General features: G+C 33.3%; 1 protein-coding gene and 1 pseudogene across 2 annotated transcripts; one reads left to right on the top strand and one right to left on the bottom strand.

Annotated features, from left to right (window-relative positions):
* Positions 1-22,203: 22,203 nt before the first annotated feature.
* On the top strand, positions 22,204-26,794 carry LOC127076194 (ubiquitin-conjugating enzyme E2 34). 2 transcript variants are annotated; one of them, XM_051017777.1, is made up of 11 exons: positions 22,293-22,508; positions 22,832-22,892; positions 24,141-24,269; positions 24,699-24,753; positions 25,055-25,093; positions 25,227-25,290; positions 25,378-25,439; positions 25,556-25,595; positions 25,779-25,806; positions 26,027-26,118; positions 26,189-26,794. In XM_051017777.1, exons 3-11 carry the CDS (start codon positions 24,213-24,215, stop codon positions 26,472-26,474), a joined length of 723 nt encoding a protein of 240 aa, XP_050873734.1. In that variant the 5' UTR covers positions 22,293-22,508; positions 22,832-22,892; positions 24,141-24,212; the 3' UTR covers positions 26,475-26,794. The 2 variants fall into 2 exon arrangements, with proteins under 2 accessions (XP_050873733.1, XP_050873734.1); XM_051017776.1 differs by lacking the exon at positions 22,832-22,892 and having other exon boundaries at positions 22,204-22,508.
* A 12,225-nt stretch (positions 26,795-39,019) lies between these two features.
* LOC127138002 (RING-H2 finger protein ATL60-like) lies at positions 39,020-61,408 on the bottom strand (annotated as a pseudogene).
* Positions 61,409-72,089: the final 10,681 nt, after the last annotated feature.

The raw sequence follows: 72,089 nt of genomic DNA, 5'->3' as shown, positions 1-72,089 counted from the left end.
GGGAAGGTTTTACGCACCCAAAACATCCTTAGTACTCTAAGGGAACCTCTTTTTGCAAATGTGTGTTATAGGTTGGTATTTGTGAAAATATGTGCAAAAGATTGGAGGGATGAGAAGAGAATATTTGCAAATGTGTGTTATAATTCGATACAAATACCAAAAGTATTGGCCTCTAGGGCTTACACCAACATTAAGTAGTGGATGCTTACATGGTGATGAATGGTGTGAGTGTACGTGAAGTGAATAGTCAAAGAGATGTTATTATCTCGTTATTTTTTTTATAACTTTTTGGATTTAATAGAATGAGAGAGATACCTGGAATAACTTGTGAAATGTGTATGATTATAGGTGGTGAGCACCGCTTTGTTGTTGGTTCCCCCCTCTCTCTTTCATTAGCCTCTAATATATATATGAAACCACTAGGGTTTTATAATTTTTACACATACTAATAATGCCCTTTTAGTGTTCTTAAAGTGTAAAATAAATTTGAAAAAGTTAAATTAAATAAAATTATACTAGCTTAAATAATTAAAATTAATTCGAAACAAAAAAATAGAAAATTCTATTTATTTATTTTGAACATTTTGACAGAAATAAAAATAAAAAAACTCAAAATTAATAAAAGTTGGACGTAAAAATGCTCGAAAAATTAAATTGAATGTACTAAAATGATCAGTGTGAAATAAACTTTTTAGAAATATACAGGTTTTTGTCAAATTTTGAAATGGAATACGCCCGGTTAAAACACTCAGACGGATCAAAATGTGACCAAAAATTGTTCGAAAAAATAAATCGAACATACCACGTTAAACTACGTGAAATATAGATTAATAAAACTCATGTTTCAAGATTGATTTTGAATTTTTTTCGCCCACTATTTTGGCACATATTTGACAATTGATTCAACCGGTTTGCCTGTAGATCCGAAAATTTATTTCGTCTAATATTTTAGGCACTATACGGTATGGAATGGATGTCATGCTATGTAACTATGATGAATGTATTGAATCGCATATTCAGGGTCAAAATCAGGGTGTGACAGTGAACAATCTCATGTGTTTGGTAAACTGTCTGGTTTTGAGGCATTTGATCAAGCTTGATCATGCCTCGATCATCAGGGTTAGCCACATATCTTGTTAACATAGGGTTTAGGTGATTGTGTATCTCATCTTATTCATGGGCTCGTGTTCACTCTTAATTAGCCATTTGAGCCTTGGTTACGTGTTCTTACTACATAAGCATTCATCCATTTCAACCATGGTTCAATCCGATTTATAGGTCTTGTCATAGGGACTCGTCAATCCACTGCTATACATTCATCATTTTATCACCATGTCACAGTCTTTGTCCAAATGGATTTTTGATTTCGAATTGATTTTAATTCCGAGTTAATTCAAGGAGTTCAAATTAATTTCGGTTCAAATTGATGTTTGGAAGTGTGATTTGTTTTTTTTAAAGAATTTTTAATCAGTTTTAGAAATCATTGCATCATTTTATTTCGAATTAATTTTAGAAGTTTCAACTTGATTTTAGAAATTCATTTTTTATTTCATATCAAATTGGGTCAGACTTGTTCATATGCAATTAGGCTCATTCACCATCTTTTTTGTCATAGCAAAAATTCTACATTTTATAGTTAACTCCATATTCAATTTAATTCCAAAATAATCCATATTTCATTCATAAAATCCACTTTTTTTAACCAAGGTTCATTTGATCCATTCATAACTCAGTTATCCATTCATGGTTTAGTACATAAGCCAAATGAGACAAAACAAGCCAAAAAGTAGCTGGACCAAAAAGCAACGACAACAAAGTACATTACAAGCTGCAAAACACAGCACGCCAGCGCAGTACACCAAAGTTGTTACAAAGGCAAAACGTAATGAATCAAAAGCAACTACAACTACAAACGCACACTCCAAGGCTCCAAACCCAGTTGACGCATCAACGACAACAAGCGAGTATCAAAACGCAAGCATGAGTAAAACGTAACCAAGGCAATGCAACTTAACATCAAAACAACATGAAGCGTGATCAAAGAGAACGAAAACGACATGGAAAATATCAAAACACAAAGGAGTTCAAACTCACATCAAAACCTTAAAATTTCGCTTCGAACATTTATTTTTGTCATTTACTTTACTTTGCTTTTTGCTTTATATCATATTATCATCCACTTCATCTTAAAACGAACTTAAAAATGGTAAAGACTTACAAAAATGCAAAAATACAATAACTCCCAAGCATGGAAAGGACCTTGTACAATGGACTTAGGGATTCATTAGGACCCTTGGAAGAGACCTTGGACAATTATTTGACCCGAACATGGAAGGAGCATTCAAGACTCAAGAAGAGTTGTAATCCTTTATGCGTTTTCTAGTTTAGGACACTATGCACACACAAGGCTCTCTCTTGGGCTACTGTAGCGGATATTTCGTTACCTCATGGTTTATTGACTAAACCAAAAGTAAACATATAATTTGAGTCGCCACCGCACTTTTATTTGTCCAAAGGAAAGGCTAAAAAGCGAACAAAAGCCAAGTAAGAAGTTTTATCAAATCAAAAACTAATAAAAATGTCAGAGATCTAGGTAAGGGGGTTGGTTATGAAATGGGAAGGTTTTATGCACCCAAAACATCCTTAGTACTCTAAGGGAACCTCTTTTTGCAAATGTGTGTTATAGGTTGGTATTTGTGAAAATATGTGCAAAAGATTGGAGGGATGAGAAGAGAATATATTATATTTATAAATTTTGTTGTTTGAATGGATGAACCCATTGCCTACGTACCATCACAAAGGTAGGATCAAAACCTCGTAGTTCGGGGTCAAAATCACAAAGATTGGTGAATTGATTTGATCAAAAGCCTTAAGGTCTTTTGTTATCAAAGGGAGAAAACTCAACCTAAACCTATAATCCACCATGTGAGGAGAGCTTCAACATACTAGTGAGGGGTTAACCCTATAATAAGTATGGAAGACTTATAATTCAATCACTACGGATGAGGTGAGATTTACATCAACCACTATGATAACTCAAACCTATGACTAATGTTTTTTGAAAAGTTTAACAAAGGTGGCCATTGGAACCACAAAAACAACTTGAAGTGAGTTATATTTACAAGTTAGATTTATTTACAAAATGAAGTCAAAGTTGGATTAGAATTTATTCATAATGAGTATTGATGAAAAAGATTTTGAAAAGTCAAAGGCATAAGGCCTAGGTTTCTAATTTGAAAACACTGTCAAAGTTTGAAATAAAATATTTTTGGCTCGAGTTAGAGTGAGGAGAAGAAGAGAAGGGCTATTCCTAAAGCATACAAAGATAAGAGAAAGAGATAAAACCCTTGGAGTTCCTTTTCTTGAGATCATAGAGATGATTCAAGATGCTCCTTTCCTTTGGACTTAGCAACACAATCAAGTAATCAAACAATTTAGATTCAAGCTTCTAGGATCTCCATTTGGCCCGTCTCTCTTAACTTGGCTACTCATGACAATGGTCCTTTCTACTATCTCAAGGTGGAATCACTATCACACAAGAGCAAACATCCAAAAATTCACAACACAATAAGAGGAATGGACAAAGAACAAGTTTGGAAAGGAAGTCCTTTGAAGTCAACTTTGAGATTTAGCATTCTAAAGGCATGAGGCCTAGTTGCTCTTCAACAAATTTAACATTCTAAAGGCATGAAGCCTAGTTGCTCTTGAACTCCTTTAAGCATAGAGAAGTCCTAATTCTAAGTCCTTTCTTCTTTTTGCATTGGATTCACACAAAATAAAAGCAAAACCAACACAAGACAATAATATATTTATATACAATAATGAGGTCAAATGAGTAAAAGGAAAAATAACATAAACATAAAATATGTGCTCAAGTGAGCAAAATGAAAAGTAATATGAATAAATGAGCAAGAAATAAAGTGCATTAAAGTAAATTGCAAGAAATTAAATGCTCAAATTAAAGTTAGTAATTAGTGAAGTTATGTTAGTTTGTCATAAGACAATTTAGCGCTATGTTAAGCAATCGTAAGTGGACTAATGTAGTAGTCACACCAATCTGAGGTCGGTTAATAAAACTATAGGCAAATAAACACAAGTTAGAGATCATGACTAGAAAGCCAAGCTCCTACAACTTGCCATGCCAAAAGAAAAGAGGAAAGACCTTGTATGGACTTTAGGTTTTTTACTTGACTAAGAAGCAACCTATCTTGGACACAAAGCAACTCACTTGATCTTGGATCAAGTTGAGTTTGATTTGGATCAAAGAAGGTTAAACCTCTCATTTGTCAAGACCAACCATAAGACATTAACTCATTGGCAAAAAAATAAAAAGAAAGAGATGAAGATGAAATGAATGGAAAGAGAATTCAAGCATCAAACACAATTGGTCAAAAGTGAATCAAATCATCATCAACCAATCTCAAACAGAAGAGAAATGAGGTCACAAGTCAACAAGTCAAACATATTTTTTTGGTATTTTTTGAATTAAAATAAATGCAAAATAAAAATGGATAAAATATGGTCAAACCTCAAATTCAATTCAAATCAACTTCAACAAGTCCAATTAAATTCTCATAGGTCTAACATAGTCAAACAAGCTTTGACAATTTTTCTCAACAATTTTTGAAATCAGAAACTATTTTATAACCATTAAAAACAATGAAAAATAACACAAATGAATTAAAATCTCAAATAAATCTCAAATCAATTAAGAAATTGATGAGACTATTTTTCATTGACTTATCATGATCCATATGTATTAAGAAAATATTTTTTGGATTTTTCAAATATCAAAAAGTAATTAAAATGAATTAAAAACTATTAAAAACCAAATAATTCACAAAAAATATTAAATGAAATCACAAAATTAATTAAAAATAAAAATATGAAACTATATTTTTCAATAAATTTTTTGGCATTGGTCTCATATTTTTGAAAATAAAAGGAATTAAATGAAAAAAAAACAAAAATCAGAAAATAACAAAAATGTGCAGTCACTGGATCATTTCATTAATTGACGTGGCATTGATCTGAGGGCTCAGAGGCGCGGTCACATGGTGCATTGGAGTCAAGCGCGCAACACCATGATTTAAAATAGGTCAGCATAATGAAAGGCTATGATTAAAACGTTTGAGCCAGATCCAATAATCTTGAAGCTACCACGTGGGGATGGTGGTGAAACCATCATTTTCTCCGGCCATACAACTAATTCCAGCCACCACGCGCAGGAAATCAAACCTTAATGAAAATGAAAAAGCAAGGTATCAAAATGAAGCTGAGGTGATGTACATCACCCCTGTAACCATGGATCATTGTCAAAGTTCCTATTTAAAGAGAAACATGAGCTTGAAGATCATGGTGCTTTATCTGAAATGGCACGATTTGCAAAATTAAGACCACCACTGGCCTGCCTCATGCATGAGGGCTTCAAAAAACAGCACAAACCAAAGGAATTCACATTATATTTCAAGATCTGAATCAAAAAAGTTTGATGATATACCTCTGAAATGGAGCTTCAAACAACACGAATTGTCCAAGCTCTTGATCCAATTTTGACCTGGAAGTGTGATAGTGATGCAAGGTTAAGGAATTATGCTTTGAAATTCAACTAATGATGTTGAAATTCAAGCTTGAAAATGAAATAGAAAATTTTAAATTCCTTTGGTGAGGGTTTGGTTTTCAATCCAGCAGCGTTTCAGATCTCCTTGTGGTTGATTTTTGAATGAGCATGAGCTTCTATTTATAGTTGGAATGGATGCAAATCAATGCTTTCCCTCGTGTGCATGAAAATTGGATCCTCCATGCATGGGCCTGTACAGGCGCATGTGAGGCCCAAAAGTGAATGCAAATCCATGTTGAACTCATATTTAAGTGAATTGGACATGTAATTGGATCTGCATTTGCTTGCACATGAAGTTACAAAGTGAATTGCAAAAATGAACATAAACATTAAGCTCTTAGAAAATCACTCATGGAAAGTCCAAAAAAATATTGTGAGTAATGAATGGAAAGCCCTTGAAATAAGGAACAAAAGTCATGTTGGGAAAAAATTCATTTGGAGTTTAGAAATTTATGAAAACTAGCTGTGAAGTTTGGGGTACAAAACATGTATAGGTTCCCTTTGAAATCTTTCACCACAAGCAAGCACTTTCAAGCCCTTATGTTTCAATGATGAAAGCCTCAACTTGAAAAACCTCCAACATAAAAGTTGTATATCTTTTCAATATAATCACTTTAGACTCAAATTTTGCATCATTTGGATTTTTCATGAGAAAGTTATGGGCACTTGAAAGGTGGCATTTTTCAAATTCAATGGCTTAGGTCCAAAGTGACCTATAATGTTTTGTATTATCACATATGTTTCTTTTAGGACTATGACATTTTGTCAACATAAAATTTTAATTAGACATCTTAAAATTTCCAATGAATTTTGTCTCACCTAAAAATCATAAAAAATAAGTGTGTCAGGTCCTTGGGAAGTTGACCCAAAATTAGGGTTTCAGTCAAAATGACCTATAATGTTTTGAAATGAATGATGACCTTACAAGTTTCAAATTGATTTTTTATGAACATGAAAGTTGTTAATATGGTTCTTAAGAACATGTTTTCTCTTTGGGTCATCTTCATTTTTGAAATTCTGGCGTAGTCAGTATTCAGATGTTCTACTTCAAGTCACGACATCTGATCTAACATTGTACCTATTACAGCAAGACAGTTATTACACTCTGTACTAATGTGCACCTTTTCACAGTGTCACTACCTCTCCTTCTATGTCATCCTAGAGAGGAGGAACCCTTAGTTATGTGCACCATAACCTTCACTTTTGTTGTTTTCCTACACAGATATCAGCACGATGTCTCAATCCTGTTTTGAACATCGTCTGTTACATTGTTCCAGTTTGTTGGTCATGTACTTGTATTTCCTAAATTAAAGGTTGTAACAAGTTAAACTAATCTTCACTTATTAAGGAGCTAGCAAATAGATTATTTGCCAGGTTCATTAATTGTAGCTTAGTTGTTAGTTTCCTAGATTTTAGATCAGCTGGTGGATTCCTGAAGAATAGCCTGAGAAAAATCCTGAAACAGAAAACTAACCATCCAACAATTTAGCATATGCAGTGAGGAGTGAATGTCACAACATCCAAGTCCAGAACCATATGCTAAGTCTGTTTGGTTCCTGAAAACAGACTGAGCTAAATTTGCTGTACTGTAAAAGACCAACCAGTCTCTACATCAGTATTAGCTTTCTGGAAGAACTGTCAAGACACCCAGTTTGACAGGTTCACAATGATCTTTTGGCCAGGTCTGTGATGATTTTGAAATCCAGACTTCACTACATACTGAACTGAGATCATCAGCTTATTATACAGTATGTGCTGTTGTTGATGAATGTCAAAACATTCTGCTTGACATTCCAACAGAAGGCTATGTATCAGGTCTGCTATTATCTTGCTGAACAGACTGAATTACATGCTCAGTTTGACAGACATGATTATATCATACAGAAGGAAAACAAACACAGGAAATTGTTAACCCAGTTCAGTCCAACATGACCTACATCTGGGGGCTACCAAGCCAGGAAGAAGATCCACTATTAGTAGTATCAATTCAGAGTTAAACTCCCCCGTTTACAACTCATCACTTAATCCCTACCCAATGCAATCTATACCTAGGAACTCCTAGATAGAAACCTCCAGTTTCCATTCCTATCACTACAAATACAATGTAATGTGCAAACACCTTGAACTTGCTTCACAGCTTCATTCAAGAACATAATTACTCTTGCCTACAGGCTTTGAGTAACAAACACTCTCAGGTTTACCACTGAGAAACACATGGTACCCTTCCCACAAATTGGGAGGTTTACCTTACACACACCCCTAAGAATTCATTCTAAGAGACTTACAAAAACTAGATTACAATCAGCTATTTATAACCTAATCACCCAACTGGATTTGGGCCTTCAGAAAATTGCAGTAGACTTGTTCTTTGCTGTTGCAACTTCAGCAGAAAAATTCTGCTACAAACAAGGTCTTCAAGTTCCTAAACTCTCTCCATATATATCTCCATGTTTAGAGCCTATATATATTCTGATTTAGTCTTCAAGACCTCCACATGGGAGTTAGGATATTCACCAGATATCCTTGCTGATCCCATGACATATACTGAATTAATTAATTCAGTTTCCTACACATGTGCGATGTCACAGACCTGATGTCGTGACATCGTACATGACATGTTGGTCCAGATGTTGAATTTCTTCAACCCAACATATTAAAACAACAGAGATGATTACATTATTTGTTTTCTAAAATTACTGCCAATCCTAAGGAATCAACAATTTTACAAACACATCATGAGTTGTGTCTCAGTGATCCTCAGTTTAGTCAGATGACTTGACTGGTCAACTTCTCAAGGTCAAACTTCAAATCTTGATGAATGAATGATTGAGGGGCCTCAAATAGGCTCATATATACATAAAATAATGAATTAAAGAACTTACCTTGATTTAATTTAATCATAGGTTGAGGTTGCTTCACGAGCAAGGCACAGTCAAAGCACAGTTGAATTAGGGTTTCCTTGGGAAACAATCCTCAAGCCCTTTGGGTTATCTTGATCAAATTGGGAAATTGAGATACTTGGGAGACATATATGATGATTAAGAGCTTTGTGGACCATTGTCATGTTGGTGTAAGCCCTAGAGGCCAATACATTTTGGTACTTGTATCGAATAATAAAAGGCATTCTCTTTATTATGGTTGATTAATAAAGTCCCTGGAATAGATAGTCCGTTTAATGTATTAAGTGTGACTTAATCATGAGAACACATTAAACATAAGGACACTATTCCTAAAGTATCCGTAGTCGAGCTTTAGTGTGAAGTGGGATAACATTAAAGCATTAAGACTATTATGTTTGTAGACTGATGATCACATCTCATGGATCATGGATAAAGAGTTATCAAGTCTTAAACATAGGTATGAATATTAGGAGTAATATTTATACCGGATTGACCCGCTATGAGAATACTATATAGAAAGTTATGCAAAGTGTCATAAGTTATTCTCATGGTGATAATAGTGTATTCCACTCTTCGACCTGAAACCACTATGGATCCTAGATGTAGAGTCGAGTGCTTTATTGCTGATCCAACGTTGTCCGTAACTGGATAACCATAAAGACAGTTGATGGGTACTCCACAAAGCATGCTGAGGGACATGAGTGTCCTAGATGGAATTTGCCCATCCTGCGTAACAGGATAAATGTCTATGGGCCCAATATTGAACTGAACAAGGATGACACGGTCTATGCCTTGTGTTCAATATAGACATAAGGGCAAAAGGGTAATTATACACATAAGTATTATCACAGAAGGAATTGTCAGATCACATGACATTTTCGTGTCTTGGGTAGCAGTGATGTGTTGCTAGATACCGCTCACTGTTTATTATGTTAAATGCGTGATTTAATATAATTGCCAACGTCACGAAAACCTACAGGGTCACACACAAAGGACGGATTGATGAGAGATAGAGTAACCAAGGAATACCGTAAGGTACGATGCCCTTAAGTGAGTTATAGAACATCGTAAGGTACGGTGTACTTGAGTAGAATACGAAATATGGTAAGGTACCATGAGCTTAAGTGATTTTGGGCATATTATAAGATATGGGCCAAAATACACTTAAGTGGGCTTTTAGCTTGAAGCCCACACAAGTGGTTCTATAAATAGAACCCTTGTGCAGAAGCAAAAATTGGCGGTTGCATTATCTTCGTTTTCACTCACTCTCTCTCTCTCTCACTCAAAGCCTTCATTCGTACCAGCTAGCACTGAGATTGAAGGAACCCGTTCGTGTGGACTGAGTAGAGACGTTGTCATCGTTCAACGTTCGTGATCGCTTCGTGGATTTGCATCAAAGGTTTTGATCGTCACAAGAGATCTGCACCAAAGGTTTCGATCATCACAAGAGGTAAATATTCTATCACTGATCATGACCATTCGTAAGGATCTCTAAAGGAGAAATTTTAATTTCCGCTGCGTTTTGGACCGCAATTCTCCTTCATGTCATGCTTTTTCTCATCTTCATCTAGCCATTTCATTGAGCTTAGGATCCTTCTAGGAGCATTGTAAACACATGATCACTTAAACTTCAAAACAAAAATAGTTAGTGACATATTTTTGTGCTTTTGGTTAGTAAACAAATAAGAAAAGCAATAATATACAATACAAGCATGCTTGGTGGTCTCAAACCACTCACACAAGTCCCACCCCTAGGGTTAAGGAGCCAAACATGCTATGATCCTTGAGGCAATGCTATGAGCAAATGATATGATGCCATGAGGGATCTTAGGGTCAAAATTAGGGTCTTACAGCTACCTGACAATGAGACCTTTTATTTTCGCACTCCCTTGTACTTTACATGTACCCCCTCCCCTTTCGGATGTATGTTTTTACTTGCTTTATCTTTTATTGCTTGATAGTTATTCCTTAGGCATTGGGAACACTCACACTTTCATAATCAATAAGCAAACCCTTGATCCAACGTCAAACAGTCTTTTTTCAAATCAAACTCAAAAATACAATAAATACGATTATAATTATGTCACGAGCCTTAAGTGGTAAAAAAGGGATGAGAATGGAGCTTTCTTACACTCGTTCTGAGTATCTTGAACACAAGACTTTTGGCTTGGTAGTCCGAGATACTCGCCTTTATCCATAGTCTTCAGTGCAATCCGAAATCAAGAACACATTTCTCAAAACTTAAAAACAACTTCAACTCATTCAAACCTTTTGTTTGAGCCTTAGGGAGACACCATCGAAAACTCTTCTTCAAGGTAATAAAATCAACAAAACAAACAACATTTTTTACCCACGAACTACGGGGCTCTGATTTCTCACTTCAACAAGTGGGCATACGTAGGCACGAGGACCAAATTCTTAGTGAGCACATTAATTTAAAACCTACCTCCACTCAGCAAACCTTTGGCAAGCAAACATTCAATAAACGACATCCACTCAAGCGTAAACATCCTAGATGGTTCCCATGGAGTTCCATGGATGTGAGATGTGCTAATACCTTCCCCTTGCATAACCGACTTCTGAACCTGTTCGTGGTTGCGATGACCATTCTTTGGGGTTTTCTCGATATTTTCCCTTTCCTTTGGAATAAATAAAAACCGAAGGCGACTCTGTATTTTTCGCGTAGCGACAAGATGTAACTGATAATTCATCTTATGGCAAAGGAATTGCAAACAAGCTTTCAACGATATTAACCATTTTAAGAAACATCTCAATGTCTTTATTCAAGCTTCTCAAAGACACCCATGTGCAAGATCTCCAATGACTTTTTCCTTCTATATTTAAGGAGATGAAGACATGAAGAACAAATAATGAACTATTGACATTCAAATAGCAGTTACTATGTCAAAACATAAGCACAAGTTAAACTTAGGATTCATTGTCTTTGTATATTCTATAAATCCCTAAGTCTTAAAGAGTCTTCTTGCATTGTATTTTGTCTACACACTTGATTGTATATCAAGTGTATTAACCCAAATAATCTTTTATATATTAGGTAGATTGTTAGAAGTCTCTTACTTAGTGTTTGAGCATTTGTAGTCTCTTGCTTAGGTGCTTGAGCATAGAAATCTCTTGCATGTGTGCTTGAGCATTATAAGTTTCTTGCTTGTGTGTTTGGGCATAAAAGTATCTTACTTTATATTTTAAAGTTGGAAGTCTATTACTTGTGTTCTTAAGCAAATTGTAATCTTCTATGATTATAGTGAAAATATCTTGTAAGTACAAGGGGACTGGACTACTCTCGATTTGTGAAAGGAACCAGGATAACTTTGTGTATCTCATTCTTTCTTTCATTCTTTATCTGCTTCCTATTACTTACCTATGTTTGGTTCAGATTCTAGACTTTGTGTTTAGAGTTTGACTAGAGTTTTAAACAGAAATAAAAAGTCAACACAATTCAACCCCCTTCTTGTGTTTTTCTCACCTTCAGTTGGCATCAGAGCGCGGTATGTGCTAAACACTTAATATTGGTACATAAAAGATCATGACAAAAACATATTAAATCATGTCAAGAGTATTTGAGTCTGATAGTGGTAGTCCTAATCCATATGTTGCAATTAATCATGGTTATAACACTTATGAAAATAATATTTAAAGGAAATCTACCACTAAAATAATTTTTGAATCCCTATTTCCTACATATAAAGGGAATCAACAAATAAAGAAAGCAAAGGTTAACCTTCTTGTTCAATAATATGAGTTGTTCAGAATGAAGGATGATGAAGATATTGAGGAGAAGTTTGAAAAACTAGAGTAAATGAGTGGTTTAAATGAGATGTTTGAAAAAAAATGAATTTTATGCTATGTGTCGACTCATGCGACCCAGGAGTCGACCCATACTAAATTAAATTTTAAAAACGTGGAAATTTTGATATGTTTCGACCGCAAGCATCTGTACGTTGACACACACTGTGCATAATTATTTTTTTTGAAACATGAGGACATTTGGGTCGACCTATGAGATGATCGAGTCGATACATTCACTATGGACTTAGAAAAATTCATGCCAAAATGTCGTTTTCATGCAAGAGAAAATAAGTGGCATGATTAAACACTAATAACATCAAAAATACTTCAAATGTGAAGAAATAATAACATGAAATACACATGATGATGAAATAATAACATGAAGTCACTATAAACATATAAATTGAAACACTTATGAGTTATCAATGAAATTTTTAGAAGCGAACAAATATGAAATGTATCATACATCAAATATATCACACAATGTTGGAACATAAACATGCAATCAAATATAAGGGTCATAGATCAACAACATATTATAAAAGAACTTATGAACAAAGAGATAAATGAAAGGATATTACCTCATACGATGAGAGATGGAAGATGCACTCACATGAAGTATAACTTTTGAAGGAAGGTTAAAATAAATATAAAGAGTTCATGAAAAAAAACATTTAGACAATATTTGAGATATCAAGAATGCCCAATTCCCATTAAATATTGAAAAACGACTCAGTTGCAAGAGGTTTTATGAAAATGTTGGTAAGTTGATTTTTGCTATCAACATGTTCAAAAATGACATCACCGTTTTCAACATGGTCGTGTACAAAATGGTGATGTATTTCAATATGTTTAGTACGATAGTGTAGCACTGGATTTTCGGTTAGGTTAATCGCATTAGTATTCTCGCACATTATCAGAATATGTTGAAGTTTAGTATCAAAGTCAATTAGTTGTTGTTTGAGCCATAAAATTTGAGCACAACAACTATCGGATGCAACGTATTCGGCCTCGACAATTGAAAAAGCAACGAAGACTTGTTTCTTGCTATGCCAACTAACTAAGGAGTTTGAAAATAGGTGGTGAGTTCCACTAGTACTTTTCATATCCGATTTTTAATCGACAAAATCAGAATCAGAATAATCAACCAAACTACAATCGCTACCTTTGGAAAATCAAATTCCATAATTAGATGTACCATGAAGGTATCTAAGGTTGCATTTTACAACTTTTAAATGTGATTTCTTATGAGAGGATTGATATCGAGCTCACATGCATACAATAAACATAATGTTGGACCAAGATGCAGAAAGATAGAAGAGAGATCCGATCGTACTTGTATACCTTTTGACGTCAACATCCTTACCATTTTCATCTCTGTCCAAATTCCCGTTAGTGGGCATTAAAGTGTTGATTGACTTTGCATATACCATTCCAAAGCATTTAAGCAACTCTTGGCAGTACTTTGTTTGACACATAAACGTCCATTCTTTGAGCTGCTTGATTTGAAGTCCGAGAAAGTAATTCAACTCTCCCATTAGAATCATTTCAAAACTGCCATGCATTAGCTTTTAAACCTCCTTGACCAATTGCATGTTAGTAAAACCAAATATGATATCATCAACATAAATTTGAACGAGGAGAATATGTTTTCTTTGACGTTTAATGAAAAGTGTTGTATCAACCTTCCCTCTAGAGTATCCTTGTTTAAGTAAGAACTTTCTTAGTAGCTCATACCAGACCCCGAGGGCTTGTTTGACACCATACAAAGCTCATTTTAGTGTAAATACATGATTAGGATACTCATGATTTTCAAAACCGGGAGGTTGTAAAACATACACTTCTTCACTTATATAACCATTAAGGAAAGCATTTTTCACATCCATTTGAAATAATTTGAAATCTTTAGGGCATGAAATGCTAGTAAAAGGCGTATATCCTCGAGGCGAGAAATAAGAGCATAAGTTTCCTCATAATATATGCCCTCCTTTTTGTTTATATCTTTGAGCCACTAGTCGAGCCTTGTTCCTTGTTATCACCCTGTTTTCATCTAGCTTATTTCAAAAAACTTACTTAGTGCCTATAACTTGATGATCTCGTGGAGGTGGGACAAGGTCTCACACATCATTTCTTTTAAATTGATTTAGCTCATATTGCATGGCCATAAGCCAATGCTCATAAATCAAGGCTTCTCTTACGTTTTCAGGTTCAACTTATGACACAAATGCAAAGTGATAACATAAATTACTTATCTTAGATCATGTTGTCACACCTTTAGTGATGTCTCTGAGAATGTTGTCAATTGGAAGGTCCTTGGAAGGCCTCCAAGCCAAAGGAAAATCACCCACTTTAGTTGGACTCTCATCCTTCTCCTTTTCAAAATCGTCATCTTCCTCCTCATTAGGTTTCACCACTTCAGGTTAATCAATTCCTTTTTCGGTATCTTCGAGTATGTCTTCTGAAGATACACCCTGTATCATAAAAAGAAGTACATTTCCTGATATTTCCCGAATAAGATTCGTCAAAAGTGACATGCACTGACTCCTCAACAGTAAGTAATTTCTTATTATACACTCTATAGGCTTTTCTTGACTGAGAGTATCCAAGAAAGATACATTCGTCGACTTTTGCATCAAACTTTCCAAGGATATCCTTACTATTATTCAATACAAAGCATTTGCGTCCGAAGATATGAAGATGTGATAAATTTGGTCTTCTACCTTTTAGAAGTTCATAAGGTGTTTTGTTTAAAATATGACAAATAAGTGTCCTATTTAAAACATAACACGTCTTACTAATAACATCGGTCTAGAACTATTTAGATAAACTACTCTCATTAATCAAAGTTCTTGCCAAATCCTCTAAAATTATGTTTTTGCACTTCACAACACCATTTTGTTGTGGAGTTCTTGGAGCGAAAAAATTATGTTCAATGTCATATTTATCATAATAATCCTCAAAGAGGTGGTTTTCAAATTCACCTCCATGATTGCTTCGAATTGCAACTATGTTTAAACTCATTTTATTTTGGGACAACTTTACAAAAGATGTGAAAGCTGAAAAGTCTAATCTTTACTACATAAAAAGATAGTCCAATAAAATCTAGAATAATTGTCTACTATAACAAAACCATTATCACCTAAGTTTTTTGTCCTTGATGGACCAAAAGGATCCATATGGAGAAGCTCGAGAGGTGTAGAAGTTGAAACAATATTTTTTTATTTAAAAGAGATTATTGTTTGCTTTCCCATTTGGCATGCGTCACATATATGTTTTTTTGAAAATTTAATTTTTGGTTGATTGATAACTATATCCTTTGAAACCACTTTGCTTAGTAAATCAAAGTTAACATGTGCTAAGCGTTTATGTCATAACCAAAAGTTTTCAGTCATGGTTACTATACACTTAGTGCTTGTTAATGACACATCATTAAAGTTAAGCATATATATGTTATTTACCTTCAAGACCTTACATGAGTAATATTTATTTTCATTATGTTCAATTATGCAACAACTATTTGTAAAAGTTATTTTATAGCCTTTGTCGCATAGTTGACTAATGATAAGCAAATTATGTTTAAGACCTTCGACAAGTATAACATCAGAGATAATAGTAGAAGAGGGATTACCTACACTACCTTTACCAAGTATTGCACCCTTATTGTTGTCTCTGTAGGTCACAAAACCCTTCTTATTTGACTTGAAGTTAATGAATAGGGAAATGTTACCCTTCATATTCCTTGAGTATCCACTATTAAGAAACCACATTCTTTCCATGGAGCCAAGACATTCAACCTATAAGATCAAACAAGAGTGATAGGTACCCAAGTTTCATTGGGTCCTTGAGAGTGAGTCGAATATTGCGCTTGGGCAACCATTGAAATACACCTTTAGGAACCAAGTATATCCTAAATTTTCATTTAGCAATGGTATGACCTTTCTTGTAACAACAACGACAAGACAAGTGATGATGAAAATGACTCTCTCTATTTGATTCCCTTATAATAAAATTATACTTTTTGTATGGTACATTTAAAGATATTTTAAATTTTATTGGATTAACAACGAAGGTAACTTTTGATTCTAAAGCCTTGTTCAATTTAGATTTTAGAGTATTAACCTCTTTTTGCCAAATATGACAAGTTTCACAATCAAACCAAGAAGATTTTTCATACTCAACATCAACTTTTGAAGCCTCTAACATGGTTTTCTTAAGAGCTTCTATTTGTTTTTCAGTTTCTAAAACTCTGGTTTCTAAGTATAAACATATTATTTTATTCGAAGCCAACCTTTTAAAAGCTTTCGGCTTCACCATGTAGGTTTTCAAAAGCAATTTGTAATTCATAATAAGACATTTTATCAATAGGTTCATATTTATAATGACTTATATTCTTCTTATGATGATGATGAACCATGAGGCAAAAAATTTCCGCTTCATCCCTTCCACTTGAGGATTCACTATAACTTTTCCAATCGATGTATTATCTTATATGCTTGCTAGACTTCTTGTATTGACTCTTTACTTTATCATTCTTAAGCAATGGACAATCCAACTTCTAATGACTGACCTTTCCACAATTAAAACATGAACCTTTAGATTTTTTTATTCTCATCTTACTTTGAGGAATTTGATTGTCTTTTATAGTTGATGAGATTCTTGTCGGAGTGCTTCACTCCATTTCTCTTAATGTACTTATGGTATCGTTTAATAAACAACTCCATTTCTTCATCATACGACCACTCATTATCACTAGTTCCACCATCATCTTATTCTTTAGTAAAAGACTTAGAACTATAAGCCACAAGAGTAATTGACTTCTTGTCTACCTTATTTTCCTTGTTCTTTTCTTTCTTAATCTTCTTCTCATGCTTCTCTAATCATATAAACTCTTGCTTTTGTTCTTCAAGCTTACCAAACAAAGTTATAGTGTCTAATGTCAAAAGGTTATTAAGTTCCTTGATTGCGGTAACCTTAGATTGTCATTCCCTATTAAGACATCTTAAAATTTTGTTAGTAGCAAGTTCATTGGAAACCGGCTTACCAAATGCATTCAAGCAGTTTGCAAGATGAGTGAACCTCTTTTGCATATCAACAACAGTTTTACCATGATTCATATAAAAGAGTTTAAACTCTTGCTTCAAAGTATTGATTCTAGCTTGTTTGACTCCATTTGTGCCCTCATGGGCAACTTGCAATACGTCTCACATAACTTTAGCGGCCGAGCAATGAGAAACATGATAGTATTCATCAACTCCTAAAGTGAAGATTATATATTCCTTTCTTTCCAATCACATGACCATTTTTTCTCATCATTCGTGTTCCATTATGATTTTAATTTAGGTACAACAACACCATCCGCATTGGTCATAGTACTTTCAAATGGACCATTTTGGATGGTGTTCCATACATTTCTATCAATATAATTGATATGGACGCATATACAATCCTTCAAATAACCATAATTTTCACCATTGAAAACAAGTGCTCAATTATACGCCCCTTTAGGTTCGGAAGCCTTAATCTAATAAGCGATTTTGAAGCACAAGATAAACTGATGCTCGTGATACCACTTGTTAGACGAGGTCAACGATCTAGAGGGGAGGGGGTGAATAGATTGAAAATATTTTTTTTTGGATTAAAAAATCTATTTTAAAAATTATTTACTATGGCAAGCGAAAGCAATTCCGGATCTGCACTCGTCTATCCTGAACCGTTATCGGAGGAATCAAATATATGTATAAACCGTAACAAAACGTGAAACAATGATGAGAAATAAATCAATATGTTTTCTAAAATAACGTTTGAACAATTAACTCTTTGTAATCAATTTCCAATAAAATGGGAAACAAAAATTGACTGAAACAATTTATCAAATACATGGTGTGCAATAAATACCAAGCTGATTTTCCTTTGTGTTGAAGATATGAAAAACCAATTGCAATTATTTAGATTGCAATTATCTTACAAAATAGTTTGAATTACTTCCACATAAACAAAATTACCAGTTTATCAAATTTCACACTAAGTGAACTATCAAAATGGAGAGAGAGAAAGAGAGAGAGAGAGAGAGAGAGAGAGAGAGAGAGAGAGAGAGAGAGAGAGAGAGAGAGAGAGAGAGAGAGAGAGAGAGAGAGAGAGAGAGAGAGAGAGAGAGAGAGAGAGAGAAAGAGAAAGAGAAAGAGAGAGAGCAAGGTTTTTTAGGTAGTTCCCGAATTGTCCCCACTATGGATACGTCTACCCCTAATTCCAAATAGAATTGAGATATGTAATTAACCTTTGTAAGAGTTGTATACAAGAGAAAAAGTAGCAATCCAAACCACTAAACCCTATGTTTGATTTTGATCCAAACTTCTTCTCTCCCCTTGATCTTAAGCAAGATCAAGTGACCCAAGACTTCCAATTTTATCCTATGGTTATTGCTACACCTTTGACAAAAACTCCTTTCTTCAAAGCTTTCACTCGGCTGAATCCTCGTTGCGAAATCTTATACAAAACCCCCCAAATCAACCTTGGTCTTGGAGGAAAAACCCTAACTGGTTTTATCAATGAAACCCCCAAAGAACACTCAACCCCATTTGATTACAACAATCCTAAATTGGACCTTATCAATCTTACCTAGATGATACCCAACAAAAATGATTATGTGTAATTATTGTGTTTATGCATAAAAAAATGTTGAATATTATGAGAAAATTCTTTATATGTTCTTAGTTTCAACATGAGAAATGATGCATGAGTGAATATATATTTGAAAAATAGATTTTTGAAAAATTATAAGTTCAAAAAAATAAAATATAATGTGTTAGCCTCAAGAATGTTGGAGTCGACCCATGCAGCCTAGGAGTCGACCTAAACAAGGCAGAGCCATTTGGCTTGCCAATACTTCAGCTGGAATCGACCTCAATCGGTCATGTATCAACTCACATGAGCTTTGTGTTGACCCAAGACCCTAGTGTGTCGACACATACAAGGCAAAACTTTTCTTGTTAAAAATGCCTTCAGTACGTGTCGACCCATAACACGTACGTGTCGATCCAAAATCAAGCTTTTCACATAAAACACAATTTTTAACTTGCAATGATGTTTCTAACCTGTTTTTAAATGTCCTAAGATAAAAATGCACATCTAGACATATAGAGAAATATCCAATGAACACAAATACTAAGTGTCCTAGTTTTGACATCATTTAAAACACTTATAAGTGGATAGTGCACTCACAATGCTAATTTTTCATTTTATTCCACTTTTTAAATTTTTGTTTTCATTTAGTTGTTATCCAGTTCAATGCTTATGAGGTATTTTTCTTCTGACTGTGAATGTTAGGTAAAGGAATACATGTATAAAGAAGTTAACCCTCAACTTGCTCTGTTAGCACAACTTGAAGCGTTATCAAAACATTTGGCTGCCTATACTCAAGCTCAAGCAAATATTAATCCGGTCAAGAGCCAGCGAGAACAAATTCCCATATCTATGTTTTCTATCATCCTCGTCTCCTAAATCGTCTTTGATTTATCAAGAGCCAACGAGAATAAAATTCCAAATCTATGTTTTAATGTCCATCCATTAATCCATCAATCACACCAAAATCGAGTTTCACTCCCATCTCCAATTACTTTCTTTAGTCTAGATGTTAACCAATTAATGTGGTACTCCCCCCCCCCCCCCTTGTCTATTTGGCATAAATCTTGCCACCAAATAGAGCCTCCACTCATACCTTCACTTATATAACTTTCCCTATCTCCGTATCTATCTACAAAAGCTTTGAACCACAACCCGTTTCTTTTCTTTTTTAATTTCCACTTCCATTTGACTAGCAATGCCAAATTAAAAGCTCTTAAGTTTTTGATACCCAATCCCCCTCATCAAAATGACTACACACCTTATTCCAATAAAGCTAATTCCCTCCTCCCCCACCCCATAAAAACAGTTTAAAGAGAGATTCAAGTTTAGAGATGATACCTGACGGCGCCTTGAAAAAGGAGAAACAATAGACTGAAAGTGCTAACAAGATTGATTTTATAATGACCACCCACCCCCAATCGACAATTGCTTATTCTTCCATCTCGAAAATATATTTTTCACTGTATCTAACACCAGTTGTCACATAGCCTTTCTTATTGAGTTGACTCTAATTGGCAGCCCAAGATAGTTGAAAGTTGATGATCCTATATTACAATTTAGAACTTTTGCTGCGCCTTCTAGCCAATTTTGGGGTGTATTTATCCCAATCAACAAACTCTTGTGATAGTTAACCTTGAGACACGTCATGATTTCAAATAGAGTGAAATTGGTCTTGATATTCCAGATATATGTATAATATTTTTCACCAATGATTAAAGTGTCATCCACATATTGTAAATGAGAGAAATGTTGCACCCCACCCTTAAAAGTGAATCCATAGAATCTCCCTATCTCCACTGCCTTTTCCATCATCATGTTAAAACCTTCAACTACAATGAGGAATACAAGAGGCGATATTGGATCACCTTGTCTAAGACCATAACCCATCTTAAAGTCCCCAGTAGGACTTCCATTCACCAACACCGATATTGATGTCATTTTTAGACATTCAGATATCCAACATATCCATTTCTTATAAACCCCCATTTTTTCCATCACCAACTATACAAAATTTCAATCCACCGAATCGTAAGCCTTTTCGAAGTCTATCTTAAACATCACCACATCCTTTTTCTTTTTCCTTGCTTCTTCTACTATCTCGTTTGCAATAAAGATACCGTCTAATATTTGTCATCCAATCACAAAAGTGTGACTCTAATATAACTGCTCCAATAACTCTTAATAAAAAATTGATTCTTAATGATCTCCTTTAACTAAACAATTAAATACAATTATAACCTTCGACTTCAATAGTTTATTTATGAACTATTATTAATTTTCATCCATCAAAATTAAAACCATATTTTTAAATTCCAAAAATAATTTTGAACAAATATCAATATCTCCAAATATTTTCATGTATCATCATAATTTAGGGGTATACACATGTTGGGTTGGATCGAACTTGAACTAACCCGTTACCCAACCCGTTCAAACTTCAATGGATCATGTTCTTTGTCCAACTCACAATTTCATTGTCAAAACCGATCTGAACCAATCCGCTCATTTATGGGTTGGATTAGGTTGAGTTCGCGGATTGTGTTTCAAATATTTTTTTTTGTTGGTTTAAAAAAATGTAACACAATTCAATACAACCATACTCATTTATAACACTCAAATTCGAGGAAACACATCATATAATATCTAATAAAATTCAGCAACATAACATAGTACTTGATAATAGTATAAAATTCAGTCAAACACATTATTTTCATAAAATATACAAGTTGAAAATGTAAAAAAAAGTTTAATTTTAAAATTACGTAAATTCATTGTCTAACAATATTATTGATGAAAAATATTTTTTAAAAAAAATCATGATTATTAGTAATATATTAATTATATATTTTTATTTAAAATAATAAATAAAAAATTATTAAAATCACATCAATGGATTGAGTCAACCAATCTGTTGGTTACAAAACTCAAACTCGATACCCAAATTAAAACTATACATATGGTTATGGATTGGATTTAAAATATACCGATAAATAAATAAGTTCGATGTATTAATTTGGTTTGATCAACAAATTTACGGATCGACCCACGTCCATGAACAAATTAATTTATAACAAAAATATCAAATAAATATATTTTTTTTCACACGTCCTTTGAAATAAATGGGTGTTTCTCATCCCCCAACAAAAAATCAACCATTGGACAAAAAACACTTGATGACAAAATTAACACGTCGGCATGAAACCAAGCTACAACTGTTCTTACATGTCCCAAAACACTTTCATAATTACCTAGACACCCTTCCCATATAAAACCAAAATGTGATGATAACTAGGGTTAAAACAGTCAAATAGAAAATATCAGGTTACGCTTTGTTTGGGAAAGTGTGTTGTTTGGCGGTGTATAACAGCGAGGATCTATAATCATTTTTTCTCCTAACGCAGTTCTAAACTCACTCTACTCTCTCTTTCATTTCTCTATATTCAACGCCGCCGTTTTGGAACTTCTTTTCGCTGTTTCTGTTTCCAAAAAGGGGCTAATTTTGTTCACGCGGAAATAATCGATTTTGCCACCAATTTTTTCTTCGCGAAATCGGATCTCAGGTTAATTTCCATCAATCTCTTGTCCTTATGGTTCTGTATGGAAATCGATTTCGATAAATTAAGCTCTTGTTTTGTATGATTTGCGTATTTGTTATATTTTTATTTACTCTGGGATCTTTTTTGTTTTAGGTTTTTTGTTTGATCGAGGCTTGGCTTTTGTTATTTGGTTATGCAAATTTTTAATTTTTGATTTATTGGTAGTTATTGTATTTGGGATTCGTTGTGGGAATTATGGGAAATGTATTTACCGAGAATCAATTTTACTTTCCGCCACCCCTAATTTTTTTGTTTACCCTAATTTTTGTTTGGATCATGGTGTTTAGGTGGAATTGCTTCAGTAATAGGTTGCTTAAGTTGTGAAATTGAAGGGGGAAGTATTTAAAGGTATAATTCAAAGGAGGGAAATACGAGGTTTACGTAAGTACTATAGTTTTTAGGCATGCGTGTGGCTGTGATTAAGAAAATAAAAATATTTGCTGAGATTGAGAAGGGTTTTGTTTTGCTCAATAAGATTTTGGGAATGGTCAATATAGGTAAGTATGATTTAAGAGATGAAGAATTTGGATTGGTGAGATTTGTTGGTTATTTATGATGTATGTATCCTAGTGGTTTCACTGGATTTACAGGAGTAGTTTGCAGTGATAGTTGTCCTAGGTAAGTTTTATAGATGCTTTAGGAATCTTACATGAGAAGTTTTCTTTCTTTAACTTGTTTGGTGTCTGGAAAAGTATGGAATTATGGATACAATTCTATTTCTAAGAACATATTAATGGGAAATTGATGGTGATGTAGTTCTAAATTGTAAAATTTTGAAGCACCAAACATCTAGGGGTGCGTAACACTCCATGGACATGATAAATTTGATGGATATTACTGTTATTAGTGTAGGTTTATGTAGATATTTGAATTGTGGTTACTCAGATATTTTAGGATGATTAGTTATTTGTTTGAAGTCTTTTATGGGATTTCTAGTTCCTGGTTAGTGTCTTATTACTTATGTATAGCATTTGGATAGCTAGTTTTCATGGAATCTTGAACAACAAACCAACTATCTTCTTGATGAATCCTTTTACAAATGAGATAGCCAGTTTAAATAGATTGACTTTTAGTTATTTTTTAAATAAAAAGAGACTGACTTTTAGTCATTAGTGATAGTTAAATTAAATGACCAGGCCCCTGATTTCATGCCACATAATTCCTAAAATTAAAATGATGACAGTGCACACACTTGTATGCATATGATGACGGCGGTGCACGTGCATGCACAATGTATCTCCAGATTCTTCACTATGTTCATATTCTACATAGAAGTTGCTCCATTATGCCATTTTATAATAATTTACAGAGGTTGCTTATTATTACCTCCCTATTCTCTATGTTTGCTTTTGTATCATTTCTTGAATACTAAATGATACTGTGGATTAGAAAATTAAAATGACGACAGTTTACGTTGTGTTTATGCACATGCTTGGGCATTTATGTGTATTGACACACCTTCTATAGTTTACTCTTACCCCCCTTTTTTTTTCTTGTTATGATACTTGTTTTGTAATGTTGCTTATTGTTAATGACATCCTAAATTCCTAATTCCATTTCAATTTATTGATGTATACGGTCTTAATCAATGATCAGAAGGAAATTTTTCTGAGAATAAAGAAACAGGATATAGCGCAGTCCTTGTCTATACTGCTCTGAATTAGTTGAATGGCGGATAAAGCATGCATCAAGCGTCTTCAGAAGGAGTATAGAGCCCTTTGTAAAGTAAGTATAGAATCCTTTGTTTTTTATCCTAACATTGTGCTTCGCTATTTATTTTTATTCACGGGTCCAATGCTTACTATTTTGTTGTACAGCTATATAGTTATGCTTATTCTGTTGTCACTGGTTTGTCTCCTCCTCTAGTTTTGTGTGTATTTGTGCAAATATCTAAGCTTGATAATTTGATTTTGTGGCTGATAAAACATTTATAGCATAAATGACAGGAAACATATCTTCTTCTATATTTTGCCTTTCTTCTCTTAATACAACTTAAAGTGTCTATACTATAGTTTCTGAATAATTTTTTCATGATTGATTAATCTACAATGTGTACTTTACAGAGTTAGACTGTTTGGGCCTGTAATTGCCTATATCATGGTATTTAAGAATATGTCAACTGGATGATACTTAATTTTATTTTTGTATTGGCAGGAGCCAGTTTCCCATATTGTGGCCCGTCCTTCACCAAGTGACATTCTTGAGTGGCGTAAGTTTGTTTCACACTTACATTTCATATATTGTTTTATGTTGAGCTCTAATTTCCAAAAAGAGGAAAAGGAATTCGTTGAATCTTTGGTGCATGTATTTATCAATGTTGTAGAACCGGTGACCACCTGAATCCAACACATTAACCTTACTCTTGCTCCTAAGTGCTCTTTCCTTAATACTTCTATATTATCAACAAGAAAGGAAAATATTGTATTGTGTTGTCAGAAACTTAATTCTAATTTATTTGGTAGGGAGTGGTTGAAACTTGATGCTGATCTTATTAAATGTTTATGTCTCAGACTACGTATTGGAAGGAAGCGAGGGAACACCTTTCTCAGGTTTAACAAATTATGATTATTGCAGTTTGACATTTTGTTTCAGCCATAACTTGGTTTGATTTTCTGTGTCTCAGCACTCAATTTATTACTATCTCAATTGATATAATATTTATGATTTTTTGGTCATTTTTAGGTGGTTTTTACTATGGAAAAATCAAGTTTCCGCCAGAATATCCATATAAACCTCCTGGAATCAGGTGCCCTATTGCTGTTATATGCTTGATCGTTCTAAATTTCATTTATTTGGTCTACCTATAACCAAGTTCATACTTTCTATAATGTAGCATGACAACACCCAATGGGCGATTCATGACACAGAAGAAGATCTGTTTATCAATGAGTGATTGTAAGTTCTTTAATATATCGGGAGACAAATCACTTTTCTTTTTGTAATGAGAGAGACAAACAAGTAGTATCTTAGTTACATAATATTGATACAGGTAAGTTTTTCTGATTTTGCAGTTCATCCTGAAAGTTGGAATCCAATGTGGTCTGTATCAAGGTCAGAGCGTTCATATTTTGCAGCGCTTTTATGTGGTTTACTACCTTTTGTGTTTTTATTTTTTCTTTGACTTTTGAAATTTGGTTGTATTATTTTCCTCAAGGGATTGGTATCTGTGAATAACACTTGTTGTCGATTATTAATTTATTGTTTTATTCTGATGTTTCCATTTTATGAATGCAGCATACTTACCGGGCTTCTTTCATTTATGGTATGTTATGGTTTCTTCATATTCTAATTAAAGTCTGATTTCTCATCTCGTATGTCAATTGTTTGCATAAAAGATATTTGTAGTGCCTGTTGATATTAATCCATCTGATATATATATTTTTTGAAATGACAAATGTTATGCAGTCGGTAATACTATACAGGGTATGCAGTATTATGTTATTTTTAGAGCTTCTGATATATGACAGACTTAACTTTTGCAGATGGACACCAGTCCAACCACTGGCAGTGTAAACACCACTATTGCCGAGAAGCAGCGTCTTGCAAAATCTTCTCTCTCATTCAATTGCAAGAAGTAAGTATTTCGCAACAGCCCATGATGATTCAATTGCGTTCCATAACTAATTGCTGTTGTTTCCATGCAGTGCAACATTCAGGAAAATGTTCCCCGAGTACGTGGAGAAGTACGAACAGCAGCAGCTCTCGGAGCAAACTGCTTCTGAGCAGCGGGTATCATCAGATTCTCGTCATGATAAAAGTTCAAATTCTGTTTCGGAAAGGAATTTAGACTCCGCGGTAGAAGACATGAAAAAGGTAGAGGGATTGAAGGACATGAGGAGAAACAGAAAACAGGCATTTCCAACATGGATGATGTTATTACTCTTCTCCATCTTTGGGGTTGTTATGGCATTACCTCTACTTCAGCTGTGAATCTTTTTATGGGTAAGGATATCCATAAAAGGTTTTATTGGAACTGCTTGTTTTTTATGTTCTGCTTAGGTTGTCATATGTCTAACAGGATTTGTATAGGAAATATTGGACACGGAAGGTGTTGTTAAAGATATGATTTTACTCCTTTGTGTCTATGTTTTGCCAGTTTCTTGGTATTGATACTTGTCATGTCATGTCATGTTTACTCTTCAAATGTCGAAGCACGTCTTCTTCTAGTCTTGGTTGGTAAACAGTAACACGCTGCTTTGCTATGGACTGCATTCTTCATGTCATGTTAATTCAAGTTCATGTTGTGACCATTTACTTTTTTTTTTTTTTTCATTTTATAAAAATAGATTCTTTGAACTAAATTCAAGGCTCATAATTTGTCAAAAATATTTAATTAGATCTTTAAACAAATGTTTTTAATCAGTTTTTGAATTTTTAAATAATTTATATCAAGCCTCTTAACTTTTAAATAGTTAAGTAGATTTTTGAACTTTTAAATAATTGTAATTTGGTCCACAAATTCAAGAAGTTCGTTAATTTATTGCAAATTACTTAAAAATTTAGGGAACTAATTAAAAAAGTAATTCAAAGATCTAATTACAAAATTTTTAGGGTATATTTTAATCAAACAAAATAATATATTTGTTCTGTTGTGGTATGAGGAGACAAAGAGTCGGGGCAGGGAATGCGAGAATGATGCCTTCCCGCTCCGTCCTTTGATGTTTTTCCAATCTCAGTCCCAGGGAATGCGAATGATACCTTCCCGCTCTGTCCTGAGGGAATGCACGAATGATACCTTCCCGCTCCGTCCCTTGATGTTTTTCCAATCCCCGATTCTCGACGGGAGGATATTTTCTCCCATCACCATCCTTCCCCACAAAGAATTTAGGGAAATGCGTGAATGGTGCCTTCCCACTCCGTCCCTGGATGTTTTTCCAATCTCAGTCCCCGATTCTCGACGGGAGGATATTTTCTCCCATCACCATCCTTTCCCACAAAGAATTGAAGATCCATGAAGATTGAATTTTAAGAAAATTTTATATTTTTTAATCAAAACTATTATTTTTGTTATTATAATTTAAAAGAAAAATATTTTGCATTTAGTTCCTCCCACAACTACTTTCACTTTAGTAAAACGATCAATGTATTCACAAAGTTTCTTTCTTCCTTATGTAACCCTAATGGGTACCGTCGTTATTGTGGGTTGCTGATTTTAGGGTTATGAACTGGATCATGAAAGCTTCCTAGGGGTCTTTTGTAACGCCCCAGACTACTTTCAGGATTACCGATTGACCCTACAAACCAACACGGGTCTTTTCAGTATGCTTTGTCCTCACTCACGCGCTTTATGAGAAACTTTCCAGAAGGTCATCCATCCAAATACTACTCCAAGTCAAGCACGCTTGACTATGAAGTTCTTATCTGTTGGACTACCGAAAACAAGATGCATCTCTAATTACCTAAGAACCCTGCTATCGAGGATGCAGATGGATAGATGATTCCTCTTTTTCTATGGAACCATATAGTCATCGTCACACCTCTCTTTTCTTCGACGACAATGAGCTTTTGCGATAGTATTGCTACCACATCTCCCTTAAATATTGGGGAGGAGTTCTATGCCTTCGGAGACAACTGGTACCAAGTGACCTCACAGTCTCTCCTTGGGGCGCTTTTATCCTAACTAAGGTCGATTCAGGAACAACAACTTGATTCCTTTGGGTGTTCGCATCTCACACAATACTCTTTCTTGGTGTGACGTGTTGCATCCTCTCTTCAATCCTGTTGAACCTTTATGCCAAGAACTGCATATTCTATTGTTGTACCATATTATAAACAATGTTCAACAATTCAATAGCTCCATGTATTCCACGATTGTCTAACAACCGAAGATCATGAAGCATTTCCTATCTAGGTACCACATGCAGTAGTGGAAGTCAATGTGATGGTTAACCTTGATGGAACTGTTACCTAGACACGAAGAACGAAAAATCTTGGAATGCTTATTGGTCGACTCTTGATGGAGCGAGATCTTGTTGTGAAGATTGGAGGGAGATGCTACTAGGACCAGATCTTCCTTTGCTTGAGAAGGAGGAGGCAAAGCTTTAATAGCTGTAACGATGACTTGCCTTGAAAAATAAATTAAGTGGCTTTGGATTCCACCACTGTTGATGAATCTAGGATGAATATGTTGAATGTTGAAGAAGATCACGAAGCTCCAAGGACGAAGATCGAGAAATGGAAATCTAAACCTTCTAAGAGAAGATATATGAATCTTTAGATCAAAGGAGATGTAAATCATGGATATATGCGGGAATCAGATTTTGGTTTCCATAGATGGTACATCTGTTCTGTTGTTAAACCAAAATTATTCGGTGAACGGTGAAATATGACCTAGGTACGATTGAGTAAGCTTCCGGTACGTGGGAGGGGAGGTTGAATTGCAAGATTAACACTCTAACACCCAAATCAGTAAGAGAATGTAAAGTGATGTGAGATTGAAAGTCAATTTGAATACCTGAGAATGTCAATCTTTCTTTCTTTTATAGTGGGGGTGATTTAAATCTTAAAGAGGGGAATGCAACATGGATCGCGATCAATCGTCTGATTGATCTGGGTGGTTGACAGTGCTTTAGAGGCATAATTGTCTATTCTAGGTGGGGATAAATGAACATTTGTACCTCGCAAGTGCTCCCTTGTTTTGGTCTGAGACCATTCATCCTGGTCTTTACAAGTGGTCTAGAACAACGATAGATAAAAGTGTAACAAACAATTTTCTCTAATTAAATTTATTTATCAAATAAAATTATTTATTTTCTCTTTTATGATTTCTAATTAAAGTTAGTTACCAAACAACTTTTTTTCTTTATTCCAAAACAATTTCAAAATTGAGATTATCAAACAATTTTTAATTTTTTAATAAATAATTTGTTAAAAATGATTTAGACAATAGAACTAGAAAACTAAAACCTAAATTCTTTCAATCCAATTGAATATCTTTGATTCTCACATAAGATGAAGGATTTTTATTTAGGTCCGGAAACAATATAATTTTACATTTTAGTAGAGAAATTCCCGAAATTCTAATTTTCTAAAATTAAATGATCTCATCTTTTAAATAATAAAATTAGTCTTATAACTATATATTTTTTTAAAACATAAAAATATATTCCATACCATTAATTAATCATAAAATTATTTTAAACTACTTTTTTTGTAAGATATGACATTTTATTGTGATTAAATACATAGAAGATATGTAAATTTTATAATTATTAAAAATATTGTTATAAAATATATTAGGATTAAATATGTTTATGTCCCTCCTAAATATTCCATATTTTACTTTTAGCCCCTCCAAAAATTTCTTTTAAAGAATGATCCTCCTAAATATTTTCATCCACACTTTTGGCCCCTCATGTTAAAACCGTCGCTAATTCAGTCGCTAAGTAGTAAACTGTTGCTAATTCTGTCGTTAAGTTGTAAAAGTGTGGATGAAAATCTTTAAGAGGACCATTATTTGAAGGAAAATTTTGAAGGGACAAAGTGAAAAATGAGATATTTAAGAAGATCATAAATATATTTAACCTAATATATTAAATTCTATTTTAATAAATATATTGATTCAATTTTTTTATAAAGTTAAAATATTTAACAAAACCAGTTATTGAATTGTAGAAGCCCTTTATTGTTATAGATCAAAATTGAGTTAGAGACCGATTTAAAGATAAAACTTTAAGCAATGATATTCATCTTCTATGACAAAATTAATGATAAATTTTGAGTTTCACTATGAATCACCATCTTCTTATCTTATGTGACACATTTAGGAACCAATTACCATCTCAACATATTTAATTAATATTAATAATAAAAAAATAGTCAAATCTACCACATGACATGTCATGTCAGCATCTTTGTCAGAATGACATTGCAACGTGTTGGTCCAGTCTCATAAAATCCGCCATTTGGTCGGACAAGTCATCCTCCGTGAATGAAACTTAATTGGAGGGACAAATAGTATGGCCAGAACAATTCAGATTATAATGAATCTAAGTTATCGTGAAAAACGGGTATAATAAATAAAAACACTTGTGAAGAATTATTCAGACTTCAAACGCACAAAAAAATTTGATATGTGGGGACAAAGAACAATAACAATAAAAAAATGGCCTTCAACAAAAAATAACTCTCAATGCAATAAGATGCCAATTTAATTTGGCAGAAGAAGATAAAGTAAAGACAATAAACATAATAACATGTTTATCCAATTCGATCAAATGATCTAGAAATCAACTCTCTGATTCATTATACTTCTATGATTTGTTACAAAAATTACAAATGAATTACAAGAAAATAGCCACCAAAGTTTATAAAAACAAACCCTATTTTCTACCCTGTGTTTTCCAATCTCCAGCTCTTTATATATGAATCATACAAGTCCAAGGTGTTTAGTAGTGTTTCCCTATCCCCCTTAGATATATCCAACAGTTTCCAAAATTCTAAGAGCACAATCTTAAAAATTTACCTTGCCTATCTAAGATTACTACTAGGATTCCCAAACACTTCTCTTTGTCTTCAGCTATAAAGTTATGACAGTTGTGATAACATGCATGCAAGAGATACATATTTATAATTGTTGAAAGTCAACAGATCCACAACAAGCCTAAATCATAACCCATAGACGAACTGATCCATAAACTAAAACAACAAAGCTCAATATGCACGAATGAGAAAACTGGACCCGGGAACTGAACTGCCAGCTGGATCCAAACCCTCTATCGTGCTGCTGCCACGGGCTCCCTCACCAAACTGATTTCTGCTTTCTACAATCTAAAAATATTTTTCGTCTCTCTTCATCACTTAAGATTTTAATTCATAATTCAACATAAGCAAAAACAAGTTCTAATTCAATTATGTATAAAACCATAAGTCTTGGTAGTTTTCCCTCTTACATTGGCCATAACAATTCTTGAAGAGCTCATTGGAATCACTATTACCGATCAATATGCTCATAACATAAGATGGAATCATCTATGGATTGAAACAAATTCAAAACTGGTTGCCTTAGCCTACATGTCACCTCAAGTTGTTCCTTGGCAAATAAAAAATAGATGGCTTAATAACATGGCTCTATCTAGATACATGTTCTTCATGATTATTCATATTCACAGGGAAAACAATTATTGTGCAAATACATTATCCACTATTGATTTTTCTTTGATAGATCACACTTGGTGGAACCTCCCTCATTTAATCATTAGACAATACCTAGTTAAGAATAAGTTAGACCTCCTTAACATTAGGCTTTATTAGATCTTCTTTGTTCATCTTATTTTTAGGGTTATGCTTAGCCCCAATTGATCTAGGAAAAAACAACTTTGCTATTACAAATAACTAACTCTCCACTAGGCCAACAATTCTATATAAAGAAACATTGCAACAAGACTATATATATATATATATATATATATAATATATATATATATATATATATATATATATATATATATATATATATATATATATATATATATATATATATATATATATATATATATATATATATATATATATATATATATATTTTATAACTGATTAAGTATTTAATAAATTACTTAATATTTTAATTATTAATGATTAATTTATTTATTTATTTCAACTATAAATTACTTAATATTCCATTAAGTACTTCAGTATTAATATTTCATATTATTTAATAAATTAATTTTTATTTTATATTAATACTTATGGTTGAAATAACTTTTTAACTAACTAATTTTTATTTCATACTATTTAATAATTATTTGATATTATGTTTTAATTTTATTTTTATTGATATATGAAATAATATTATATTATTTAATAGTTTATTAAATATTTCAATTATTATATATTAAATAATTATGTTATATTATTTCAACCATTTAATATTTCAACTATTAATATATCAACTATTTAGTTTATTAAATATTTATTCTATTAAAAAAACACTTTATTAAATATTAAATATACAAAATATTTAGTATATTAATTATTAATAGACTAAATATTTAATATTTAATAAAATAATTATTATTAGACTAAATATTTAATGGGCTAAATATTTAATATTTAATAAAATAACTATTAATAGATTAATATTTTATAGACTAAATATTTAATATATGGTCTCAGACAAAAAAAATTGATACACAGTAAAATCACAAACCCGCTAACTTACGGGAACAAAAGACTATTTAAGCCAAAGTGTTATAGACACGAATCTCAACACTCTACTAAAATGATAGTACTTAAAAACTATTATTTTAATATATTTTTGTTATAAAAATCATTCGCTTATATTTCATTACAATGTTTCTTTTACTTTAATTTCGATAGTTTATATTCTATTTAAAATGATTTATTTGTTCCATTTAACAAAAATAATAATTAATAAGAAAATCAACTTTTTTTACCTTTTATTATTATTATTAAAGAAAACATTTCATTGAAGATTGATGATAAAAACAGTTTTCTTTCCGATAGGAGCACCACTAACACTGCTACTATTTTGCATGAAATTATTCACTATGTGAAGAAAATATCCATCTTCTATCAAATGTAGTTTTGATGAATTCAAAGATTGATGAAGACTATTAAAGAAGGGAAAGATTAAAAAGACACGGACTGAATTCTTTCCAATTATGAAGCTTAAATCACGATATTTGATCAAGTTTAAAGATTGATGGAGACTTTAGGGATTAAAGAAGATATATTGTTGAACAAACTTTGAACTATAAGCAAGATAACCAAGCTAAGAATCACAATCAATGATCATTAATTAAGGTTTATTATAATTCATAATACATATGTTAAGATGCTCAAGAAAATCAGATCAATCTTCATTTATAAAAGTCATGAATATCATGCATGAAAACCATTGAAACTAAGCCATCAAAAACTGATTTTTGCACTTTTTAAATCAGGTAATAGGTTACATGATTTAAGTAACTAGTTACCAGTTGTTGCTATCTCATATTTTTGAACGTTGGAAAAACTAATTTATGCACTTTTAAAACCAGATAATCGACTATCCGATTTAAGTAACCAATTACATAATCATTTTGTTTAATTTCTTTTAAACGCTACATAGGCGGTAACCCGGTTACACCTTTTATGTAACCAGTTACACATTGCAAAAATACGTCTTTTCATGAATAATTTTCATTCCAAACCTTTGCAAATTTTCATGGAAATGCTACAAACTTATGTATTTATTTATAGAGGTTTCTTAGGGTGTATTTAAGGCAAGATACATCAGAATTTTAAATAACTTCTTTCATACAAATTTTAATACAATTCAAATTAATTTTCTAAGTGTTCATTCATTTTTAAAATTTTAAAACTTTGTGCATAACTTTCAAATCGTTCAAAAAGTTTCATAATATGTTCTGAGCATTTAAAATTTATATATTATTAAATTGTAACATTGAAAGGGAAAATACATATTTATCTTGGAATTTATTCAGGACTCAAATACATAAGATTATTAAAAAAAGTGTTTGTAACCTAATCACCAAGTTTATGGTGATAAATAGTTTGTTGTAAAAAGTTCTTTGAATTGGTGTAATTCAAAGTCCACCATATTATTTGGTATCTTGTGAAAAAGATTCTTTAAATTGGGATGATTCAAAGTTCACCATAGTATTTGGTGTTTATGTTAGAAGATTGCAAGATAGGTATTGGTGTGAGACTTGTGCAAAGATCTAGCATAGTGGGAAATTCTTCAAGGTGTGAAGGGAACTAGTATAATTTCTTGTGTTATTTATTTTCCAGCACTTTAATTTTCTACAAATTATCTTCCTAAGAATATTTTCCTAACTTAAGAAAATTAAGAACATAGTACAAAAACGAGAAAAATTTGACAACCCTAATTCACCCCCTTTTAGGCTGCATCTCGTAGTTACACACCATACGCGTAAAACAAAAAAAGAAAAAAAAGGATGATGCCTTCAAACTAGATCTCAAAATGGACTTTGATAATGTTAATTGTGAGTTCTTAAGAAGTTTCTTGTTGTATTATTGGTTTCCTCATCTCACCATTAAGCTTATTATGCACTCCATCACGCCTTCATCCTTATCTATTTTGTGGAATGAGAATAAAATTCCATCCTTTAAGCCTTCCCATGACCTTCGTTAAGGGAAACATTTATCATCTTACCTCTTTATCGGCCGGTTGGATAAATATTACACGCCCAAGGAAGTTAGGTGGCCTGGATGTTGATCAACTAGAGATGTTGACACAACCCTTCTCAAAAAGGTAATTTGGTATTTGACTCAAATTAATAATAAATTGGGTCTGCATACTCTCCCATAAGTATCTTTTATGGTGCTCATTTACTCTCCTTTTATGCCACTAAAGGTTCTTCCACCTAGAACTCTATTGTCTAAATGAAGAATGTGCTAAAAGATGGATTTGACTAGAGGCTTGAGTCATTCTCCTTTTCTTCATGGTACAATCGTTGGACTTTTCTTAGTCCTTTGGGAGCTCTTGTTGAGTACACACATATTCATGAACTTAACCATACTATTAATTATTTTTCTCTACAATACTACCACACATCAACCACTTGTATACTCAACTTCTTCACTACATCATCAATAAACTCACCAACAAAAGTCTTAGTTTAAAACCCAATAAAAATGTCTTCATTTGGTTTGCTGACATAAGTGGTACTTCACAACAAAGAAGATTTACGTAATCCTAACACATAACCTCAATCCAAGCATTGGATCTGGAAACCCTGTCTCCCGGTAAAAAAGTAAGGATCCATTTTTGGCTAGCTTATCACAACTTTGTTCCTACTCTCTTTGCTTCATGGATGCAACATGTTCCTCTCGTCTATGTGCTCCATATGTGGCCTATAATAAAAATTCTTTCCTTCATTGTGTTTGTAATTGTAAGGACTCTAAAAAGCGTTGATTGTACCTTAAGTATAATTATCTAGAAAATTTCTTGATTCAGGATGGAAATGTTTGGATCAAAAAAGAGATTCATGGTACTCGTCATAATTCCCTTGCAGTAGGACTCTGGTGGGCTTGGAATGTTATAATTCTACATGCATATCACACGACACCATTGTTGAACAAAAGATTCTAAACACAAGAGGAAAAAAGGGAGGGTAAATTGTGATATATGGATTTTAAAAACTTTTTCACAAAAATGATTCATTTAAAACAATTTATATTAAAGCATAGATTAATAGAGAATAAACATCAGAAAAGATAAATGATAGAAATACAAAGAGATATGGTTTGAGAGATATCACCAGAGATTATATTGATTCGAGCTTAACCACATGGCCTACTCTAGTTCTCAAAAGTTTTCTCTTAGTATTTCCATTAAAAATAACTTGAGCTTTTACACGAGATCAATCCAGCAACCTTAAATAACTTGAGATTTTATACAAGATCAACCCAACAACCTTAAATAAGCAACTTGAGTTTTTACACAGGCGCACCTCAATAACCTTAACCCGAGCTTTTTATAGATTTAGCTTAAAATCTTCAAATCTAGTACAATATCATAAAATAACTACACTCTCGAATAAAATTTTTTAGCAAAATAAAAAGACACCACAACTCTCATATTTAGCTTTTCACTCTTTCTATATTATGTGAATCACATGTGAATAAAACTTATAATATAATGAGAATATGAGAGATAGAAAAGTTGATAACTCATAAAATTGATGTGTTGAGAAGTGGGGAAATACCGCCTTTATATAGGAAAAAAACTTGACTAAAAAAAGTAAACAATCCATGGGCTTTGTCTCTTCCTATTCGATTAGTATACTTACCTAATCTATTAGGTTAACACATAGAAAGGAAGCCCTAATACATGGTATGACTTAATCGATTAGTAAGTCTATCTAATCAATTAGGAGGCGTAATTTTTGCTTTAATCCATTAGATTAAAGGCCGGATTGATTAGACAATTGAGTTTTAGTTTCCTAATTGAATTGAAAATTTTCTTAATTGATTAAGTATTTTCTTGGATTGATTTTAAAAATATTTAATGTAAGATGAGAAGTTTGAAATACTTTATGTATGTGTGTGTGCGCGCGCATGCATGCATGGGTGTGTGTACATTTCCTTACTAATTCAAGAATTACTCCTTCTTTATTTATAATTATCTAATCAAACTATAAGATAGAACAATAACCACAAAATTAGACGAACTTTCACAACTTTACAACTTTAGATCCTTCTTATTTAAATTTAATTAACTCTTTCTATCGAAATTTGAACACTTTGAATTGTGCTTGCTTCTTGACTGATGATGCTTATGATTTATTCATTTATGTTTAGTTGTCATCATTAAAACCTTTAGTAGACATTACCCATTCCATGACAGATTTATTTTGCACTTGCTTCCTTAATATTCAACTAAGGCGCAAATATACGTGTTTCATCAAGTCTAACTCCCTTAATTACTCTATCACTATTAATGTAGGTGAATATTATAATGATACACCATTTTTTTTTTGAATTTGGAGAAACCTTTGGCATTCAATTTGAGACATGGTTGTGATTCTATGTGTTGTCTAGGTAAAATGCAAATAACACATTGGCATAAACTATCAAGTGTTAGGGACATCCGTAAATGATTCTTGATAATGACACAAAATCAAAGAAGAAAATATCTCAAACCTCATCAGTCAAAGAAATCAAGTTTAAGTCAAAGTGCTAGTAATTGGTGAATAAAGCAAAGGAACTCGAAAACTTAAAGTTATGATCTTGAAGTTTGAACCCTTGAGAGTGTGAAAGTGTGAAAATTTATATAGTTTTGCACTTAGGGTTGTTCCTAGTCTAGATTATTTTATTGTAAAAGGAATAAGAGTAAGTCTTGAGGTACTAAGACAATGCATATATACAAAAAATGGTTTTAAACCTCATCTCTTTAGTTAAAGTCTTAGAAAACCAATCCGAGCAAGTGCTTGATTAATTGAAAACTTGTTTAATCAATTAGGAATATATTATACACTATCTAACCTATTAAAATATTCTTCTAATCGGTTAGAATTAAAGTGTAACAACTCCTAATCAATTATATGGGTTAGTAATCAATTAAGTGAAATAATTTTTCAAAAAACTTTCTAATTTAGCCCGACTAATCGATTAATTCATGGATTTGATCGATTAACTCATTACAATGGTCCATGCATTATTTTATTTTTTAGCCAAATTTTTTCCTATATAAATATGATTTCTTCTCATTTTAAAACACACCAATTTTATGAATAGAAACTCTTATTCATTTCCTTCTCATATTTCTTTTATAAATTTGCCTTTTTTCACTAAAGTTGTCTTAGTGATAAGAGAGTAAATTTTTTTTTGTGAGGATTGTTATATTGATGTCGTGCTAAAAATGCTTATTCAAGAGTGTTGTTCTCTTGTGATATATTTGTATTGAAATGAAGGTTGCAAGCTAAATCTAAAAAAAAAACTCGAGTGAAGGTTATGAGTTGAGACCGTATAAAAGATTTGTTTGTTTGTAGAAGGTTGTTGGATTGATTTTGCGCAAAAGTTCAGATTCTTGAGAAAGGTTTTGGGGTTCATCATGTGAAAAATTCAAGATTTATTTTAGTAAAAATCTCAAAGAAAAACATTTGGGAACCAGAATAGTTAAGTGGTTAGGCCAAACAAATATAATTCTCTAGTGTGATTTTTCTATCCCTCGTCTCTTTATTTTTTTGTTATTTATTTATTTTTCCGCCTCATCTTTTCTTTCTAACATTAATGAATTTAAATCAAAAAGTTTTTTTTTTAAAATAATTTTTTCTTGAAAATATGAATATCACATTTTACCACTTCTAATGTTTCGATTCACATAAACAATGAGCTTCTTTGAATTCATCCCAAACTCTTTAGATATCTTTTGGGCATAACTTTGAGCCATTTACAAAGGGTCTATCATTATCTAAATGTATAGGTATAATTGCCCTAGCTTGTTACTCAAACTCTCATTGAGACTATCTTGAACAAGGTCATAAACATGCAACGTTGATCTAAAGTATTAAAAGTATATTACTTGAAAATACTATTTAAAGTTATTCACACCCTCTATGAAGGCAATCAAAGTGCATCCTATATGTGAAAGCTCGATGGTTCTTCTAACAAAAAATCTTGATTTACACCTCCTCTCCCCGAGATCGAATAACATCTTTGCGACGTTGCGACGTTGAATGAACTTTTAAGATTATAGGATTTTTGTCTCACCTTTGCCTATATTTTTAAATGCGTAGAAATTACATAATATATGTTCATAAGAATCTATTTAATCAATTATCATACAAATAGATAAAAATTCATTTTTGATATGGCATACACTTCAGTCACACATCAACTTCAATTTCGTATTTGCTTCATACAGTAAAATTATATAAAGGACAATCTTATTCAAATCAAATCATACTAAACCAAAAAATAAATTTTATAAATTAAATATTAAAATATTTTACCAAAAAAAATTAAAGAAACACATTTTCAATAAACTAAGACATTAACAAAGACTGATTTAATACCAAGACATCCCTAGAACTTGGACTAGAAGGAGTTAACTTCTTAAATAACCTCAATCTTGTTGACATTAGTGATTTCATCTCATCTTCAACTTCAACACAACTACTATCAGAAAGTAACAAAGAGAAAGGACCAAAATCACCTTGGTATATCAATCACCAACATTGTATTATCACTAGCTAAAGAAGATGATGATGATGATGTTAAATAAGGTTGTTGTTGTTGTTGAGAACTTCCTTCATCAAAAGAACTACCTTGTGTTTGGGTTTCATAATTACCCAAAACCAAAACATTTGTAAACCCTAAACCATTCAGAGGACTCAAATTTTCACCTTGTGACGAAGCTAACAAATTGATCTCTTCAGCATTTGAAATACTATTAGGTTGAGAGGATTCATTAGAAACTACATTCCGACAAAGAGGACAAGTAGAACGAGATTCAAACCACATATCAATACAATCTAAATGAAACCCATGATTGCATTTTGGTAAAACTCTAACTTTTTCTCCTTCAACAACATCACAAAGACAAACAGCACACTCCAAACCATCTTTGAAATCTTCTGGTTTGAAAACCATAACAGGCAAAGACTCCAAAATTGATTCTTCAAGAGGAAGTAAACCCATTGCATGTAAATGACACATTACACTAACCATAAATATGAAAAACATAGCTATGACAAATATAGCTCCAATCCAGATATATTCTGTATGTTCAATTGGATCAGAATCAGTCAATATGTAACTAAAAGAGAAAACTTGCAAATCAAACATAAAAAATAGGTTAAAGAAACTCATCAAACTTGATAATTTTAATTATACTTACCCAAGAACGATTCCATGAGATGGTAGCGTTTTCTCAAGCCTAATCAATGGTTATGCTTTGGGATTCAACTCTCGGTACACAACTGTGAAGTACAAGTTTTGCCTATGATAGTCTTCCTTTAACTTTAGGGTTTAGCATATATTGTTGTGTTCAGAAAATACTTAATTTATATATAAAAATTAATATTTATAAGTGAATACAAATTATCTTTCTAAATAAATCTAAAATAAAGGAAATAATAAGTATATATATAATATATATATAATATATAGATAATATATATATATATATATATAATAGATATATATATATATATATCTATATATATAGATATCTATATATATATATATATATATTATATATCTCTATATATATATATATATATATATTATATATATATATATATAATATATATATATATATAAACAACTTGTTGAATTTAAAAAAACCTACATTATTATAATTAAATAAATAATTTAATATCTAAAATTTACTTAAAGAATCAAGATTTTACTAATTTTATACTAAAATATTTATACATGATTGAGATTTTTTTTGTTTAGAATTATTTTTTAAATAACTAATGTACAAATTTATTTCAATTTTGAATAATAGATGGTATATATATATATATATATATATATATATATATATTATATTATATATATATATATATATATATATTATATATATATATATTATATATATATATATATATTATATAATTTGTCCTATTTTTTTCTTCATTTCATCCCATCCATGATTCATTTCATCGGTATAATTCACATGTCCTAATCATCCATCAGAAGACATTTACAATTGCATTTTTCAAATAACATCATTTAATTCAAATATTTTTATTTAAGAAACAAATCATTAGATTATGATTGACAAGATTGGTTCATTATGCATCTTTGGACTTTTTGCTATGGACACAACAACTAGTGGCTGATGTTTCTTTTGGATCTTAATGTTGGTCTACAACACTTTTGGATCCTCTTGGACTACATCATGGAACATTTGAATTGGAAGGTCATTTTTAAGGGTCAATTTCAAAGTACAAGATCAGATTCAAGTTCATTTTTTGAAGGGAAAAACATGTTACTTAAAGCATAAGTTACATAATCCATTTTAGAATGGTCAATTGTCATTACAAATAACCAGTTCTTTACACAAAATCTAAATTACAAAATTATACACAAGATTGCATGTTTTGACATAGGGTTGACTTTTGATCAACTGTTGACTATTTGGTCACACAGTTAACCAAAGTCAACTGACTATCCTAAACCCCACTTGTTTCCACATCCTCATGGATCTTCCATGTTTGAGCTTCCAAGTCTCCAACCATGATCCATATCTTGATTTTCATGCTTTGTCTATTTTGAACGTGCCATGCCCGAACCTATAGTTAACCCTGCAAAGAAAACATAATACCATGACATCATAAGCCCAATATATCTTGGCACTACACATACACCTACACAATCAAACAAATCATGATTCATCTATATTTCATTAGCATACTTCAACGTACTATTCATTCAAACAAGTTTCAGTCATCAATAACTTTCCAATATAATCTTTGATTCACGGTAACAAATTCATTCCATATTAGGTGACTGTAGGTGTAACACCCTTCTAAAATACCCCAAATATTTAATTAAAATAACAACATATAAATCAGAGTAATCATGCATTTAAGGGTGTCACACAATTAGTTCACACCATTCACCATAATATTTAGTCATGCTCATTATTTAACTCAAAACATAAAGTATTGCACAATACGCAGCGGATAGAGATCAAATCGATCAATCAAAACATGCAACATACTACATGTAACTGGTTCAACAAACATCAATAACACAATTAAAATGTTCCCTCCCGATGTTACATCTACCAGAGCATGACCCACTAAGGAGACTACACTAGACTCCAAGCGTTAACTTCTACTCAACTCATTGCTCGTTACCTGAAAAATAGTTGTAAGGGTGAGTTCCTCAATCGATATAATAAGCATTATAGAATATAATGTCATGTTAAGTAAATAACACATTTCATCACCCAAATTAGATTACACATTCAGTAACAGCAATATCAACTCAATCCTACTCAACATCAACACAACACACAACATACAACACACGTATAATACTGGAATACATCCATTCATATTATACGCCATACATTCATTATGCAATGAGACTCCACACATGCGGTACCGACTATTCTTGAACATATAGTTCAAGCTCACCGATCCCTCCAGATACGGCTACTAAGCTCACTAGTCCCACTCATTTGAGACCTAGTGACTCACTCACTGATTCCTCACTATGGGAATTAGCTACAGCCCCAAAGGCTAGACTATGCACACTAATCGTCTAGCATGCCGACATCAACAACAAATCCACAAAGATTCACTCACTAATTCCTCACTATGGGAATTAGCTACAGCCCCACAGGCTATGCTATGCACGCTAATCATCTAGCAATGCAACATCAACAACAATCCACAATGGACATATGCTCACACTCTAAGCCATACAACAGTCCATTCACAAATACATGCATAATATATACATTCACAGCATTATGCATATCATCATACATCATCAACACATGTATCAACACATCATATCATGTCAAATAATTAACACAGTATTAGCACACTCTAATAATACCTATACTGCTCAAAACAGCGGGAAATAATCCCTACTATATCACACACTGATATAGGCAACCACCAATTAGGCACACAACATTTTAATTAACACTTTTTCCACTCTGCAACAGCGTTAACCGGTTAACGCCCTGGGTTAACCGGTTAACGCAGCACAAACACGCTTCCTGTCCCAAAACTTAACAGTGTTAACCGGTTAACGCCCTGGGTTAACCGGTTAACGCAGCACAAACAGCAATATCTCAGCAATCACAACAGTGTTAACCGGTTAACACCCTGGGTTAACCGGTTAACGCAGACAAAACAGCAAATATTCACAATTCAAAACAGTGTTAACCGGTTAACACCCTGGGTTAACCGGTTAACGCAAGACAGAAGCTGTTCCTGCGCTAACTCAAGGCAGAATGCAGAATTCTCCGCATTTTCCGCCATTGGAGGACTTCCGGACCTCCGATTCCGATTCCGTAAAAAGCTATACGTTCGGAATTTCACAACCAACCCAAACACAGATTCAATTACAGTCTAAATACAATTTATCCAATTCAATTCTTCAGCATCAACAATCCCAATTAGGGTCAAATTAACGGCTTATCACTACCCATCACATATTATCCCATAATACCCATTAATCGACGATAAACCCCCCTTACCTGATTAATCCGGCAAATCTTTGAGCTCCAAGCTTTTCTCTCTTCAACCTTCAGCCCTTGCTCTGTCTCTTTGCCCTTTTCCTCTTTCACGATCGTTTCTCTGTTTTCACGTGAAACTTTCTTTTTACCAAATGGGATTCTTTCTCTTATTTCCAATATATATATATTTTCCAAAATAATAATAATAATCCAATAATATTTCCAATTAATTAATTAAATTAATAAATATTATATTAATTCAAATTAAATAATTAGCCTTATTTTATCGGGGTGTTACAACTCTCCCCCACTAAAAGAGTTTTCGTCCTCGAAAACATACCTCAAGCGAACAACTCTGGGTAAGACTCCTTCATCTTACTCTCCAGTTCCCAAGTCACATTGCCACCTGCTGGTCCTCCCCAAGCTACCTTCACCAAGGCAATCTCTTTACCCCGCAACTGCTTCAACTCTCGATCCTCAATCCTCATAGGTGATGTTTCAACAGTCAGGTTATCTCTCACCTGTACATCATCTACTTGGACTACATGCGACGGATCATGAATGTACCTCCTCAACTGAGACACATGAAAAACCTCATGCAAATTCGCAAGCGACGGCAGTAAAGCGACACGATAGGCTACCTCCCCTATCCTCTCCAAAATCTGATAAGGACCAATAGATCGAGGTGTCAACTTCTTCGACTTCAAAGCTCGACCAACACCAGTTATCGGAGTAACACGAAGAAACACATGATCTCCCTCTTGGAACTCAAGTGACTTCCTCCTCTTATCATGATAACTCTTCTGACGACTCTGAGCAATTCTCATCTTCTCCTGAATCATCTTAATCTTTTCTGTAGTCTGTTGAACAATCTCCGGTCCAACCAGAGCACTCTCACCGGACTCATACCAACACAAAGGTGTCCGACATCTCCTACCATACAAAGCTTCAAACGGTGCCATACCAATGCTCGAATGAAAACTATTGTTGTAGGTAAACTCAATCAAAGGCAAATAACAATCCCAAGCACCTCCTTTTTCCAAAACACACGCCCTCAAAAGATCCTCTAGTGACTGAATCGTCCGCTCAGTCTGACCATCAGTCTGCGGATGATATGCAGAACTCAATCTCAGCTTAGTTCCCAAAGCCCTCTGCAAACCTTCCCAAAACTTAGATGTAAATCTAGGATCTCTGTCCGAAACAATACTCGACGGAATACCATGCAAACTTACAACCTTCTCAATATACAACTCAGCTAATCTCTCTAACGGATAATCCATTCTGATCGGAATGAAATGAGCCGACTTCGTCAATCTATCTACAATCACCCAAATAGCTTCAAAATTCTTACTTGTCCTCGGTAAACCAGAAACAAAATCCATACTGATACTATCCCACTTCCACTCTGGAATAGCCAACGGTTGCATTAGCCCAGACGGCTTCTGATGCTCAATCTTTGACTTCTGACAAGTCAAACAGGAATAAACAAAACTCGCAATTTCTTTCTTCATTCCCGGCCACCAAAATAACTTCTTCAAATCATGATACATCTTTGTAGCTCCAGGATGAATACTCAAGCCACTACGATGTCCTTCCTCAAGGATACTCTTCTTAAGTTCGGTAACATCCGGAATACACACCCGATTACCAAATTTCAAAACACCATTCTCATCAACTCTGAATTCACCACCTTGGCCTTGATTCACTAAAGTCAACTTATCAACCAAAAGCATATCGGATTTCTGACCCTCTCTGATCTCATCCAGAATACCACTTGTTAACTTCAACATTCCCAATTTAACACTATTGTGAGTACTCTCACATACCAAACTCAAATCTCTAAACTGCTCAATTAAATCCAATTCCTTAACCATTAACATAGACATATGCAATGATTTCCGACTCAATGCATCAGCTACTACGTTTGCTTTACCCGGATGGTAATTCAAACCAAAGTCATAATCCTTCAGAAATTCTAACCATCTCCTCTGTCGCATATTCAGTTCTTTCTGATCAAACAAATACTTTAAACTTTTATGGTCACTGAAAACCTCAAATCTCGACCCGTACAAATAATGTCTCCATAACTTCAGAACAAATACCACAGCTGCCAACTCTAAATCGTGCGTCGGATAGTTCCTCTCATGAACCCTCAACTGTCTCGAAGCATAAGCTATAGCCTGCTTATTCTGCATCAACACACCACCCAAACCCAACAATGAAGCATCACAGTAAACCTCAAATGATTCCGACGGACTCGGTAATATCAGAATAGGAGCAGTAGTTAACCTTCTCTTTAACTCTTGGAAACCTTCTTCACACTTTGAGTCCCAAACAAATGCTTGCCCCTTTCTAGTCAACATCGTCAACGGTAACGCCAACTTAGAAAATCCCTCAATGAACTTCCTATAATAACCTGCAAGTCCAAGAAAACTCCTTATCTCAGAAACTGACTTCGGAGCTTCCCACTTAGATACCGCTTCTATCTTAGAAGGATCAACAGCAACACCACCTCTTGAAATCACATGACCAAGAAAACTAACCTCTTCTAACCAAAATTCACATTTAGAGAGTTTAGCAAATAACTTCTTTTCTCGTAGAACCTCTAAAACCACTCTCAAATGCTCAGCATGCTCTTCTTCAGATTTCGAATACACTAAAATGTCATCAATAAACACCACAACAAACTGATCCAGGTACGGATGGAAAATCCTATTCATGTACTCCATAAATACTCCCGGCGCATTAGTCACACCAAAAGGCATTACAGAATACTCATAATGTCCATACCTTGTTCTGAAAGCAGTCTTCTGAATATCCTCAGTTTTCACACGTATCTGATGATACCCAGATCTCAAATCTATCTTGCTGAACACACTCGCACCAACCAACTAATCCATCAAATCATCAATCCTCGGCAAAGGATACCGATTCTTGATCGTCACTTTATTCAGTTGCCTGTAGTCCACACACAACCTCATAGTACCTTCCTTCTTCTTAACCAACAACACTGGTGCACCCCACGGTGACACACTCGGACGAATAAATTTCTTATCCAGCAGATCTTCCAACTGACTCTTCAATTCAGTTAACTCAACAGCAGACATACGGTACGGAGCCATCGATATCGGTCTAGTACCAGGTACCAAATCAATCGAGAACTCCACTTCACGCTCTGGTGGTAATTCATTCACCTCTCCCGGAAACACATCAGGAAAATCACACACCACGGCTAGATCGCCAATCACCAGTTTCTCTTTAGCCTCCAGAGTCGCTAACAGCATAAACAACTCCGCCCCATCTGCTACTTCCTCATTCACCTGCCTGGCTGATAGAAACAAACTCTTTCCTTCTTCAATCTCAGGAAATATCACAGTCTTGTCAAAACAGTTGATAGAAACTCGGTTAAACACCAACCAGTTCATTCCCAAGATAACATCAATCTGCACTAGTGGAAGACACACAAGGTCTATCCCAAAGTCTCTACCAAAAATACTCAAAGGACAATTCAAACAAACTGAAGTAGTAGTCACTGAACCCTTCGCAGGAGTATCAATCACCATACTTCCAAGCATCTCAGATATCTCTAACTTAAGTTTCACAACACAATCCAAAGATATAAAGGAATGAGTAGCACCGGTGTCAATAATAGCTACAAGAGAAAAGCCATTAATATAACACGTACCTCGGATCAAACGATCATCTGCAGAAGTCTCAGAACCCGATAAAGCAAAGACCTCGCCTTCCGACTGATTCTCTTTCTTCGGTTTAGGACACCGTGGACTGATATGACCCACCTCTCCACAGTTGAAACAAGTCGCAGTCTTCAACCGGCACTCGGTAGCCAAGTGACCACCTTTTCTACACTTGAAACACTTCTTCTCAGCACTGGTACACTCATGGACACGATGTCCAGCCTGACCACATCTGAAACACTTAGCAGGAGCACTAGAGTCTCCCCCACTAGGTCTCTTCATCCCACTCTGTCTCTGGAAACCTCTGCCAGCTGCATACGGTTTCCCACGATCATTCTGATTCTTGCCTTTCCTATCAACCCTCTGCTGATAGCTTTCCGCTCTGGCCTTGGTATCCTGTTCAAACCTTCTGCAACAGTCGACCAAATTAGAAAACACCCTAATCCGCTGATACTCAATAGCCCGCTTGGTCTCAGGACGTAACCCGTTCTCAAACCTCACGCATTTTGAAAATTCTCCAGTAGCCTCATCATAGGGGATGTAATACTTTGACAGTTCTGTGAACTTAGCAGCATACTCAGTAACAGACCGCTCGCCCTGCTTCAATTCTAAGAACTCTATCTCTCTCCTTCCTCTGACCTCCTCCGGAAGGTACTTCCTCAGAAATCTCTCTCTGAACACCGCCCAAGTGACCTCAGCACTCCCGGCAGCTTCCAATTCAGTGCGGGTAGCAACCCACCAATCATCTGCTTCCTCTGACAGCATATGCGTACCGAGCCTGACCTTCTGGTCATCGGTACACTCAGTCACTCGGAAGATCCTCTCGATCTCCTTCAACCACTTCTGAGCGCCATCTGGATCGTATGCTCCCTTGAACATTGGAGGATTGTTCTTCTGGAACTCACTCAGTTGACGAGCAGCTCCCATTCCCACAACATTCGGATTTCCTCCAAGTACTCCAGCTAGCATACCCAGAGCCTCAGCAATCGCAGCATCATCTCTACCTCTTCCAGCCATCTCTATTCTGAAAACCCAAACAAACTAAAACAATGAGTACCGATAGGGTTACACAACACCTATACCGTACAGGGGAAACAGAATAATTACGACTCGACTCGACCGACTATGCTCTGATACCACTAATGTAACACCCTTCTAAAATACCCCAAATATTTAATTAAAATAACAACATATAAATCAGAGTAATCATGCATTTAAGGGTGTCACACAATTAATTCACACCATTCACCATAATATTTAGTCATGCTTATTATTTAACTCAAAACATAAAGTATTGCACAATACGCAGCGGATAGAGATCAAATCGATCAATCAAAACATGCAACATACTACATGTAACTGGTTCAACAAACATCAATAACACAATTAAAATGTTCCCTCCCGATGTTACATCTACCAGAGCATGACCCACTAAGGAGACTACACTAGACTCCAAGCGTTAACTTCTACTCAACTCATTGCTCGTTACCTGAAAAATAGTTGTAAGGGTGAGTTCCTCAATCGATATAATAAGCATTATAGAATATAATGTCATGTTAAGTAAATAACACATTTCATCACCCAAATTAGATTACACATTCAGTAACAGCAATATCAACTCAATCCTACTCAACATCAACACAACACACAACATACAACACACGTATAATACTGGAATACATCCATTCATATTATACGCCATACATTCATTATGCAATGAGACTCCACACATGCGGTACCGACTATTCTTGAACATATAGTTCAAGCTCACCGATCCCTCCAGATACGGCTACTAAGCTCACTAGTCCCACTCATTTGAGACCTAGTGACTCACTCACTGATTCCTCACTATGGGAATTAGCTACAGCCCCAAAGGCTAGACTATGCACACTAATCGTCTAGCATGCCGACATCAACAACAAATCCACAAAGATTCACTCACTAATTCCTCACTATGGGAATTAGCTACAGCCCCACAGGCTATGCTATGCACGCTAATCATCTAGCAATGCAACATCAACAACAATCCACAATGGACATATGCTCACACTCTAAGCCATACAACAGTCCATTCACAAATACATGCATAATATATACATTCACAGCATTATGCATATCATCATACATCATCAACACATGTATCAACACATCATATCATGTCAAATAATTAACACAGTATTAGCACACTCTAATAATACCTATACTGCTCAAAACAGCGGGAAATAATCCCTACTATATCACACACTGATATAGGCAACCACCAATTAGGCACACAACATTTTAATTAACACTTTTTCCACTCTGCAACAGCGTTAACCGGTTAACGCCCTGGGTTAACCGGTTAACGCAGCACAAACACGCTTCCTGTCCCAAAACTTAACAGTGTTAACCGGTTAACGCCCTGGGTTAACCGGTTAACGCAGCACAAACAGCAATATCTCAGCAATCACAACAGTGTTAACCGGTTAACACCCTGGGTTAACCGGTTAACGCAGACAAAACAGCAAATATTCACAATTCAAAACAGTGTTAACCGGTTAACACCCTGGGTTAACCGGTTAACGCAAGACAGAAGCTGTTCCTGCGCTAACTCAAGGCAGAATGCAGAATTCTCCGTATTTTCCGCCATTGGAGGACTTCCGGACCTCCGATTCCGATTCCGTAAAAAGCTATACGTTCGGAATTTCACAACCAACCCAAACACAGATTCAATTACAGTCTAAATACAATTTATCCAATTCAATTCTTCAGCATCAACAATCCCAATTAGGGTCAAATTAACGGCTTATCACTACCCATCACATATTATCCCATAATACCCATTAATCGACGATAAACCCCCCTTACCTGATTAATCCGGCAAATCTTTGAGCTCCAAGCTTTTCTCTCTTCAACCTTCAGCCCTTGCTCTGTCTCTTTGCCCTTTTCCTCTTTCACGATCGTTTCTCTGTTTTCACGTGAAACTTTCTTTTTACCAAATGGGATTCTTTCTCTTATTTCCAATATATATATATTTTCCAAAATAATAATAATAATCCAATAATATTTCTAATTAATTAATTAAATTAATAAATATTATATTAATTCAAATTAAATAATTAGCCTTATTTTATCGGGGTGTTACAGTAGGGGTGTCCATGGATCATAAACCAAACCAAATTGAACCATATATATGGTTCGGTTTGGATCTTAAAACTATTTTCATAAAACCAATTTAGTTTTTTAAAACCGGTTTATAAGTGAATCGGTTCGATTTTAAATCGGTTTTTCACAAAAAAAAAAATAGTTAAAAAAAACAGTTTTAAATCAATTTCTTTAAAACCAATTTTTTATTTTCTTAAAAAAATCAATTCCAAAACCAATTTTATAAAAAAAAAAATAGTTTTTAAAACTATATTTTTAAAAAACCAATTTTATATCAAAAATAATTTTATTCTCTTTTAACTTTTTTTTTTTTATTTTCACTAGTTATAAAACTATTTTATGTAAAAAAATATTTATTTTAAAAAATTACTTTAAATTGGACTTTTATAACCATCACAAATAATATCTCGATTAAAAATAATCTCTAACATAAAACGATCATAAAATAAAATAATTATGAATCATATCTCTATAAATCATAATTGTTCATAAAATAAATAATTCATCAAAAAATTGTTCAAACTTCTAAAATCTCTCATAATTGTTCATAAACAAATTTTATGAGGTTTTACAATATTTTTTCTTTTAAAATTTAAAAAACATTAAAAAAAACAATTTAAAAAAAAACAAATATTCAGAAAAAAAAAACAATATATCAAAAAAATTTGAAAATAATAAAATTATATTTTGAAAAAAAAAATATTTTTAAAAAATCTAATTTTTTAAAAAAAACATTTTTTACTGAAAAAAATACAAAATATTTTTGATAAAAAATATCTTTTTTATTTAGAAGAAAATAATAATTTTATTTGAAAAAAATATGAAATATAATTTTTTCGAAAAAAAAATCCAAATATAATACTTTTTGTGAAAAAAAAATCTGAATTTTATTTTTAAAATAATTTTTTTATAAAATTTAAAAGAATTTAAAATATAAAATTGATTTATAATGTGATAAAATATGAAAACACACAAATATAAAAATGTAAGGCATAATAAAATTTGAATACCCAATAACAAAATCAAATTTTTATAATGGATAACGGTTTATATTTAGATAACAAAATGGATATCCAAAATTTATTTTAGTATTTGATTTGGTTTTTTAAAATTGGAACAATTTAAATACCAATTTGATTATAGATAACCGGTTTTTTTCACACCCCTACGTGACTGAGCTGATCTTTTTAATTCTTTGCTAATAGTCCCTAATATCTCATTCTATTTTTTCTTCTTCTGACAATTCGATTCACAACATGTTACAATAAGCCATTCAACTATCCTAATTCATCCTAATCTAACTGTCACCAACCTACATCATTACAATGTAACTAACTATTAGCAACCATGCTAACATCAAGCAGCCAATTTTCATGACAGTTCACAAGTGAAGCATAACCTGCTTCACAGTTTCGCAGCTAGTTCCCAACATAACTAGTCAAAATACGATTCAACAATTGGTTCATAAGTAGTTCAATACTAGCTTCTAATAATTCACATTTAGGTCACTATCCCTAACAATACTATAAACATCTTACATTTCATCTCACTACACAATTAAATTCAAATTCAAATCTCTAAATCACTAACTTCAACCCATTTAGACTAACTGTCATAACAATTTGAATTGCATCAGTCATAGTAAGAAGGCATATCATAGTAAGTACACTAACTATCCAAACTGTCAACAACCAAAATCATTAATTGTAGAATTCAAATTCATCTTAACCTAACTGCTGCTATTAACATCATTTAATAATAAACTAATTCACTAACTTCGAACTCAACCTTCAACTCCATCTAATTAAATCAACAATCCATTAACCCTTTCCTTAATCATGCTAACTAATCCTAATTCCACTGCCAATAACTAACAACCACACTTCATTTCATCTAACTCCTAATTGTTTCACTCTTCTAACTAATTCATTTGATAATTGAACTAACCATAATGTTTACTTCAACTAGTTCACTAATTTTTTCCATTCATTAACACTTGGAACTAACAGTAGGAATTAACAGCAAGACTTAACACTGTTAAAAACCTAACAAACTTTCCTCTTTAATTACTAACAATCTAACTCTGCCATAACACCTAAAAACCCTGCCCAATCCTTGCCCAAATTAGTTACCAAATCATCCTCTATATATTCCTCAATCCTCTACAATCACTTTCAACAATAATCACAATTCCTGAAACTCACTGCAAATTCCCGCCCTCTCGATTTCTCTCTCTATCTGAACTCTCTGCAACAATTCATCATCAATCTTTACTTCATCACTCTCTTATACACACAATAACCAAACAATAACAACACAAACCAATAACCAATCGTCCTACAAACTAAGAGTTTGAAGAAGAAGAAGAAAAGTTCACGCAAGAAAAGAAGTTGAGGCTCAAAACAAGTACCTGATTCATCTGGTCTTTTAGTAGTTCATAGGAAGTTTTTTCTAAAATAGGACATATTAGCATCCTATTCAAGACATAACATGCCGTGCTAATGGCGTCGGTCTATAAATACTTAGGTAGATTACCCTCATTGAGTATAGTTCTAGCCAACTCCTCTAAACACGATTTTGTGCTCCACAAAACCGTTTTGTTGTGGAGGTCTTGGAGCAGAAAAATTATGCTCAATCCCATCTTTATCACAATAATTCTAGGCAGTTTTAAAATTCACCTTCATGATCTCTTCAGATAGCAACTATTTTTAAATTCATCTTATTTTGAGACAACCTTGCAAATCTCGAATAATCGTCTACTATCATAAAACCATAGCAATTACCACCTATTATTTTGGTCATTAAGGGACTAAAGAGACCCATATGAAGAAGCTCAAGAGGTCTCGAAGTTGAAATAATGTTTTTCAACTTAAACGAGACTCTTGTTTGCTTACCCATTTGACATGCATCGCATAGATGGTCTTTTAAATTTTTTATTTTAGGTAGACCGATTACAAAATATTTTGAAGTCACTTTATTTAGTAAATCAAAATTGACATGATTTAGGCGTATATGCCATAACCAAGAGTCTTCGCTCATGGTTACTAGACACTTAGTTCCTACCAAGGATATTGATGACAACCCGTTGTTGCATATAATTAGGCAAATAATAGGTGAAAAAAAAAGAGAAAGATGAGCCAAAAGGAAGAAGAAAGACCCAAGAATGAGGGAAAAATATCCAAGTATAGAAGAATGAGAATTAGTGAAAATTCGGTTAAAAAGAGTGTTTTTAACGCAGCTACTGGAATAATCACGTCCACCATCGTACAACATCGTGTGCGTGATAGAGATGTATGAGTTACATCGCGCGCGTGACTCATCTTTAATGCGCGCGATGGGTACTTTTCTGGACTTTTTCTGACGCGTTCTGAGCTCTTTTAAAGGAGGTTTTCAGCAATTTGACAAGGGTTACGAATTTTGGAGACTGAAGCACGATTTGGAAAATATAAGTGATGATTTTTAGAGCATTTGAAGCCATTGGAGGTCATATCTTCAAGGAACTTCTTATGTTATTTTCATCTATCAATTATGGTATTATTTTCTGAATAATGAGTAGCTAAGTTCCTCTAGGTTAGGTTGTGGTATGATGAACCTTATTCAATCTTGTTGGAATTTATGTTGGTTTGACTGTGTACAAATCCTTTGAATTATAATTTTATTCAATTTTTTCTTAATCTTAATGCTTTTTATTTGAGATACTCTGTTAATTTAATATTGGATACATAAGGATTACTGACCATTAGCCTATGTGTTGGACCGAAGGAAACTGTTCTACTTACGCTTGTTGAATAAGGATAGGAGATCCTAAGTAGTGGCAAAGGTAATTAAGGTTATGTACATCAACTAATCATGCTTATGCTGGTAGACTAGGAATAGGAAGCCCCGAGTAATGATTACTGAGTTATTTAGTGAAGGATCGGTTATAACAGTTTTGTTAATTCACCGTGAGATTATAAGGATAAGATCAGTCATACAAGGTATCATACATCAACAAGAGAGGATAAGGGGATTAAATACACAACTTTTTAATTTTTAATTTTTGACTTCAATTGTAAATATTTTTTTGTAATTAGTTATTTTTGTTTCTTCTTCAATTTTCTTTCCAATTTTTTCTCTTTTTAGTTTTATTTTTGTTAAATTTTTTTATCTAATGCAATGCTACTAAGGTATTATTATTTTTGATTTGTATGCAAGGTCAAGACAGTCATGCAAGATGCTGTATATGCTACCTTTGCAAAGTTTGAAGTTTATGCTAAGGAACTTGCAACAAAAACACTCATTCTGGAAAATGATAGAAATTATTTAGAACCAGAACCCTACACTGATCATTCATGGAAGGAGGATTCATCATCTCAACTTGAAGAAACCTTGACTTAGTTTATAAAGATGACTCAACTTAATTTCGAGAAAATCAACATGCATCAAGAAACCGTGCGACGTAACATGGAAACGTCCTTCGAGAATTTAGAGATGCAACTTGTTCAAGTATGTAGCCAATTAGCATTAAAATTGAGATATATTGGGTATTTCTATGAAAATATGCTAGATAGTCCTAGAAATAAGGAACCTGAAAGAGAAGTCAAACAGGAATGTAAGGTATTCAACGAAGGAGGAGTTGAAAAAGAAAAATAAGAAGAAAAGTGCACAACGCCTGATAAAGAAATAGAGGCAAGAATAGAAGTAACATAGGTGGAAAAAAATGTGGGAAAAGAGCCAGAATGCAATCTGAAGATTGTATCGTTTTGGATGAAGCTTCAATTTTAATGATTCATTCAGACTTAGATATCCAACTACAAGATCTTCAACAAAAGATCGGTCCTACACCTAGAAACAAGGCTGATAAACTAGGAGAAATAGATGAAGTATTGAATGAGATTTATGCGTTGTTCGATATTATCAAGCTAAAGAGAATATGGAAGAAAAACCTTGAATTCCTGAAGTGATGGAATTCTTACCAAACAAAATGAAGAAGAAGGATGATGTGTTTTTCGTGTCATATATGCTGTCTTAACACAAAAATCGAAAGGCCAAGCTTAGGATCTTAAAGAAGCGATGGATGAGAGGCAACCCGTCATATTTTTTTAGCAGTTTTTGTTTTGCATAATCTACATTAGTTTTATTCAACTCCATACTAAAGAGAAACTAGCTACTCAAGAATAACCTTGTCATGAAGATCTACATTGTTCTTAATAAATTTGTTCGTAGTTATTTTTTTCCTTCAGATTTACAAGTTCTAACTTTAGCATTGAATACATGATCCAAGAAAAAAAAAGGGACTTGATCATAATGAAATAAACTGATGACTTGAAGGCAAAGGAAGAGAAGAGAATCAAGGGACTTGTACTCAACCTTCAGATGCCTCATCTAGTAAGGTTTGAGCATAAATAATTTTCAGTATTCACTTTTCTTTCTTTTGAATGTATCCATGCAATTTTATTTTTCATCTGGTTTGATCTATTTCATATTAAGTTCTCTAAGTTTTATTGACATACACTGAGACAATTTTTTGTTTATAACTTTGAGCCTTTGTAGCCACCTTATAATAATAGGAATATTCTTTTGCTATCCACTTAAAGCCTAAGCCTTTCTTTCGGTGGCGTAGCCTATAACTCTTAGCCATATGACTTGAAAGATTCTTTCTTTCCACCCTCTCTTTGGAGTTAGGTAGAACTTTAGTTCTTAAATTTGTACGAAAAAGATTAATTTTGTGGTTGCTCTTGGAAGTGATGAAAGTTCTAAGTTTGGGGATGGGGTAATAGATAAAACAGTCAAAATTTAAAAAATATTGAGAAAAAGAAGTGGAAAAAGTCATTTCTTCTTCTTCAAAAAAGGGAAAGAACCAAAAATAACGACTGAATCTCTAGTACCGAAAAGAAGGAACATGAGGGTATGAAAATAGAAGGAGAACTAGTCACTTAACTCCAAAGGTTCAAACCTACTTTCCTAAAAATAGCATGCCCAAACATAAGCCAAGTTACAATCCGAAAAGACCTCTAATGTGTGTGTTATAATTTCTATGATGAACTATTTTAGAACATGATCAAGCTAAGTATAATTTATTTTGTATGTTGATTGAGAGATGACCCTTATCCATTGAGTGAGTTAAAGTGAGATGAGAGACAGGTTGGGTACTCGTCAATGTTTGAGGACATTTTTTTAGTGGAAGTTTGAAGCTGGAAAAATGGTCTGGTAACGAAAAAATATGGTGATGTTCATTTGTTATTGTACAATTTGTGTCTGTTGAAATATTCAATTACAGGTGAGTTGCTTGAGGACAAACAAGAATTCAAGTTTAGGGTTGTGATGACAGTCCGTCATTGCATATAATTAGGCAAAGAATTAGTGAAAAACAAGCGAAAGTTGAGCTAAAAGGAAGAAGAAAGACCCAAGAATGAGTGAAAAATAGCAAAGTATGGAAGAATGGGACTTAGTGAAAATTCTGGTGAAAAAAAGTGTTTTTTAACGCATCTACTGGAATTATCACATGCACTATCATGCGGCACCACGTGCACGATAGAGATGCAGGAGTTACATCGCGTGTGCGACACATCTATAATGCGCGCGCTTGGCACTTTTCTGGGCTTTTTCTAACGCGTCCTGACCCGTTCTTAGCTCTTTTTAAGAGGATTTTCAGCAATTTGACAAGGGTTATGAGTTTTGAAGACTGAAGCACGATTTGGAGAGCACAAGTGGTGATTTTTAGAGCATTTGAAGCCATTGTAGACCATCTCTTCTAGGGACTTATTATGTTATTTTCATCTATCAATTATGGTATTATTTTCTAAATAATGAGTAGCTAAGCTCCTCTAGGTTAGATTGTGTTATGATGAATCTTATTTAGTCTTGTTTGAATTATATGTTAGTTTGGCCGTTTACGAATCCTTTGAATTATATTCTTATTCAATTGTTTCTGACCCTTGAATTATACTCTGTTAATCTAATATTGGACGCATATGGGTTACTGACCTTTAGCATATGTGTTGGACCTAGGGCAACTGTTCTGCTTACGCTTGTTGAATAGGGATAGGAGACCCCAAGTAGTTGTATATGTAATTAACATTTTGTATATTGCCTAATCCTGCTTACGCTGGTGGACTAGGAATAGGAAGCTTCGGGTAGTGATTATTGAGTTATTTCGTGAGAGATCAATTATAACAGTTTTGTTAATTTGTCCTGAGATTATAAGGATAAGATCATCCATACAAGGCATCATACACCAACAAGAGAGGATAAGGGGATTTGATACACAACCAAACCGTCTTGATATTTATGTTTTAAACTCGTAGTTTGTTTTTCATTCTGAAACCTGAACCCCCCCCCCCCTTACTGTTTTCCTTTATATTGCCCAATTGTTTACTTGTTCAAACACAATCCCTGTTGATTCAATCGTTTACTAATGCGACACTATCGGTACACTTGCCGAGAAGTCATCAAGTTTTTGGCGCCGTTGCCAAGGACTGTTGATATCTTAACAAGGTGACGCTTGTGCAACGTTTAGTTTTTATTTTTATTTTTGGTTTCAATTGTAAATATTTTTTTGTAATTGGTTATTTTTGTTACTTCTTAAAAAAATCCAATTTTTTCTCTTTACTTTTATTTTTGTTTAAATTTTTTATCTAGTGCAATGCTACTAACGTATTCTTCTTTTTGTTTTGTATGTGAGGTCAAGAAAGTCATGCAAAATAACGTTTATGCTACCTTTGCAAATTTTGAAGCTTATTCAAAGGAACTTGCAGCAAAAACGCTCATTCTAAAAAATACTAGAAATTATTCAGAACCAGAACCTTACACTGATCATTCATGGGACGATGATTCATTATCTTAACTTGAAGAAACCTTGACTCTGTTTATAAAGATGACTCAACTCAATTTTGAGAAAATCAATAGGCATCAAGAAATCATGCGAAGTAACATGGAAACACATTTCGAGAGTTTAGAGATGCAACTTGGTCAAGTATCTATCCAATTAGCATTAAAATTGAGATCTAGTTTGTATTTCTATGAAAATATGTTAGATAGTCCTAAAGATAAGTAAGTTGAAAGAGAAGTCAAACATGAATGTGAGGTATTCGACGAAGCAGGAGTTGAAAAAGAAAAAGAAGAAGAAAAGTGCACATCATCTGATAAAGAAATAGAGGTAAGAATAGAAGTAACTGAGGTGAAAATGATATGTGGGAAAAGAGTCAGAATGCATGATGAAAATTGTATCATTTTGGATAAAGCTTCAATTTCAATCATTCATTCAGACTTAGATATCCAACTACAAGTTCTTCAAAAAAAGAATAGTCTTACACCTAGCAAAAAGGCTAATAAAAGAGGAGAAATAAATGAAGTATTGGATGAGATTTATGTCTTGTTCGATACTATCAAGAAGAGAATATGGAAGAAAAATCTTCAATTCCTAAAAGTGATGGTATTCCTACCAAACAAAAGGAGGAATAAGGATGATGTGTTTTTTGTGTCATATATGTTGCCCTAATAAGAAAATTGAAAGGTCAAGTTTAGGACCTTAACGAAGCGCTAGATGGGAGGCAACCCGTCAATATTTTTTTTTGCAGTTTTTGTTTTGCATAATTTACTTTAGTTTTATTCAACACCATCCTAAAGAGAAACTAACTGCTCAACAATAACTCTAGCTTTAGCATTGAACACATGATCCAAGAAAAAAAAGAGGGACTCGATCATAATGAAAGAAACTGACGACTTGAAAGCAACAAAAGAGAAAATAATCAAAAGTCTTGTACTCAACCTTCAGATACCTTATCTAGTAAGGTTTGAGCCTAAATAATTTCCAGTGTTCATTTTCTTTCTTTTGAGTGTATCCATATAATTTTATTTTATCTTGTTTGATCTATTTTCGATTAAGTTCTCTAAGTTAGATTGACATACACTAAGCCTTTCTTTCAGTGAAGTAGCCTACAACTCTTAGCCATATGACTTGAAAGATTCTTTCTTTCCACCCTCTCTTTGGAGTTAGGTAGAATTTTAGTTCTTAAAGTTGTACGAAAAGATTAAGTTTGGGGTTGCTCTTGGAAGTGAGCAAATTTCTAAGTTTGGGGTTGGGGTACTAGAGAAAACAGTCAAAATTTCAAAAATATTTGAGAAAACAAAAAGTGGAAAAAGTCACTTCTTAAAAAAAGAAAGAGAAAGAACCAAAAGGAACGACCAAATCTCTACTACCAAAATGAAGGAAAAAAGAGGTATGAAAATAGAAGGAGAGTTAGGAACCTAACTCCAAGGATTTAAGCCTACTTTCCTAAAAGTATCATACCCAAACATAAGCTAATTTAAAACCCGAAAAGACCTCTAATGTGTGTGTTATAATTTCTATGATGAACTATTTTAGAACATGATAAAGCTAAGTATAATTTATTTTTCATGTTGATTAAGAGATGACCCTTATCCATTGATTGAGTTAAAGTGAGATGAGAGACAAGTTGAGTACTCGTCAATGTTTGGGGATATTTTCCGAATGGAAGTTGGAAGCTGGAACAATGGTCAGGTAACGAAAAAAATATGGTGATGTTCATTTGTTATTGTACGACCTGTGTCTGTTGAAATATGAGGACAAGCAAGGATTCAAGTTTAGGGTTGTCATGACAATCCGTTATTGCATATACTTAGGCTAAGAATTGGTGAAAAACAAGCGAAAGATGAGCCAAATGGAAGAAGAAAGACCCAAGACTGAGTGAAAATAGTAAAATATGGAAGAATAGTGAAAATTCGGATGAAAAATAATGTTTTTTAACGTAGCTACTGGAATAATCACGTGCACCATTGTGTGCACGATAGTGATGTATGTGTTACATCGTGTGTGCGACACATCTATAATGCACATGATGGACACTTTTTTGGGCTTTTTCTAATGCGTTCTCACCCGTTCTGAGCTCTTTTTAAGGGGATTTTCAGCAACTTGACAAGGGTTACAAATTTTGGAGACTGGGCATGATTTGGAGAGCACAAATGGTGATTTTTAGAGCATTTGAAGCCATTTAAGTACATCTCTTTAAGGGAATTCTTATGTTATTTTCATCTATCAACTATGGCATTATTTTCTGAATAATGAGTAGCTAAGCTCCTTTAGATTAGGTTGTGTTATGATGAACCTTATTCAATCTTGTTAGATTAGGTTGTTTCTTAATCTTAATGCTTTTTATTTGAGATGCTCTATTATCTAATATTGTACACATAGGGATTATTGACTCTTAACCTATGTAATGGACCTAGGGCAACTATTCTACATATGCTTGTTGAATAGGGATAGTAGACCCCGAGTAGTGGCATATGGAATTAACGTTCAGTACATCATCTAATCCTGCTTACGCTGGTGGACTAGGAATATGAAGCTCCAAGTAGTGATTAGTGAGTTATTTCGTGAGGGATCAATTATAACAGTTTTGTTAATTCGCCGTGAGATTATAAGGATAAGATCATTCATACAAGACATCATACATCAACAAGAGAGGATAAGGGGATTTTATACATAACCTAACCATCTTAAATTTTTTGTTTTAAACTTGTAGTTTGTTTTTTATTCTGAAACCTGAACCCCCTCCTCCCCATTTACTGTTTTCCTTTACAATGCACAATTGTTGACTTGTTCGAACACAACCCCTGTGGATTCTGTCTTTTATTACTGTGACACTATCGATACATATAGGTGTTGTTAACCCTCATGCCTTTAAACATGCAATCCTTCTTTTCACTATGTTCAACCAAGCAACAAGTATTTGTAAAAGTAACCTTAAAGCTCTTGTTACATATTTGACTAATTCTAAGGAGATTATGTTTAAGACCATCAACTAACATAAAATCGGAGATAGTAGTTGATTAGGGATTACCTACATTACCTTTTCCAAGTATTTCTCCCTTTTTGTTGTCTCCATAGGTAAAAAACCATTCTTCTTCGGAACAAATTCAATGAATAGAGAGATGTCGCCGTCATATGTCTTGAGCATCCATTATCGAGAAACCATATTTTCTTCGTAGAGCCAAGAAATTTGACCTATAGAATCAAACAAGAGTAATAGGTACCCAATTTTCACTGGGTCCTTGAGAGTGAGTGAAATCAAGGTTGCACTTGGGAAACCATTGAAAAACACCTTTAGAAACAAAAAGTGTCATAAACCTGCACTAGTGACCTTTCTTACAACAATAGTGACAAGATAAGTTGTGATGAGATGTACGTTTGCTATTTGAGTCCTTTTGAACATATTTATAATTTTTATATGAAGGGTTCAAAAATCGTTTAAACTTTGATGGATCAATAGAAAGTGTAATCTTTGATTGTAATGCCTTGTCCAATTTAGCTTGAAGAGTATTTACCTCTTTTTTCCAAATGTGACAAGTTTCACAACTGAACCATGAAGGTTATTCATCCTCATTCTTGTATTTTTGAATATCTACCATAGATTTCTTAAGAACTTTCTTATTCTTTTCGGTTTCTAAAACTTTAGCTTCTAAGTGTGAAAAGTTTTTTTGTTTGAAGCTAACTTTTTAAAAGCGTCTACGACTTCTCTATGTAGATTTCCAAAAACTTTTTGTAATTGAGAATAAGATAATTCATTAATAAATTCAAGCTTAGAATGACTTAAACTCTTCTTCTTTTTGTTTGCCATGAAGTAAATCTTGGCCAATTCGACACTCGAACTTGAGCTTTCATCATTTGAAGAATCACTTTCACTCTCCCAATCAACATAGGCTTTTCTAGACTTTATAGATTTCTTGTGATGGCATTTCTCTTTGTCTTTCTTGATCAAAGGATAATTCGGCCTATAATGACCGACTTTTCCACAACTGTAGCATGAACTTCTAAGTTTACCCTTATTATTCTCATCTTCCTTTGAGGAGTTAGATAACCTTATAAATTTGATTAGGTTCTTATCGGAATGCTTGAATCCATTTTTCCTTATATACCTATGGTACCTTTTGACGAACAACCTGATCTCTTCATCATCGAAATTCTCGTCATCTATTGTTTCACAATCACTTAGTTCATTGGTTGATGACTTCGAACTTGAAATCTTTAGAGCAATAGACTTATTTTCTACCTCATTGTCTTTACCTTTCTCCTTCTTCATCTTCTTCTCATGCTCTTTTTCATGTTTTTCCAAGAAAGTGAGTTCTTGCTCATGTTTTTCTAGCTTGCCAAATAAAGTTGTGAGATCAAGTGATTTAAGATCATTCGCTTCTTTGATTGCGGTGATCTTGGGTTTCCATTCCCTATTAAGACACCTCAAAACATTCTTAGTAGCAATATAATTGGAAATAGCTTACCTAGAGTATTCAACCGATTTATAAGATATGTGAACCTCTTTTGCATGTCAACAATGATTTCACCATGCTTAATGTAAAATAGTTCAAACTCTTGATTCAAGGTATTGATCCTAGATTATTTGACTTCATTAGTTCCCTCATGGACAATTCCTAATGCGTCCCACATAGCTTTGATGACTTTACAATGGGAAACACGATAATATTCGTCAACACCAAGTGCATATATGAGGATATTTTGTGCCTTCCAATCATGTGACCATAATTTCTTATCATTATCACTCCATTGTGCTTATATTTTTGGTACGACATCACCTTCACCATTGGTCATTGTAATTTGATTAGGATCATTAGTGATGATGTCCCAAACACCTTTATCAACTGAATTGATATGTACACGCGTACAAGCTTTCCAATAGCCATAATTTTCACCGGTAAAATGTGTGCTCTATCGTACGCCCATTTAGGTTCGGTAGCCATTTTCTTATAAGCGAAAATTGAAGCACGGAATTAACTGAAGCTCGTGATACCACTTATTAGACGATAGTATTTGATCTAGAGGGGTGGGGGGATAGATCCCAAGTAAAAACTTTAACAAAAATTGTTTTAAATTTTTTTATGGCTAGCGAAAATGACCTGGATCTAATCGTCTAACTGAACCGCTATCAAAATCTTGGATATGTGTAATTACAATCAAAGTATGATGATGAGCATAAATTTGATCAAAATAATTTTAACCATAACCAATTGAATGCTATACTGAAAGTAGAGTCTATTTTCAATGATAAAATACACAAAAATGTAATAGAGACAAAATATCAAACATCTTGTGTGCAATCGATTTTATTTAAAAATTTATATGATTTTGTTGATCTTCAAATGTAACCACAATCTAATAGATTGTGATCAACTAAAAAAACATTTTTCAAATGATTATCAAAAGGTTTAACCAAAGAAATTGATCGCACAATCGATGAATTCAAAAATTTGCAAATGAAACGTAAAGGAGATAGATAGATAGATAGATAGATAGATAGATAGATAGATAGATAGATAGATAGATAGATAGATAGATAGATAGATAGATAGATAGATAGATAGATAGATAGATAGATAGATAGATAGATAGATAGATAGATAGATAGATAGATAGATAGATAGATAGATAGATAGATAGATAGATAGATAGATAGATAGATAGATAGATAGATAGATAGATAGATAGATAGATAGATAGATAGATAGATAGATAGATAGATAGATATATATATATATAGATAGATATATAGATATATATATATATAGATATATATATATATATATATATATATATATATATATATATATATATATATATAGAGAGAGAGAGAGAGAGAGAGAGAGAGAGAGAGAGAGAGTATACAAGGATTTTATTAGGCAGTTCCCCAATCGACCTCGCTATGGGTACGTCTTCCCTCAATTCGAACTCGAATTGAGATAATGAAATTAACCTTATTTTGCAAAAGTAGTATACAATAGAAATATATCAATCCAACCCTACAAACCTTATGTTTGATGTTAATTTTAACATTTTCTCTTCCCTTGATATGAGCTTGATCAAGTCACCTAACAATGCCAATTTGATTCACCGTCTCACACTACTCATTTGCAAGAACCTTCTGTTTTTCAAAGCTTTCACTCGATCGAATCGAAATTGCGAATTGTTGTATCCCAAGACTTACCAATATGACCCAACGTATCACGCTACTCCATTGCAAGAAACCCACGTTCTTCAAAGCCTTCACTCGATCGGATCCAAATTGCATAATCTTGTCCAAAACCTTCAAATCCCTAATTGATCTTGAAGGAAAACCCCAACTTGGTGTTCTTATTTGAAACCCTCAAATATCTCAACTCAATTTACAATTCAACAACCTAAATTGGACGTTATCAACACTAATTCTAGATGACACCCAAACAAAAAATGATTATGTGTATTTTTTTTTGTATGCATAGAATGTAGGTTGAAGATGATGAGAACTCTTTGAAACTTCGATTTAGTGTAGGTTTACTCTAGAACCTTACTAGAAATGATGCATGCATGAAGTATATATATGTATGCCAGTTGAAGGCAAAAGAAATGCAAAAGATTTGAAAAAGTCATGAATTTTTGGAAAAATCCATTGTATGTGTCGACCTATTCGATGCATGTGTCGACTTATATATATCATGTATCGACCTATATAGGTCATGTGTCGACACCCACATCAAATAAAAGCTATAGGCTTTAAAAATAATTTACATGTGTCGACCAGTAACTCGTATGTGTCGACCCATAGAAAAATATTTCTTCTATGTGTCGACCTATAGCACGTATGTGGACACATAGACTATTTTTCCCATAAAAACTTGTTTTTAATACATGAAACTTTTTCTAACACATTTCAAAATGTTTTTATGCTTCCTAATACTAAGGTGTACATTAAGACTCAGAGGAGATCGTCGAATATACATAAACGCTAAAGTATCATAGTTTTGACATCATACAAAATACATCTAACGGAAAATTGCACTCACATACACCAAATCATAATGGCTTTGGTGGTACCTTTTGCATCCCATCTGAGACATATATGGGTTTATGTGTTGTGCATGTACTATAAAAAGAGCATTATGGTTTTGATGATGACAATATTGTGATTTTGATAAGGATAACTATCAAGTATATTGGTGTAAACTATCAAGTGTTGATGACATTTGTCAAAGAGGTTCAAATCATGACGGCTCTTCAAATGATTCTTGATGATGACAAATGATAAAAGAAGAAATATTTCAACTCTCATTAGTTAAAAAAATCAAATTCTAGTCAAAGTGATAATCATTGGTGAATCAAGCAAAGGAACTTGAATTCTTAAAGTTATGCTCTTGAAGTTTGAAAGCTTTAATGTGTGAAAGTGTGAAAACTCACATGGTCTTGCGTTTATGGTTGTTCTTAGTCTATATTATTTTATTATAAAAGGAAAAAGATTAAGTCTCTTGATGTGTACTAAGGTAATGCGCAAAAAAATTATTTTACACCTTACCTCTTTTGTTAAAATCTCAAAAACCAATCCGGACAAACACTTTTTTCATTGGAAACTTGTTTAATTAATTAGAAAAATATTATACATACATTAAAAAGGTATTATAATCAATTAAAATTAAAGTGTAATTCCTCCTAATCAGTAACGAAGTTAATAATCAATTCATTGACATAATTTTTTAAAGATTCCTAATTTAGTCTGCCTAATCGATTAGTTCATAGATTTAATTGATTAATTCATTAAAATGATTCATAGAGTGTTTCCTTTTTAAGTCAAACTTTTTCCAACATAAAGTAGAAATCTCCTTATTTCAAAACCTGCCAATTTTCTGAATAGAAACTCTTATATAATTTACTTATCATAAAAGTTGCTTTAGTGTAAAGAGAGTGAAAAATTGGTTTGTGCAAAGAAAGTGAAAAGTTCTTTCTGAGGGTTGTTGTATTGGTGTCGTGCTAAAAATACTTATTCAAGAATGTTGTTGTTTTGTCATATATTTTGTATTGAACTTAAGGTTGTAAACTTGAGTGAAGGTTTTAAGTTGAGCCCGAGCCCGTATAAAATTTTTGTTTGTTTATGGAAGGTTGTTGGGATGATCCTATGCAAAAGGTAAAATTGTTGTGCAAGATTTTTGGACTCATTAAAGTTGATTTTAGTGGAAATCCTAATTTCACATTTCACCCCTTTTGTATTTTAAGTCACGTTAAACAATAAAAATACAACTTATCTAGATTCATCCCGGACTCTTTAAATATCTTTAAATATCTTTCATGCATAACTTTGGGTCATTCAAAAATAGACTATGATTAACTAAAGGTATAGGCATTATTGAGTCGGCTTGTTACCACCTTGAACAAATATCATAAACATCCGATCTTGATCCAAAATATTAAAAATCTATTGCTTGAAAATATTTTATTTAGAGTTATTACATCATTGTAAATGCAATCAAAATGAAGACTATATTTTAATCTCTTCTAACAAAAAAACTCTTAATAGAAACTCATTTTAATTTGTCATACACTTCCATCTTAATAAAAACTAGATAAAAATCTTAATAAAAAGAATTTATTTAATCAATTAAAAAAAAATTATTTGAAATACACTGACTTTGTAAAAGGATTTTACACTGTCACTTAATAATAGACTTGGATATTGAAAATAGTTTGACTTTTATTTTAAAAACTTATAAAATAATGCAAACGGGTGATGGTGATGAATCGATAGTGTAAAACTTTTTTTTACACTGACAGTGCATAGTAATTAATTCCATTAAAAAATAGATAAAAAATCATTTTTAATTTGTCATACACTTCCATCACACATCAAATTCAATTTCATATTTCCTTCCCACACCAAAATCATAATAAGGTCAATTTCTTTATTCAAATAAAATCATACTAAATCAAAAAATAAAATTTATAAAATAAATAATAAAACATTTTACCAAAAAAAAATATTAAAAAAAAACACATTCTTAATAAACTAATACATTAACAAAAATAATTTAATAAACTAACACACTAACACACTTAACGCATTGATCTCTTGAGCATTTGAAGTACTATTAGGTTTAGAGGATTCATTAGAAACTACATTCCTACAAAGAGGACAAGTAGAATGAGATTCAAACCACATATCAATACATTCTAAATGAAACCCATGATTGCATTTTGGTAAAACTCTAACTTTTTCTCCTTCAACAACATCACAAAGACAAACAGTACACTCCAAACCATCTTTGAATTCTTCTGGTTTGAAAACCATAACAGGCAAAGACTTCAAAATTGATTCTTCAAGAGGAACTAAAGCAATCTGCCGTTGTAAATGAAGAATGAAAGTAACCATAAATATGAAAAGCAGACCTATGAAACATATAGCTCCAGTTCCGATAAATTCTGTATGTTCAATTGGATCAGAATTAGTCAATACAAAAAAACATGAGAAAAATTATAAACAAAATAAATTTTAACGAAAGACGTGAGAAAACATGCAAATCAAACATAAAAAATACTAGGTTACAGAAACTCATGAAACTTGGATAATTTTAACGAAGCATATATCAACGACCGAATCAATATAGAGTATAGAAATAATATAGTGTTCTCAATCAATATTTTTACTTACCTAAGAACCACTTCAAGAAAAAATCCATGATATGGTAAGGTTTCTTTCTTCTCAGTTAATCAAAGTTCAAACTTCTGTGTTTGAAATCAACCTTCGGGCGATATTAAATTTATTAAAGAAGAATTTTGCCGTAAATTGTATTCTCCCTAACCCGAGGGTTTAACATATATGCAAAGCTGAAGACACCTAAAAATATTTATAGGTGAATGTAAATTACCGTTTCAAATAAATCTAAAACATAGGAAACAAATTACCTAATTTTTTTTTAATTAAAAAATAATTTAAAATCTGAAATTTACTTAAACACTTGATACTTTACAATTTTATACTAAAATATTTATAACTCAGAAATATTATATTTTAAAAAAAGTTAATGAACGAAAACTTTGTGAATTAATTTGAATTTTGAATACAATAGATGGTTAATATATATATATATATATATATATATATATATATATATATATATATATATATATATATATATATATATATATATATATATATAAAGTACAAATATGCGTATTCTCTATATACGGGCAAAAAGATTCAAAGGTCTTAGGGAGATTCAAAAGTATAAAATGTGTGTCTCGTACAAGGGCGGCGAGAAGTCCTGTACATTAGTTTTTTAGGTTGTTTGGGGGACCAACTCACGTGAGGTGAAAGACTCTGTTGGTGGTCGACGCTGCCTGGATTACAAACGGGTTGTAAGGTAAATCGTGTGTTGTGGTTACAGAGAATGCGATGCTCTTTTATGTAGTAGAGGATTGGTATAACTTATAGGTTGTCCTTCATCCCCCTTAGGGGTGATATTTATAGGGGTGTCTAGTACTTAAGGTTTTTATCCCTTTACGTGGTCTTAACCGCTCCCTTTTTATCATGGGATGTTGTTGACTACCTATCTTTTAGGAGTTAGTCGGGACTCTCTCTTACTTAACTCCCATGTTTGAGGAGCCCTTCGGGCGAGTCCATTTGATCCCGCCTGAGGGACACAGTTGTGGGGCGAGGGTGCGCTATTCTAGGATTTTAACAAATATAACACTATATAGTCCCTCAAGCATGATGACTTTTCTTTAAGGTCGAAATGTTTAAAAACTACTCTCCCCTCTTCAGAATGTGCTCCTCGCCCTATTGGCGATTCCCTCAACTGAGAACAATCTCCTTTATGGGTGACTCCCTCTGCTACAGGTGTGTGAAGTAGCAGGCGAGTCCTTCAATTAGAATTTCCACCCGATGAGTCAACTTCCAGGTGTCCCCCGCTTAACTGAGGTATGCCAGCCCGAGATATCAATCAATCATCATACAAATGTGTTTTCCTTCAATTAAAGTCATCAATTATGGTGTATTTTTCAAAAACTTCAAGCGTTAATGACACGTATCAGTAGCATGCAATATAGATGTTCATGGGTACGAGTCAATCCGCAAACCCACTCACCCAAACTAACCCCCTTACTTTAACCCAACGCAATCATATACGGGTTCAACCCGAACCAACTCATTCAAACCCATTGCTATTTGATTATGATCGTTTGAAATTTTGAATCCGTGAACCCAACCCATTAATATGTCATGTTATTGTTATTTTATTTCTTTTATAAATGGTCTAGCAAAATCCACATTATGTATACATCATTGTTTAATATAATTGTAGTTTTTATTAGTGGCAAAAACTTAAGTGTAAATCAAGTTTGAGAGACCAAATTTCTTTATTGAAAGAGTGATATATCTTACCATTTAAAATATATTCTACACATTTTATATTTTGTTTGGACTTGATTTACATTGTGAAAAAGCTTTTAGGTATTAAATGATACATTTTATTCAAATTAAATGCTAAAATTTTATGATGTTTTAATGTTTATGTAAAATAAATGTGTTAATTTAATTGATTTTTTATTTATAATAAATAGGGGTGTTCGCGAGTTGGGTTGGATCAAATTTGATGAAATCGAATACTCGACCCAATCAATAGTCGTCGGATTGGGTTAAGTGTTCAACTTATACTTCTAAGACTAAACCCCAATCAATAGTGAGAGACTCTGAAGTCTGTTACTAAGATCAGAAGTTTTCTTGGTTTAACTGGTTACTATAGAAGGTTTATCGAAGGCTTTTCAAAGTTGGCATTGCCTTTGACTCAGTTGACTCGAAAAGGTCAAGCTTACGTGTGGAATGTTCAGTGTGAAGAGAGTTTTCAAGAACTCAAGAAAAAGCTGACATCAGCTCCAGTTTTAATTTTTCCATGTCCAAGTGAATCCTTTGTTGTGTATTGTGATGCTTCGAAGATGGGTCTAGGTGGTGTGTTGATGCAGAATGGTCAGGTTTTGGCTTATGCTTCTAGATAGTTGAGAGTTCATGAGAAAAATTATCCTACGCGTGATCTAGAGCTGGAAGACATGGTGTTTGCATTGAAATTTTGGAGGCATTATCTATTTGGTTCCATATTTGAAGTGTTCATTGACCGCAAGAGTTTGAAGTATCTATTTGATCAGGAGAAGTTGAATATGAGGCAGAAGTGATGGCTCAAATTTCTGAAGGTTTATGATTTTGGCTTGAGTTACCATCCTGGTAAAGCCAATGTCGTTTTTGATGCCTTAAGCAAAAATTCGTTGCATATGTCGATGCTTATGGTTCGAGAATTGGAGTTAATCGAGCAATTCAGAGATTTGAGTTAGTTGTATGAAAAGACTCCTAATAGTGTGAAGTTGGGCATGTTGAAGATGACTAGTGGTATTCTCGAAGAAATCAGATAAGGTCATAAATCAGATTTAGGATTGATTGACCATTTAGTGTTGATTAATCAAGGTAAGGAGGTCGATTTTAGAATAGATGAGAATGGTGTTATGCGTTTATGTGGCAGAGTTTGTGAACCATATGTGCTAGAATTTAAAAAGAGTCTTCTTGAAGAAGGTCACACAAGTAATCTGAATGTTCATCGTGGTGCTATTAAAATGTATCAAGACTTAAAGAAAATGTGTTGGTGTCCAGGAATGAAGAAGGATATAGCCGAGTTTATTTATGCGTGTTTGACACGGGAGAAGTTAAAGATTGAACATTAGAAACCATTAGGTTTAATGCAAGCGTTAAGTATTCTCGAGTGGAACTGGGATAGTTTTTCCATGGATTTCGTGACTAGTTTGTACAAGACTTCTAAAGGGAATGATTAAGTTTGGGTAATAGTGGATAAATTGACTAAATAGGCTCATTTCATTCCGATTAAGATCGATTATCCTTTGTAGAAGTTAGACGAGTTGTCTATTCAGAAGGTTGTTAGCTTGCATGGTAATACTTTGAGTATTGGTTTTGATAGAGATCTGAGATTCACGTCAAGGTTATGGGGGAGTTTGCAGGAAGCCATGGATACTAAATTGAAGTTAATTTTTGCTTATCATCTGCATACGGACGATTAGACAGAGAGGAATATCCAGTCTTTGGAAGAATTGCTGAGAGCTTGTGCTTTGAAGAAAGGAGGTAACTGTGACAGTTACTTATTGTTGGTTGAGTTCACTTACAACAACAATTTCCATTCTAGTATTAGAATGGCACCATTTGAGGATTTGTATGGTAGAAGGTGTATGAAACTTTTGTGTTGGTATGATTCTAGTGAAAATGTTATGCTTGGATCTAAGATTGTTCACCAGACTACCGAGAAGATCAAGATGATCAAAGAGAATATAAAAGCTCCGTAGAGTCGTCAAAAGAGTTATCATGATAAGAGGAGGAAAACACTTTAGTTCAAAGAAGGAGTTACTACGGTAAAAGGTGTTGGTTGAGCTTTGAAATCTCGAAAGCTCTCGTCGCGTTTCATTGGCCCTTATCAGATTATAAAGCGAGTAGGAAAAGTGGCCTACTGAGTTGCTTTACCACCATTTCTTTCGAATCTTCATGATGTTTTTCATGTGTCCCAGCTGAGGAAGTATATTCCTGGTCTGTCTCATGTGATTCAAGTGGACGATGTGCAAATTAGAGAGAACTTTGTCGTTGAGGCATCTCCCTTGATATTAGAGGATCGCGAAGAGAATCGCTTGAGAGGCAAGGACATTACGCTGATGAAGGTGGTATGGGGAGGACCTGCTGGTAGAAGTGAAGGAGAAAAGCGATCCAAAACGCAGCGGAATTTTAAAATTTCTCCTTTAGTGATCCTTACGAATGGGCATGATCAGTGATAGAATCCTTTGGGCCTGATAGTATGAATGTATACCAAGTGGTGATTTTCTAGTATTTGTGAAGTGTGAAAAGTATTTTTAAATTGTGAGTAAGCAATTAAGAGTTATACCTACCCAAGGTCTTGATGGGCATTTCCTATCCTTGCGAGGGTAAAACCGCCCTTATTATTGAGAAATAAGTAGTTTTATCCTTTGGATGTAAAAGGGTCATCGTAGGGTCATCGATTGGTCATTGAAAGCAACGGTTGTAAGGATACCTTAGCATTCGAAGGGACTATCATCATTTAACCGTAGGCTACACCGAAGGGTCATCGAGGGACAAAATCATATATTCGAAGGCAACATCCGAGGGGCTATGATTTATTTTAGAGGGACATGATGATTTAATCGAAGGGTCTTGGCTAAGGGTATCCCCACATTCGTGGGACATGACCGTAATACCG

The sequence above is a fragment of the Lathyrus oleraceus genome, chromosome 4 (genome assembly GCF_024323335.1).
Source record: "Lathyrus oleraceus cultivar Zhongwan6 chromosome 4, CAAS_Psat_ZW6_1.0, whole genome shotgun sequence".
NCBI classification, from domain to species: domain Eukaryota; kingdom Viridiplantae; phylum Streptophyta; class Magnoliopsida; order Fabales; family Fabaceae; genus Lathyrus; species Lathyrus oleraceus.
This window is presented reverse-complemented; position numbering and strand designations above follow the sequence as displayed.

Excerpts from the sequence above, each read along its gene's own strand:
- LOC127076194 (XM_051017776.1), top strand. The coding sequence starts at position 24,213 with ATGGCGGATAAAGCATGCATCAAGCGTCTTCAGAAGGAGTATAGAGCC. Across the intron at positions 24,270-24,698 it reads AGTATAGAGCCCTTTGTAAA|GAGCCAGTTTCCCATATTGT; the intron begins GTAAGTATAGAA and ends TTGTATTGGCAG. Across the intron at positions 25,440-25,555 it reads CTGTTTATCAATGAGTGATT|TTCATCCTGAAAGTTGGAAT; the intron begins GTAAGTTCTTTA and ends CTGATTTTGCAG.